Here is a 72,089-nt window from a genome sequence, read left to right as displayed (position 1 = left end):
GAGTCTGGCTGTCTAGCTATGTTGCGGCGTTTAGCCAGTCGTTCGGCGCACTGTTTGTCTGTTTCCTGGGCGCTTCGTTTTCTCTTCAACCCACTCCGATGTCGATTCTAGGCCTCCTACTGCTTATCAGACTTGTCGCCGTCCATACTGCCGCCTCAACTGAGGTTGCGGCGCACGCGAGCTCTCCTTTTCAATCCTCCTACATGTTATCAGGCATGCGACGCAGCTGGCTAAGCGAGTAGAGGTGAGCGCAATGACGAGGAACATTGTGTGACGTCATACCTAATGGCGGCGGCGGAAAGGGGTGGCGCTGCGCAGCGGCGGAACACCCGTGGCTCGGTGCTACTAGCGGCGCATGCGCAGTAGTGATTAGGGAGCGAGATAGTGAGAGAAATATCTGCGGCGAGGCTCGCGTTGTGACGTCATGTTATTCCTCGTAGCACCGCCACGGCGAAATCGCAAGTTCGCGGCCACTAAAGCGTTCGCTTTAAAAAACCGACACGAAAATTAATCTTCCGCAGCTTCCATATTTGCAACAAAAAGAAGTGCAATAGCGGCATAAGCACTCTACTGGACGAATCACTCGCTGCTAGCACTACCGCTGCCTATTCTGTTTTGCTTCTTCTATTAAAGTCACGTTCGTCAGAAGCCCAAAACATACACCGCCATTCTCCAGAATAGAGCAGCGGACATATTCCGAGAACTCATTAAATGTGAAGTTCAACGTAGGGTTTCCATGATATGTCAGAAGTGGCCTCCAGGAAGCAGATTTCGTTAACAGCAAGCATGAGACTCTCGTTATAGAGCCTGCCGCCAATTTGTTCTCTGCACTTATACCTTGTGCCTCAATACATGTTCATGCTAAACTGCAGGGAGTACGAGGATCTGTGAAGGATTCCTATAGGTCCTACAGTCCACACTATAGGCACTGGACGCGGTATACGTGGTTGCGCACATTTCAAAAAAAAAAATATGCATATTGTTCGTAACGTCAAAATTTTCTTCTTCATCCACGCCTAACATGAATAGTCGCTTTACGTAATTTCAATCTTCCGCAAACTAACAGTGTTTATGAAGAACGACTGCTGCAATTTATTGGAGGGAAAGTCTGGAACAGATACCCCGCCATGTTAAAGAAAGTAAAGGTTCCTCAGTACAATTTTAAAAAAAATATTAGAACTGCGCCAGAAAAACGGCTAAACCAAAAAGACTTGCATATGGTGTTTTTCCTAGGTAACCTTTGTTTTTGCATATAATAAACTATTTTCTTCTCCATTGGTAGTGTCACTGGTACGCATAACTTATTTTTATTATGATGTATTGCATCTTATTATATTATAATTGAAGTGTATGCAGCATCATGTTAATTGTATTTCAATCGTATTGGTTATGTAAATTGCATTATCGTGCGTTTTTTCGGTCATGTAGTACTTTATGATGATTCGCAGTTCATGCTTTGATTTTCGGCTTTATTTACATTCTCACCAAAAATAGATTTATTATTTATTGTTTGCTACATAACGTTTATTGATTGTACTTACGTACTTTAGTTTACAACCCCTACTAGCCTTCGGCTATGGGTCTAAACGGTTTCGCCTATTTTTATGTATTGTAATCATCAATGTGTTGTAAAAAAACAAGAAGGCAAGCGTTTCAGAGGCAACCTTGAATAAAATAATAGGTCCACCTATCAATATCTGCCGGCCTCTCCGGGACAGTTTACAATATTTGTGTAAATATTGTACAACATTGTGTTATTATCTTAGTCCCTCTCTATTCAAACAAAAGCTTCAAACAAATTCAAACAAAGCTTCACAAATATTCAAACAAATATTCAAACAAAAGCTTCATTCGTTGAAGAGAACCAGAAGATACCATGTTTTTACTCCGCACACCGTCTGTTTCTTTCCATGCTTCCCACATGTTTTACGTATATGGTATTATACGGACATGTTGCGTAAGCGCACGTTTATTTCTGTCCACGCTTAAACAAGCCACAATAAAAAAAAATATCAGCATTCACCAGTGATTACTTTATGGCCGATTCAACGACGCGGCAGTGAATATGCTTGCCTACTATGGGCGTTTATTTCACACCAAGGTCTGTCAAATGAGGTGCTAATTGCAAACAGATATCTCCGAAGTGATAAGTGTTATGAATGTTATAAAATATGGTAAGTGTTGTGACTGTTGTAGCTTCCTTTTGCCTAATTTTCTCATTTTTGAGTGCAACAACCTGTTCGTACCGCCTTCCCACGGGTTTATAGTGGCGATGCTGTATAGTTTGTAACCATGCATCCTCTGGACTCTTTTCGTTAAGCTGAACGAGCAAATATACCAACAAACACAGTATTCAACTATGATTACCTTGTCGATTGCTTTCGCGACACTGCCTCAAAAGATACGACGCATCTCTTATGCCGCCTTCACTGAATGGGTGCATTTTTGCTTCGCGCACGGCTGCACGTATAAATAACGGTGGAGGGGAAGCAGAACTACACAACGCTCCAAAAAATACACACTCTCCTTTTGCATGAAAAAGTAACAAAGGGAAATTGGACTGAAAAGACAGTATGGTGCTCGGCTCCTTAACGAGGCCACTTTTACATAATCAGATGGAGGCATGCTACAGACTGTGCTTTCTCACTCGTTTTTTTATATTTTTGTTTTTGCGTTTCTGAGAAGCGATGCAGATTTCTCGTTGCACATTTTGTAGCCTACATCGGCCATTGTAACCATTCATTTATGTTTTTAACGGCAAGACAAAAATTACGTTCCACCCAACATACCTCTCTTGTCAGGCTGAATGCTAGTTTTTAAAGCGAAGCTTTCTTTGCCTCTTCCTTCGACATTCCCAGGGCTGCTGCTGCTCCTGTCTGGCACACCGCGTCGTGGGGTGGTTCAGAGCGTGTGTATACACGGAAGGAGCCCGGAAGGGATTAAAGGTCATGGGAGAAACTAGCTTGGAACTTTCCGTGACAATGACTTCTGCAGCTCCCTAGGCGTGATCATATTAGTGTCTTGACAGCTGCAATGATTCGTGACTTTCCATAAAAGCATTGCAGAAACTTCGGCGCTTACCCTTCTACTAAAGTGCCAATCTTTAGCAGAACTAGAAGAAAGGAAACCGAGGGGCCGGTTTTTATTGAATTAGTATGTACACGTAATTTCCCCTATGCGGTCCTTGATGTTTTGTTGGTTGGTTTCTTGTGATAACCCTTAGTAGAGGTAGATATAATGGTAGACAGGGGGCAGGGAGAAGGGAAAGACAATGGGTAGGGCTAGCACAGCCGCGAAACGAGATAATAACAGTCGTGCCACTCTTCGTCCCTAGTTGCCATGCAGAGGGAAGGCCAGGATAGGGAAAATGCGACGTGGCAAGGCAAAGAAATGCTACTACTAGAGACACGACAACGGTTGCGGGAAATCTGAAGGTACGGCACTGTGCGTTTATGCTATTTCAGAAAAATAAACAACATGCATATTTGTCAAGTGGACAACTGATGCAGGGCATGCCGAGGCAGAGCGCTATGAAATCACCGTAGTCTAGGCGACACTGCGGAAGCGGTCTCACGTCAAATCGACATTTATTTGCTGGCCACGGTAGCTATGTGACTGCAGCATTGCTCGACGTCACGGGTTCAATCCCGACCAGGGCAGCCGCCTTTACATGGAAGCGAAATGCGAAAACGCCCGTACAATTACATTTAGGTGCTCATTAAAAAAACATCAGCGCGTCAAAGCTAATTCGCATTCCACCCCTACGGCGTGCTTCACAATCCGATTGTGGCTTTAGCACGTGCAGCTCAATAATTCTACAGATGCGATGCGCCATGTGAGGCCGATGGCAATCGGCAACCCGCTCACGGGTTATGAGAAATGGCGCGCAACAACGCCTTAAGCAAGGACGCCTCCCTGTGTGTCTTGTGGAATGGGCACACAAAGAGAAATGTCACGTGGAAGGCAACGTTTGACATCAACTCACCACTCTCATATTGGACTAAATGTTGATGAAACGAAACTTTCGCCATCAACACCACCGCTAATTATTGCCGATCAAAGCAAACAGCAAAGAAAGCTTCGCTTACATCGATTCCCACAGTTCGTGGGATACACATTGCTTTCTTTTCAAGAATTTCTCCATAAGACTAAATGAGGGCACAACACGTGTTCTAATTGTGCCGCTACAGGCTAGACTTCACGCGTCCTAATTGACGCACACGATGCTGGATGATACGAAAAAGGAGCCTCTGTTTAAAGTTCTCACTTTCTCCGACTGAAATAAAGTCTAATAGCACTGGGATGGTGCTTTTCTCAACGACAACAAATATTTATTTCTGGTCGAGTACCGCAGTGCGTGCATAATAAGGCGATCGAACAAACATTCCCTGTGCAAGGTTGTTCGTGCGTCTACCAAAGCACATAACTCCAAGACAAACACACACAATAAAACTCCTCGAAATGATACTTGGAATGGCAGTGAGGAAAGGGGGGATCACTTAGAAACTCCCGAGACGCGCGTTAAGCAAGGTTGCGGCTCTAAAGGTGTAAGAGACTCTTGCGATTTGGCTATATTTTTCTAAGGTTCTGAGATGCCATAAGTCAGGAGAGCTCCAAGTTTTCAGAACGTTTGCGAACAACTGCAATCTCGAGAGCCATTTTCCGTAACTTCCTGACGTTCGCCATGCACTTTACGTCTACTTCTAAAATGCATCTGAAATATCCGAGCTTATAGCGGAAGATAAAAGTGAGACAAGCAGATGCAAGTACGCTGAACTATGGTGTCGTGCATGTGCCAGCGCTGTCTCTGAGGTGCCGTCTAGCCCTCCGAATGAGTGACCGCAATATTGCTTCTACATAGAGCGAGTCTTGGCTCAGAACAACAGTAAAACAAAGAGTTTGTGAAATTCGAGGCTCTTACTGTTGAAAGCTGCAAGCGTTGGCCATGAATCATACTAACAAACATTAAAGGATGCGACACAAAATACAAGCATGCAGGAAAGACCTTGGATACAAAGTGATATTGTTCACTTAGGCGAATCGCTATCCAGCACTTTCGCCGCCTGCTACTTAGTTAAGGCTCTACGCAAATTCTGGCATTCTAAGTTGCCGCGAAAGTTGGCTACCTGAGCACACGAGCAAAGCCTGTAGCATATAATTATGAACTTGCTCTGCTATTATACCGATCTATTCTGTTTGCATTGTGCACGCATTTTTAGTCGTTGTACATCCAGCTTTATGTTTACATAGTATACTTGTTCGCGAGGCGTCCAACATGGCACAGAACGGTAGCACAAACATGATTTTCCTTATTTTGCTGTCTGCCTTTTAAAACATTTTCATGTATTGAGACGCATACTTAATCTTTTATCTTTATGCGGTGACCGCATTTCACTGGCTAACAAATGGTAACCGTTACCGCTCAGCGTAAGACGCCGTTTTATAACTGAAGTGTCTCGAATGTTCTCGATGAATCTTCCTGTTGTTAATGTTATCGCGGAGCCTGTTTGTGTGCGCGACGGGAACGTTCCATTACATTCCAGAACTCACGCAAGCACCAACGATTACGCTAGATTATTCACTGAGCAATGTATAAATAGTCGACGCGCTTCAGCCGCAGATCAGATTTAGACGATCAGGGGCCCGCCGCTAACGTTGTGCTTCGAGTGTCGCTTGCTATTGTTGGCATACGTTCGTTCAATAAAAACTTTCTTCGTGATTGACAGTTTCAGTGTATTAATTTCTTCACCATCAGTACAACGTGACAGTATGCAACTCAGCTTGATATTTCCGTATGAGGTATTTTTGCGCACGAATTGTGTGAATTAGCCCATAAAATATTTTTTTTAAAGTTGAGATATTTCCTCTTGTGAGCGTCGTTGACCAGTGAAGCTACGATGGCGGTTGAAATTATGTTGGCATAGAATTTTTTGTTGGAGCACCACATATAATTATGTATACGTCAGTTATCCGAAATATTAAGAAATATTTGGCGCGCACTTCGTGTCGCACTACGTCATACATATACAAAGCTACCGCCGTAGGGGTTTTACGACGCCGCTTTAATGACACAGATGTCCACGCAGCTGTGACGGAGCGCTGTTGAGACGCAGTTGTCCGTTAAACGGGGCATTGAAGCGAGCGATGAAATGCGTGGACCGAAGCGCAGTCCAAAGGAGTGCACAAAACAAAACGCGTTTGTTTGTAATTCGCAATTGCGCATACTTTCTAGTTAATTAGCTTAATGAAAATTGGAAGGACAAGACTTTTATGCTAGCTTACAAAAATGGGGCTGTCCGTTTGCCTCCCGTAGAAGCCCCTGTATTGGAAGCAAACGGGAATTCTCCAATATTTACAACTTCACTATGAACTACGTTAAAATGAAAAATGAAACTCAGGCTAGTGTTAGGGATTTCTTAGCAGCTAATTGTCATATTATGTGTTTGAGGATATTGTCCCCAGAACAAGAGTTACAGCCGTTTTTTGTAACCATACTCCCCCCATAGAAGCACATGTATTGTCACCGGACGGGAATACTGTCGCGTTTGCAACTTCACTGTGAACTAATTATGGCAAGTAAGTGAAACTCCGAGTAATAATATAGTCATCTTAGCGGCCGGTTTCAGTATTTTTTTTCAATATACCTACATTAGGTGGAGGGCTACAGAGCAGTCGCGATCTATATTGTATAATTGAGAGTTCGTCCAATTATTTATAAACCAACTTTTCTTGGACGATCTACCACATAGTTTGTTCAATAGACATCTCACAGCACTCCCCGCTAGAGAAAGTAGTGATAATTTATTCTCTTGATTTGCTGAACGTGCCACGTGATCAGCTGTTACATTTCCTGTGATTTCACAGTGGCTTGGGATCCACTGGAAAATTATATTGCGTTGTAGATCTTTCGCTATGGCGTATGTCTTCTGTATTTTGTTTGCCAGTGTTCTGTTTGCTGTTCTTAAACTGAATTCATTTAAGTGCAGCAATGAGGCTTGTATGTCGCTCAGAATCACCCAGCGAAGTGGTTCTTACTGCTGACATCTGTAAGGTAAAACATAAAGTATTGCATGAAATTCTGCCGTTGTGGACGTTGTATACTGGTAAAGCTTATAAGCTCTTTTCTCTTGGTATTCAGGAACATAAAACAAAAATGTAGAGCTTTGTTTAGAGCATGATCCATCGGTATAAACGTGGATGCGATCTACGTACTTATTGTGAAGATGGAAAAAAGTTATTTGCTTTATCGAAACTATGGACATATCACATTTCCGACCCCCTACAGAAATGGAAGTGACTATTTGATGGAATTGCTAGTCGCTATGAGGGATGACTTGCAGAAGTAGGCCAGTATTCGTAAGCAGGCAGTAAGTTTTTGCACCGCCGCATTTCTTCATGTATGCGTGCAGCTGTTTTATCCTGAACATCTTGGCATAGTGTATGATTAGCCTATTGTGTAGCCAAACAAAAAAAGCGGCGACAAGTTTCTGTAAACATTAGTGCGTGAAAAGTTAGTTGGCGAGACTGAGCAAGCACCAAAGCACTGGAAGATGCAAGAAGAACACCAAGACATATGCGAAGGCTTCTGGCCAGCGATCTTTGAATTGTTTCCCCTAGACTACAGGATATTCCATGTAACACAAGAGCAGAGTGTGCTACTGTTTGTCTAATGATTGCCGAGTGAATGCGTAATAAGGAAGAGGTTTAACTGCCCCATCGCCCTCCAGCATATAACAAAGAATGTTGATTAGGGAGTTAACAATAATGCGTTTATTTGGGGAGCACGTGATAGCCGTCTGTCTATGATAATACCCACAAACTTGTGTTGTCACACAAGCTGTAGACGCTGAGAGTTTCGCATGAGCTGACTCTCTCTAGGCATTTGCTTGTAAAAGGAAGTACAGCAGCTCCCTCATGTGATATAATCATACCTCTGGTTTTCAAAAGAATCAATAATTAGTGTCATGCCAGCTTGTAGCTTTTGCTGAACGGCTCGAGTTTGGTTTCTTGGTTGAAAATATTGGAAGGCTGCAGCGCGGGAACCGACGGAGACAAAGGAGGCACACAAAGTACACAGACACGGCACTGTGTCTGTGTAGTTTGTGCGCCTCGTTTTGTCTCTGTCAGTTCTCGCGCTGCAGTCTTCCACAATAGTAAAATTGCTCCTCAAGCTCTGAAATAATTTTAAATAAGCAAATAATTATGTGGATACTACATACTTTAAGAATCGATATAAGCGAAACTTTCTGCCCTAATCGTGTTCATTGACGATATTTGGCGCTGATTTTTAAGACATATTACAGCCGGGATGCGGTTTTAAATGATACCTTGCGAGCGCCACTTGTTCTTGTCTACGTTGCAGACAGCGCGCAGAGCCAGACTTTTTTGCTCGAAGCGTTGCTGTGCGTCATTGTTCGAAATCTGCGAGCAGATTAGCAATCTCATTCCCTCCCTGCAGGGCGCAACATATCGCGTCTAAGAGGCAGAGCAAAGTATTTTTATTGCAGCCATAAGACCAATACATGCCGCCTCCCGTTCAACACGAGCCATCGGCCGGTGGTGTTGTGCCATTACCACAAGCCCGGATTCCGAATCTGCAAGATGCAGAATTTATCCTGCGAGCGCTCTAATTCTCCCTTGACACGTCATGATGTTGAGCCGTCAGGCAGCGGTGTCCTGCGGAGAAGCATCAGCGGGCAACATGTCCGAACGTGCAACCGAGTGCCAGACAGCCCGGCGCCGCACCTCCTTTTGCCTGGAGGTCACCGCGCGCGCGAACTTTTAACCGGGTGGCCAGCGCGGTCGCTGGTTGGACCTCTCGGACGACCGTCGAGTGCTGGCTTTGTATTGGGACGTTTGAGTGACAATGGTTCCTCGGGGATTATAAGGCCGGACGCGGCCACCTCAAAAACCGGATCCGCCGACCCGCCGGGGACAGTGCCGCTCTCAACTGGGGTGAGATGTGTCACGCGTTGCAATCTCGCCGGACGTTGCCGTGCGGGAACAGCCGCGTTTGCTGTGAGCTGTCGGCCCCAGTGCCGATCCGATCCTGTCCTGTATAATGACCTGTATATAGTGTATAAAATCCCTTTGGTTATTCTCACCGACGCCTGACTCGGAGTCTTCGCTACCAACGCTCTGTCACGAAACGGGTGACGAGCGCTACGGGACCACCACAAAGTCGTAATAGTGGTGCAGCGGTGTAAAGTCGCAACAGTGGTCGCCCGATTTTCCGTCACGGATGCGCGAGATCGCATTTTTGCAGCATCCACACATCGTGATTAAGTGGGAATTTGCTGGACCGCCACTTAAGTATTGTCTTCTTCAGGTTGCGGTGCTTTAATACAGATGTGCGTCTGCACGCCCTGTGTCAGATGTCAGCTTGGACAAACTTGCGCGGTGTTTACTTTCCGAAATTGCAGTAACATGGCGTCAAATATGTTGCAATATTATTGTTCTGAATTATTAGGGGAAAATGATATTATATTATTATTATTATTATTATTATTATTATTATTATTATTATTATTATTATTATTATTATTATTATTATTATTATTATTATTATTATTATTATTATTATTATAACAACATCCTACAGGTTTGCCCGCGTCTGCAACCATGTCAAGAAGTAGCTTTTTCACTTAGTCAAAACACCCGAAACGAAGCACGGTTTGACAGAGCCTTTCTCTTCTCCCGCGATCCTTCCATGTATGCAAGCTCCCACGAACAAAGAGTGGCAAGGCTCTCATTCATCCGTTTCATCTCGGCGTTGGCTTTACGCATTCTGTCGCCTCTTTCTACCATCCTATCTCCCCTTTTGGCTGTTGCGCGTAAGTACAAAGGTAAGAAAGGTAAGTGCTGCATCTTCTGAAATGCTTTTGGGCGGAGCTCACGTATAACTGAAACCTTCCGGAGGGTATTGTGTCGACGTATATGTAGCTCCACAGGGCAGTGTTGTCACACCCCCGGAGTTCTTGAGTAGGGTCTCATAAGCCGCGTTTACATGAATGCGACAGTGTCGCATCGCATCGCATTTCTAGCGCATCACATTCATGTAAACAGCAGTAATGCGCTAGGAAGGCGCATCGCATTAATGCGCCATGCGAGGGTAGATTTACGGGTGCGAGTCTACTCTCGCGGAGCATGTAAACGCAGGATCATCGCATTAGGAATGATGGGAAGGAATTAGCCATCAACATGGCGGCGGTCCCGGCTGCCCGCTTCGAATTGAATTTGGCGTTGCTTTTGTAAAATGCACTTCGTTTGCAGCAAATGATTGTGTAAACGGCTTTCGCTTAGTCTCAGGCCGCTTCGACGACAGAGTATTATGGATACCTTTGTGGTGTTTACGAGATCGTTTCTCGTTTCGAACGAGTCGAAGCCTAACGAAAGAAACATTCGAGATGTCAGCGCTACCTATCGCTAGAGTCGGAAAATAGCCGCAACGGCGGTATATGGCCTCTGAGATCCGAAGATCTCGCTGGCCAACTAAAGCTGCAAAACACGTGCGCGGCTTTGCGTCCGCTACACTATAGCGCACGCTATAAGTTGCGTAAGGTAAACTACAACTCTCTATTTCTCGGCACTCAACCACCAACGCGCACTCGGCCTACTACCGGAAACCAATTACTCCGGAAGTCGGTTGCACTTCTCTTATACGACACCATGTGGCGCTACGTTCTCGCGAGAGTTAAGGCGCTACATGTAAACGGCGTCGCATCGCCTTTCCCAAATGCGCTTGGAAATGCGATGCGCCACTGTCGCATTCATGTAAACGGGGCTATAGACACCGTGCCGCCCCTGCCATGTGCGGTCGGCGTCACCCTTGTGTAGAGCACGCGGTCGGCGGCAGCCGGAGTGTTCTGGAGCAAGCCAGTGTACGTCAAACGGTAGTGGCTGTGCCCGAGATTAGATGAGCGGGCCGCACGTGCCCAAACACTTATCTCAAGCTCAGCAGCTATCTTTAGACGTCGGCGGCTGTCGCCAGAGAACACTGGCGGCCGCCGTTATCGCGCTCTACACAAGAGTGACGCCGACTGTTCATCATACGCGTTCTCAACCACCCCCCGAGGCGTTATGCAATACAGCAGCACCAGCAGCAGCAGCAGCAGTGTAAATACAAAAGCAGAGGCGCAAGGAAACCTTCGCTTTAAAAGCGCCATATCTAAATCTAAACCTGACCGAACAGCTAAGTGAACTTCTTCGACTTATGTCACGAGCGGCACATCAATGACGAAGGCATGCAAGGCGTGAAGGCGTCGCCCTCGAGGAGAGCGAAAGCGACGAACAGCTGACGCTCAGCAGATTCGCGACCGCGCCGTACCTTCGGGGGACGGTGTGAGCAGCACCAGTTCATGGGGTGTGTCAAACAGTGGCTGTTACGATTCCGATGACTTCAAGAGGCTGCAATCGCCATTCGCATTTGCCCCGCCGCCGGGAGTACGAGCGCCCACGCGCAACATGTCGGTATGCAACAGAAATAGCAATGGTAGACCTAACCGCTAATTTTATGCGGGCCGCTTGCTACTTTAAGTATTTTACCCTTTCTCACAGAAGCGTTTCACATACTCACTATAAGGTGTTGTGGGGCAATACTTCTTGCATTTTTATCCCGGAGGAACGCACTGACAGTCCAAAAACTTCTTCTTTTAAAATATTATGCTAGGCGCGCATCACTGACGACAAGCAGTGGCGTTAGATACAAAACACACTGATTTTGTGCATGCAAGTACTACCGCATCACTCTGAGGCGCGTTGATATGAGTGACCACACTCCTTTCAAAACAACAAGCAGGGCACAGTTGTACGGGAGCGTTGTTACGCTGCCTGTACTTACGATTCTTCGTACTCTTCCTTCTTTTTTATGTGCCTTCACCCTTTCCCCAGCGTAGGGTAGGCAACAAGACCATTTATTGTTTAAAACCTCTGCCTATATTTTATCTGCCTCTCCTCATGCATTCAATATAATGTGCTTTGTAAAGAAGACCGAGATTAGGGCTTTGCGCGCACGATCATGCATTTACAGAACACTTCGTGTTCCCGCGGAAGCACCAATACAAGTATTGACAACATTGACAGCTGACCAAGATGGTTGTTTAGGCTGCTGTGTGGAAGGGCATACGCTTGTTGACTATTTACAGTACGAGGCAAACAGTGGATCTCGGAAGCTAAACAATGAGTTCGCACAATGATAACTAAACGTATACGATGTACGGATCATATTTAGGGAAGTGCCGGTGAGTGCGACTGGCGGCCTTCGACAACAGCAACGTACCGGTATTGATAGCGCGCCGTGTGGTCCTTCGTGTGTTTTGTTATACTAATGGCTGAATTACCTTCGGGTCTGGCGCTGAGGTCTATCGGAAGTACAGACACACAACCTCGGCAACAATGATAGGCCTAACCTCAGCTTAGCGCGATCGAAATCAGCTCAAACTGCATGTGCGGCTGGCAAAGGCTGAAATTAGCGCTGCCAACAACGCAACACCGCTTGCCTTTCATCTCTTGCCCGTCTACGCACACCGTAACTCTTCGCGACAGCAACTTAGCACGCCAAACACTAGCTCACTATCAGCCACTAGCTCCTGCACCATGTTATCTACAATTCATTCCCAGCATGCACTGAGTATGCTGCGTTTTGCACCACGGCACGAGGTGTCCAGGAGCTGAAGAGTACGTAAGGTAGATGGTTCGACGGCATTACCGCAATTATTTTGTAAGAACTCTGCGCAACTCTCCAGTCTGATGTTCTCAAGAAATGATGAAATTGTACAGAATGCACTCACCAAATTTCCTTGGAATGTGTAGAACTGAAAAACTCACTGCAATAGGCCTTTAAAGCAAGATGATGTCACCATTCGTGTTTCAAACATTGCCTCTTCATGCCTACTTTTGTCCTATTTCTTGGTCTGAAGGATGAAATATTTCGCACGAAGATGACTTCAACACAACGGTTGCCCCATTTTGCACGACCTTGGTATCATTCACGCTTATGGAAAAGGAAACTACGGGACGCTGAATCAATGACAGGCTAAGACAACATTCAAACAATATCAAGAAAAGCGTGAGCGATGGTTGGCTTGCATGCACCTGAGTTCGCGTGGTTGTGAACCATTGTAAGCTGAACGTATTGGCGTCAGCAGAAGCGGGGATCAACGAACACTTGAAATAAATTAGGCGTAAATGATTTCGCGATTCGCTCTGGGTGTGTCAGCACGATGCATTTGGAATTGTAAAATTAGAAGTTGACCTTCCTAAAGGTGTGAATTGCGAGCGTGCAATGTTATGTGCGACGGGTATAAAGATGGATTGCCAAAAATAAAGCTTTTTGTTGGAAATTAGCTCTTTTCTGTCCTCTCGCTTCTTGTGGCCTTTTGAATATCTACACTACAAGTGTGTTGTACCAATAAGTCCATACAACCACATTACTGCCGAGACCTAGTATTTTTCGCTGGATTTGTAGCCCCTCCTGGCTTCGTCACGCAGGTTTCTCCATCACTGTTTGATGCCTACATTTCCCCTTTCTCTCTTTATTTCGGCAGTACCAGTATACTCAAATAAAAACGTCGCTGTGCGCTTGCTCTTATCGGCTATAGTTATACCGGTCGATGATAACAGAGCAATGATTGACGCATAGCTTACACGAAAGGTAGCCATCATCTGCGGTTATCGGTTTCGTGAGACGAAGCTTTTTCGCAGTGAACTGGGGGAGATGGCGAAAGCATGCATGAAGGGACGAAGTTCGAAACAAGAACGGCGGATTCCTCACCGTTTAAAGTCAGGAACACGGCCCCAATTAGCGCCTTGTTCAACCTGGCAGAGCGATTTTCCATGCGCTCGAACGCGATGAAGAGCGCCGTAGCGCTCCCCTCGCGTACAAGGACGTGGGGTGGGCGATGGCCCCTTAGCGCCTGTGGCGTCCCTCGTCGCTTAAGGCGGATCCACACGACGGATCAAATTGCTCTTTTGGACCGCGGTCCGCTCATCACATGATAGGACGTCACCAGTTCGTACGTACCACCGTTGGCCCACGCAAGACCACGGCCCTCGCGGTCCAACAAATCGCCGAGGATTTTCCCGCTTCCGTTTTGTCGGTGGACCGCAAGCAAACCGCAGCGATTTGGCTTAGCCAACTAATGTTGTCCGGAAACAGAGTATCTTCAGCCAAATCCAATCTAGTTTTCGGCTCAGCAAAAGCCAGACAAGCCAGTCGTTTCATTTTGGCCGTTCCGTCTACACGTGCGTGCAGCAGATATATTTTTTAAACACCATGTCCTCTTGGAGTGACGAGGAGGTTTTTTTCATTTTGAATACCTCGTTGAGCAGTTCCTGGCTTTGTGGGACTCGAGCCGGAGTGATAACAATGATAACACTCTGGTCGAGAGTGTAGCTGGTTGGTCTGCTCTGCCGTCTGCTATGACGGTCCGCCGTGTGGATGTGCTCTGTGCCGGACCGGACCACGGCGGGCCGTGAAGTCGCATCACGTGACCGAGCGGCCCGTGGACTTGGTCCGTCATGTGGATTGGCCTTTAACGACACTGTTCAAGGAATCCAAGCGACGCTGTCCGCAACCGCCTAAGGCTACCTCGCTGATGGCGCGTTTTCCTCAACACTCGCTTTCGACAACGACTCGTAATAACTCGGGGCCATGGCGTCCTCGAGCATCCCCTCTACTGGCTCTTCGCAAGCTACGGTCCCCAGGAACATTGCGGCAAAACACTTAAGCCGCGCATTCAAGTTTCCGTTGCGGCCTTCAATGTAGAAGCGCGCCAGAAACAGCGCGGTGGGCGGGCCGCCCTTTCCTTCAACTAGCATGGAGAGTCAGTCGAGTTACTGCCGCAAAGCCACCATGCTGCTACGACGAAAGGTGACGCAAACTTGAAGACCACCTTGACGAAGACGGTTCCGCTCCCGAAACTCTGGCAAAAATAAATTTGAATTTTTTCCTTTACAACAACGTGTTCATTGTTCCATCATCTCTCGAATACCAACTGACCCATTCACCTTCTATACACAGCGCCACTGGCCTTTCTATTACGTACATTCGGCTGCTTCACATACAAATATAGTGTAGGGCGAGGGCTGCTAACTACAGGCGGAGCTATCTTTGAAAATGCTGTAGGCAGTTGTTTAGCGTGACTGCGACTTATCAAGCGCAGTAAAGTCTAAAGATCCGTCACAACGATTCAAACAAATAATAACAGCGAGGGTGGATTTGAACTGGTGGCGAGCCATCAACTGCACGCCATTCATATCACCTCGCTCTGCTATGTGGCCTACATGGCTCACTATTGAAACTAAATATATTATGTATCGAGGAGGATCTCTAGGAGTTGCCGGAACAACTTCCGAATTATTATTCAGCATCTTCGTTGGTGCAACAAAAGTTCCCAACCTACTCCTTTTTGCGCACTTCTGCAAACCTTCTGCTTCATTTTTTTCCTGGAAAATTGTCCTACAAGATGAAACTAATTAATAATACACGTTTTACTGTTTGACGCAATTCTAATTAAACACACGGGTTTCGAAAAATGACCTAATTTGGGGCTTCTAATGGTTCTAAACATCCTGCTCTCTTTTTGTGGTCTCACAAAACAGGGTGCCAACTGGCAATAGGGCAATTCCAGAATGGGGGAGGGGCTGGATAAGGGGTTGTATTCTAAATGTCTACATAGTGGACACTTAAATTTCAGCTTGTGTTGAGACGCTGATGGTCAGGGTTTGGGTACCAGTGAAGACGAGGCAGGCGCCTTCAAGCTACCTCCTCTTTGCACTTAAAGCTGCAGACAGTCAGGGGTGTCCGAAGAAATTTCCATCCTCCCACCCCTCTATTCTGAGGACACTGCGCGTAATCCGCAGTAACACTGTAATGTTATTTGCGCTTGCGTTATTAGAATTTTCTTACAAATGTGTCACCATGACGTGTCCGTCATCCAGATTCAAGAAATTCTACAAACATTGTAGAAGCACAAGAGTCATAAAACATGTTCTCGAACATTGTAAGGAAGGGCCGACATTCAAGTATTTCATGTGAGAACCCATCAAATTAATTTGCTACTGAGGTACACGGTGGTACATGCAGTGTTCCAGATTTGACGCAGATGATAAAAGATTGAGAAGTGGGGGCCCAGCAATGCGGTATAAACAAAATATATGTTATTAGGAACCACTCGAATCTGGAGTCCGAAACCGGAATCCAGAATCAGAAATCCACCGGTATATTTTCGTCGCGTACTGATTTGAGGCTTAATGATCAAGTTTAGCTCACATTCAGGTGTTCCGAAATTGAAAAATTAGACAACGTACTTTATCGGTCACCGTCAGAATCTCAATGTCCCTTCGAACAAATATACCAATATGGCCATGCAATCTTCCCTAAGCCCTGTAAGAACCTCACGAAGGCGGATGAGCGTTTACTCTTTCGCCTCTATACTAAAACACTGTTGTGCCCGGCAATCCAAAAACATTTCGACCCTGCGTGCACAGGGAAGTGCCCGCACTGTGGGGAAAAATCTTCGGACATTTTCCACATGGTGTGGGCATGCCAATCAACCCCTCAGCTTCCCCCTATACCCAACCCTACCCGGGAGGATTGGGAGGCGGCCCTGCTCGGCTGCTTCGACCTGGCGAGCCAGAAGGCCCTGGTCGGCCGTGCCCGAGCCGCGGCTACAGCCAATGGGTACCTGTAATGAGGTGCCCACCTAGTCTTTATAAGGAACGGCCCCTTAAGGACTGCTCCACACGCTCCCTGTAAATACTTCAAACAATAAAGTTTTTCAGTCAGTCAGTCAGTCGGACAAATAAGGTTGATAGATTCCTGACGTCCCTGGCTACATTACGGTGGCTCCATGCTGAGAATACAAAATAGGCACAGAGTGGTCTTTGTGGCCTATTTTGGGATATTCTGTATTTACGTACCGCAAAAATTTGAAGATGCGCACAAATAAACTTGGCACTGGCAATAAAAAAAATGACGACATCCGAAAGTGTTGCACAGCAAAAAGTAATTAAGCCCGTTATTGAACCATGATCGTCACAGCACTGCGAAGAAGGTTACGAGGTGGGAGACTGTTTCTTCCTAACGACACCATTTACCGCACCAAACAGACTCCCAAAAAGGCCATTACAAATGCTGCTTCAATTCGCCACTTTGTAGCCTCTATTGCCTGTTTACTACCTGAAGTAATGGTTAAAATAGAGACCCATGGCCTATAAGCATTTTGGAGAATTTTTTCAGTGTTTCGTGAGCAGGGGCGCTATAGGGTAAAACAATTCCAAACTATTCTATTACAACTCTGCTATCAGCCCTCCACGATTGGTCAAAAACATTTTTCGACCACCCTCACTTCACCTGTCTGTCAGGCGACGTCACGAAAACAGCGATACCTCTCTATCTGATGTGATGTGTACACACTGATTATGCATGATTTGAGAGAAAACAGAAAAACAGTTATTTCTGATTCGACCGCTTTTCGCCATTAGCCCTCGGCTATTGGTAAAAAGATTTCGGGCAGCACCCACTTCACCTGCCTATCACGCGACGTCACAAAACCGCATAAACTCACCGCGTCAAAGTGACGTGTATGCGATAAAGATGCATTAATATGCCGAACGAAACTGAGTTTTTTTCGGAATAGCCGCAGGCTGCCCCGTTCCGAAAGGAATAAGAGATGGCTGCCGCCCATCGCTCAGACGCTGGCTACTCGCACCTGCCGGAGAGCATGGGTGTATTTGCGTATAATAAAACTTCTTGCGTGGCCCTATTACATTTTCGAGCACATTCGGCACGTTTACCCCCTCATTCTGCCAACTATTTTTTTGCTGAGAGTCCGTTTTAGCGTCATTCTTGAGCTTCCGTTGCATGCCGCCGCGATTTTCGACCAGCCACCGCAAGCTAAGTAAGGGAAAGCCGACCAACCGTAGACGCCGGCACCACCTTCTTCATCCGGTTATCGACTTTCGGTGTAGTGGCTCGGCCCCATCGAATCCCTCTCCACTTGAGCGTTCTCCTCCCCTCTTGTCAGCCAATTAGATAGGACAAACCGCTCATTGTAGGCGATGTTATTCGTTTTTCAAGCAAACAAAAGTGACCTCTTATGAACGAGGAGAGCGTTTGATTGGTCTGTCTAGACAACCCTGTGGGTCACCGCCCGGTGCTTGCGTTGGTGGTTACGCAAATTTGACATCAGGAGATTGAAATACAAACATATTGGAATAGTTTTACGTTATAGGGCCCCAGGGTGCAGAACGGCTTACCATGCTCTGCGTGGAAGCAGCTTAGGCCTCAGCCAGAAGTAGTTGTTGAGCCATAGACTGGGCTCAGCAGAAAAATCAAACGACTTCGAGGTGTTGCTGTGGCACTTTTGAGTCTACCTGTTCTTCCTAACGCCGATGACTGAAATGTCTTCCCGTTTTATAAATAAAGAAAAAAATGTGATGCAACATGCGAAAACAGAAACATTACGGTTTTGCACAACCACGCATACACAACACACATGAAGGCATGGTTTGAATGTGTGTGTGTGCGCGCGTGTTTATGTCTATTACGTGACGTCTGTGTAAGTCAGGAAACCTGGTCCAACTACTTCGTCATAGCTTTCGGTGTCGTCTTCTCGCTGTTTCAGGGCTTAATTTAGTACATGTTCACAAATAAACAAGAAAAGGTGGCGGTCCCGACCATACCTCTATCAGTAGACCACCGTATGGGCCATTTGGGTGTTGTGGGTCTGACTCCCACGGGGCTCAGTTACGATTTCTTGCAGTTTATTTTCTGTCCTCATTTGGTATACAAAGCTTACAGAAAGCCATACACCGGTGACGCGCAATAATAGTCAAGTGCATGGCACTATACCAGTTTTCTCTATCCCGCGTTAGCAAGATGCCAAAGTGCTACACGAACAGTTCAACCTCTGATCAGTGTTCAAATGAGTAATTGGTAGTTTTTATTGCTTCTTAAAAGCTCAGATCCACTGAAAGTTTTCCACAAGCCGTTGTCGAACAGAACACTACGAACAGCGGACATTCTGCTTACAATTCAGAGAAATTGAGTTGTTGCTGAAGCTAATGACCGAGCTGTTGACAAGGGGAGTGACGGAAATTTTGAAGGGACGAAAGATGGTAATCATCTTCAGTAAAAGTGTTTCCTTGTTTCGGGATTTTTTGGCGTCATTGTAGAAGGTCAAACTTTGGGAGCCAACACACCGCCATTACATTATTTCCCGGGGACGGAAATTCTGAATCAGCGAACGAAATTGAAATGTTTAGAAAGGACTGGCAGTCAAAGCAGTGAAGCAAAATAATTACGGCAGCGCCGAGCTGTTCCCTGAGGCAGGCAGAAAGGCGAAAATAGCAGCGAGCATTAAATGTGCTGACAGCTGCGACCGCAGTCTTAAGAGAAACTTGCTGCGTTAAGGATATTTCCTTTTTCATATTTTCATTTTCTTTTTATCTCTATCAACTCGCAGCCTTTAGACCACGGAGGACACAAAGAGCACTCACTCTCCATCGGCACCGACGTGAGCACCCGAAATCGATTTTCAATTACAATTGTTTCTTTTTTCTCTGAACTACAAGAATACATTGAAGAAGCGTGGAATCGCACAAGAAGAATGGATCCGACTCATCGGTCCCCTTGCTCGCGGTGTTCTCCGCCGTTGTGTCACCGTGCCGCATGATTCAATTAGTGCTGCACGTTGCTTAAAAAAAAAGAACACTGTAATGCCTGTCATCGTATCAGTTAGAACAAAGTAAACGTTATGGCATAAAACAATTTTAATTACGCTTCTCCTCCTACAAGAAAACTTGGGACCGCAGTGTAGTGCATATTTTCGTTTTTATCAGTGATATTTTTTCTATTCTATTCTTTGACGCATCCAAAGCATGTGTTGGCTATGACTACGCACTATGAAAAGGTCTCGCTGCACTGTGAATTTATCGCTTAGGCGAAAGCAAACATCTCCTTCTCCAATCAACATTAGTTATGGGAATGCGCATCACTAAATTTATAGTCTCGTTGTAGCATACGACTCAGAATTCCATATGCAAGTTACAGTGTAATTTTAGTCATGGTTCGCGCTCTTACTGAGCATTTACAATTCCACAATGGCCATTGCCAGCCAGCGTAGGGTTAGGGTTAGGTTAGATATAGCAGACCAGCCGCAAACTGTCAGCGTAGTCATTGCTTGCACAGAGAAGGAAATAAACAACACGATGAATCGCGGTTTACTTCTGGTCACTTTCTGCGCCTTTCTCCAAAGGAAGAATGCTCCTCATTAAATGCTTTACGTCGGAGATCGAAAAATATATTTAAAATGGTAGACCGCAATTCCTGTAGACAAATGAGCATGCCACGAAAAAGCTTTAGCTGCTTCAATCAATACATTGTCTTGACTGCGCACTATGTTTTTTTCTAGCGTCTACATTACTACTGATTCGCACGCTGAGCAAGGTAGAAACAAAAAGAATTGGCGTATCCTCAAAACTACTGATGTTTCCAGCAACCAGAAAACATTTGGCACAGTAGGGCGATCCAAAAAATAATGCACAGCAAAACGTTTAATGAGCGGGAAAAATCAGCTGTGACCCCCCATATTAATTCGCCCCCTTATGCCTAGTTGCCTGATATAAGGAAGGTCATTGTGCGTGGTATGTTTAAATTCAACTGAATCAAATTACGATGCCTACCCTCTTGGACGCCAACATAGAATATTGCATTATACTAAGCGAACTTTTGTTACAGAAGACTTGCGTGTATTAGGCCGGATTCATAAATAGGAACAGGTCGCCCCCCATGTCATCAGTACGGGCGCATACTGCTACCTCCTTGCTTCACAGCAGGCAGGCATTCTCTCAGCTCATCAAGAGTACTAAGGGACCTGCACGAGCTGGTATGGTTTCACCGGAAAGCCTCATAGACATCATTCAATGCGTTGGTTGTTGGTTGAACAGCCGTACTGTATTCTCTCTACCTGCCCAAAGACAGTGGGACTTGATCATTTGAACCAAAAATATAAGGCGTCATGAACTCTAAAATATCGATGCGTTCTCACCCGTTTTGCAACGGTCTTAAGATAGCTTGAATTGGCTGCTGCTGAGAGAAGAGCACGTGAAGGTATTTGCACATTAAACATGCGCGCACCGGCGCACGAGAGCAAAATATTGTATCAGAACAGGAAATAAGAGATATAGAGGCCGTTGCGTATTGCATCTGCAGGAGAACAGAAAACTGCGAGTTAATTGCATGCATACCGCAAGCATGTGACGCAGTCAGGAACTTGAAATACCCGTCAATACGTTTTCAGAAAATTCTGCGAAAAGTAAAAGTAACACAACAAGAAAACATTGAAGCCTTTATTGAGCACGTTGCAAAACATACTGAAAAGTTTATAAAGCATTGGACTTAACAAAATAAATTATATCAACAAAGCCACATCAAAAAACCATACTACTGTTTACGAGAACAAAGGATACGAGCACCAAAAGTAAGAACTAATTATGGAAAACAAAGTGCTGCGTACCAGACACATCAAGTTTTGAATATCCTTACAGATAGATTGAACTTTATAACTAGTAGCGCTGCATTAAAAAACAAGTAAGGAACTTATTATTTACCACATGTATACAGTATCAGCATTACCTTCCGCATTTTCATGCCTCGACCAATGCTTAAAACATTCAAGAAATAATATTCCTAGTGTTTCCATGTATTATTTAATTTCATTGCGTCCTCATGCATTCTAATTTTCCAATTTTTGGGAATTTATTTTGTGTTGCTATATATTTTGGCGTGCGCGAACTCTTCTGTACGATTATTTAAAGATGATATGAAAATTTTTTTCTTGTTTATGTGATTGGCTATGCGTACTCTTGCAATTTGCTAGTTGTCCATTTTCCTGAAATTGATGTACTGGAATACTTTTTTTTTGCTCTTTTGAACTCGAAGCGTGTGAGCTGCCACAAACTGCGGAGGGACCAGGACCTTTATCAGGCTTGACTGCAGTTAGCCCTTACCCCTGCAGGGAGCTTTGTAAATTGCTTACTGCAAATAAAACACTTAATTACTTTCCGGAATTCAGAATGTATGGCCACATTTACACCAACTGAAACATTGAAGTTCCATGGAAACACAATATCCACAGCAATATTCAATTCAATTCAATTCTTTATTTGCAGCCATAGAACATACAGAAATACCAGAGCAGGTACTATTAATGTCATCTTAAGATAAAATACAAAAAAAACGTTGCAGCATCTGCAGAAAATCGTGCAGCTCATATGGGAATAATTGTTATATTCATTAAACAAGAGATATGCCACAATCGAAAAATGTAATACAATATGGAGGGACCTCCTAGAATGGTGTAGAAAGAAAGAAATGAACTTGGAATTATAGGTATTGGGGGATGACTAAACACTCAGCGCTGTAAGGCTTGCGTCTGATATAGTTGAATCCATCTAAGGGCGAAATTTGGCAAAAAATATTGTTTACCGAATCATGATGATGATGATGATGATGATGATGATGATGATCATCATAATCACCATGTTTTGTGTCCGCTGCAGGCGAAGGCCTCTCCCTGGGATCTCCCATTACCCCTGTCCTGCGCCAACCGATTCCAACCAGCGCCCGCGAATTTCCTAACTTGATCGCTCCACCTAGTCTTCTGTCATCCTCGATTGCCTTTCCCTTCTCTTGGTACCCATTATGTAACCACAATACTCTAACGATAATCTAACCGGCGCATTACATGACCTGCCCGCCTTGATTTCTTTTTCTTGATGTCAATTATAATGTCGTCTATACCCATTTTCTCTCTGATCCAAAGCGCTCTCTTTCTGTCTCTTAACGTTATGTCTAGCAATCTATAAAACATTAAACTTTTATTTCTACCAAAATAGCGTGTACCACCTTCAGCAAGTATACCAGACTAACCAGAGCTTTCTAAACGGCAATTAATGCAGTTGCGGACATAGTGACGTGTCTATTGAACCTTCTCAACTATTAACGTTAACGTCTTTGCCATCTCATTCAAAAGTAAAGGTTATAGTAAGAAGGAATAAGGGTGTGATTACTTCTGCACATGGGGGATCCCGGTAGTGATTGCCGCTGTTGAGCTGTCATCGCCCGATTGCCGCATTTCATCAACGGGGACACAGTGTTCTGCGTGGTATGCTCCTCTTTCGCAGATGAATGTGACAGCTTCGGGTATCTTTGATCTGTGATTGTGCAAACTTGGGTAGGTCTGTTGGTTGTTTAGTTTTATTTTTAAGGCGATGGGTCAAGCAGGGATGACCTCAAGTCGATACAACCATGTGGATCGGCGTCCTCCATGTATGCCTAGTGAAAGAGAATCTTTCTGGGAGTAATAACAGAAGATGAGCATAGATACACAAATTTAAAATGAAATAGACTAGAAATGAGTATTGATTGATGAATATTTCAGAGAAACTTTGAGGTAATCTGCGACTGCCAAGGACATGAGAAGTCAACGGAATGTGTTCGTAGCGGTAAGGTATGCAGCCGAACGCCTTTAGAACGAAGTGTTTGGAGCTTCTGAAATCGTTCGTTATACAGGTCATTTCCCTGTAGTTGTCGCGCACCGCGCAGGTCGCAACAGAACCAGGAAATAATTATTATTTCGTTATGCAGGCGATTTCGTTGTAGAGGCATTTGCTGCAGAGGCGCTCGACTGTGCACAATTCCTTGAAATGAAGGCTCGTGAGAATCGTTTGACGCAATGCGAAGGTTTTCCTAAAGGTAAGACAGGACAGGACAGATCCGAGACAGGACGTTTGGTGAAATAATATGACATATGATACTCTCTGATACTGATACTCTCTCTCAAATAATATGACATATGACACTTGAACAAAGCAGAACAGGAAGAAAAATTTGCTTCTATTCCTTGTACTGTGTAAAATGTATCCGGTGTGGAAGAATAATGTGAAAATCGTTTGTTAACTCTTAATGTACATGGAAGAGTATGAACCTTAAAAACAACGAAATATGCCTACCCACCGACTTATACCTACTTATTCCAATAATATGGAGTCAACTAAATCAGCAGTTCACTTTCATACTTCACAAATTTATTTGGACCTGACGTCTACCCGCTATCACGCACAATCACGCTGCAGAAAATAACTGGTAGTTACAGAGTAGAAATAAAATGCTCGAAGCTTATCCTTGCATTTGCATTCATCTCACACAGGCAAGCGTTCACAAGGGCCACGTAAATTAGGCTAGAGCATCTGGTGCTACACTAGTGAATGTGCCCCAGCGTTTTAGTTATATGACATCTGTAGTATGCACGGGGCAAGATATGGCATTTCAAGTCTGACGTTAAGTAAAATCCTACATGCTTTAAAGATAAGTCGACGAGAACGCTACAAGAGATAAGGTAATAACATTTCACGTATAAAAAATACAGGTGGTTTTTCATGGAATGTTTGCGACCATTTGGATCATGGCACCATAAGTACGATTCTTACATGGTTATGGCTAGCATAAGTTAGATGAGCGTACAAGAATTCTAAATTTAGAAATGTGACACTTTCGTTCACGCAGCTTATCATTAACTTTCCATAGTTCAACTCGAATAACAGGACGCACTAATATTAAAATGCTGTGCACCTTTGATCGAATTAGGTGTTTAGATGCATCATCCCTTAAGACAAAACAATTTCAAATGGAAAATACCTGAATGCATCGAGTACGAGCCAATCTGCCGGAAATAGAAAAAAATAATTTGCCTCTCCACTCAAAAAAAATATTTTCCACGTCATTTATATTCTGATGGCTCTCGGGTGTAGTGCGGTTTGCGTGACGCTCAGCTAACTATGCACTTTAACTTGTTCTTTTGCTTTCTTCTATAGTTGTCATAGCAAATATCGAGCTTCGTTGTTACGGCTTCTGCCCGTAGAACTTGCTGAACCGACTAGCTCTTTCCCAAATCGCTCGGGAGTTCTTATGCCGTGTATACTTTCCCCTAGGGAGCCTTAAGCCCTGAATGTCTTTCTGGGCGCAGATAAACCTATGTGCTTTGAAAATTCTTGCCGGCACTCGGCATCTTGCCGCGTTAAATTGACACGTGACTTGTTTATCTCTTTCGGCTGAGCGTTTCTTTGCCGTCTAACAAATGTTATCACCCAGTGCAGGACGCGCCTGCATGCATCGGAAGTTTCTGGAATGTTATCGATGGTTCTATGCGCTGTCTGTTGCCACCGAAACTTGTGTAACCTGATTGTATGTATGCGCGACGCGAATGGTGTAGAATTTTCAGGAAGACACGCGGGCACCAGCGATTACTCTGGAACGTTCGATGAATCGTGTATAAAAGCTGACGTGCTTGACCGCCAGATCTGGCTTCGACAATCACCGATTGTGTTCGCCGCTATTGCTGTGCTTAAAGTGTAGCCTGTTTATGTGGGCACAGGTGCGCCCAATAAAAAGTTAGTTTCATCTGTCACAGTTGTGTTAGTCACCATCACTACTTTGTGACAATATGTAGACATGCCACAACGAGCATTACGGCCTTCGCAGTTAACGAACGCACATTGTCCCCGCTCTTTCGCTATAATCTTGCGCACCGTTACTGCTGAAACACTTGCCAACCAACACTTGCTGTAAGCACTGTCGTGAATGTGAAGATTACGTTACCTACATACAATGTGTCATATATTTGTATTATATGTGCATGTCATACGCGCAGACCACAATTTCGCTATTATGCTGTATGTAAGAAAATAATAAACCGTAAATCAGCGTAGGTATAAAACAATATCTCTTTTGTGTCATGTCACAGCAAGTAAACCTTCACCGAGTATTAACTCTACGAAGTGTAAAACCTTTTATAGAAAAATCGCTGATCAAGACCTAAGGTTGACTGTGCGTTGCTTCTGGGGGACCCATATAAGAAAAATATTGTTACCGTTCTTGTGTTATTTCAAAATCGCGCTACGACATCCATTTATCCTACTCATATAAAGTACGGTTTGCAGGGACAACATGGCCACAATTACTACATGACCGGGGTAGTTGGAGAAGTATGGGAGAGGCGTTTGCCCTGCAGTGGGCGTAACCAGGCTGCTGCTGCTGCTGCTGCTGCTGCTGCTGCTGCTGATGATGATGATATGAAGTACGTGTATCATGCCTTAAAGCAACATCTCGTTTGCAGTCTCCGTGGCACCACCGTACTGCAGCCAAGATTGGTCTTTTTTTTTGGATTGGAACTATATGGACGCTTCAGGGGCATTTTCGCCGTCACCGTCCTCTGATATTATAAAGTCTAAGCGCGATAATGCCATCGCCGCGCTTCATATGCTGTATGTTCCAGTGTAAGCACGCGAAGGAAGCCAATGAACGCATCTCAATCTGGTGCGCCAAAAGGAAGAATGCGGATGGCTAACTTGCCGTCTTGCGTCACGCGAAAGCCCTTGGGGGGACGGGAGGGATGGAAGTGGAGGGGGGGTAGCGTTATGCTCCGGCAGCAACGACGCATTTGGCTATCGGGTGCAAATGGAACTGCCGATCGCCGCTCAATAGGCTCAATCTTGCGCGCCATATATGGAGGAAAGCGGGCAGGCAGCGCGGGAGGCAGAAGGGGCCGATTTGACTCCCGCAACAAGTGCGTACTTTGCACGGCCGCGTGCGGTCACGCACGCGGTACCTTCAAAGGGACCTGCAGACGGCTCATACCTTTGTGCGTGCTGTGTTCTCGCGGCTCTTGCGTTGAAGTGGTACACCGCAGGAAGGTCAGTGCACTCGCGGCTGCTGCCGCGTTTACTCGCACGACCGTTTGGTAGCGAGCGCCCGCGCTCATCGAGTGTGATATGTTTATGATTCATTGTATGCACTCACGCGGCGCATGTTAATTCACTTAGTAAGCGAAAGTTTTCAAGTATATACGTCCGATAAAACTACTATCCTTAATTTGTACAGCTGTCTACCAATTTCGATGCTTCGGCTTTCGGCCAAAACGGCGACTTCTTTTACAAGGCACACTACAGTTTCCTGAACAGAGTGCCATCCATCAACCCGCCCTCCAGAACATTGCAACGTACTGGTCTTCGACATTGAATCTTAAAAAAGAGGGTCACACGCACCTGCTTTCACACGTGACTGCGGAATGAACGGTGAAAGACCATTCATTCACGGTCTTTCTCTCCAGGCTGCTGCTGTCAATAGTAACCCTACATTCATTACTAACGTTTCTTCAGTATTGCCACACAGTTTCTAATGCTCTGTATGACACGTGCATTTGCATTCTTAATCGCTGCTTTTTATTCTAGAAGGTCTACCTACTTTTAGTCTCATATATCAATCAAAATACAGTAAAGAGTTCACTACGTGTACTGAAGCTTTATGTAACAGCCCTGATCAAAATGTTTCTAAAAAAGTGTACGAACCTGGCCTGATGACAAGAAGAAATCAAATCTGTGCTAAGTTTTCACATCTAGGAACAAAAAGGCATTGATAACATTGACATTAGGGCTTGTGGCATTATTTTCTGGGATGCTTGCATACAAATGCGAGGCGCATTACTAGAATGTAATTTTGGATATGTCGTCAGCCGACCGGTCCGGTATGGTTGGAGTGCAAGACTGCCGCTATGGTTCAATTTATAAATTTCAAATTTATCTGTTTCTTTATTGATGTAAAGACAACTTCTCACCTATAATCACCAACCTAATGCTGCATTGCTCACCATTATTTTGACTTTACCAGAGCATTTGTTTTCTGTGAGGTCTCCAGTATACTATCGTACCTATACCAGGGCCGGCACACGGTTGACGCTAGAAAGGATAAACGCAAGATAACGTACTTAAAATGCACCATCCAAGTCAAAAAACGAATGACTAGTTGAAATGTTTCTTTCAGTACTGCTTTGGCCACCACAACCTACAAAACGTTTGAATCGGGAAATATACTAGCAACCACGTGTAAACACTTCAGCATCCTGCACTGCGTTGGGTTCGACAGGAAGTATGAAATCAATTTCATTTCTTGCTTGAGCATTAGGGTGTTTCGAGGTCCGCTTTTTGTTCCAACGCTTCCTGAAGAAGGTGTTCATTACTCGCAGCTTATTGATTTCCGTCAAATATACCAACATCTATCTTCAAGTGTTCCAAGAATTCACGCCATAGTGGCCAATTGCTTGTTTACCAGCCTACTTTTTCCCCACTTTCAAGTTGAAGTTGCCAATGACTACCGCATACTAAGTTTGCATTTTTCGCATCACTCATTCAACATCTTCATAAAACTCTTCCATTTCTTCATCGTTGTGAGTGGGGGTTGGAGCGTAGGTTTGTACCAACATTAATCTATTCGTCTTATTAAGTTTGATTACGACTACTGCTATCCTCTCACTAATGTTGAAGAAATCGTTAATGTTGCCGCTATGTCCTTATGGATAAGGAATCCCACTCCCAACTGCTTCTTATGTGGTAGTCCTCTATAACATAGGACATGGTCGTTTGTCAGCGCTGAATAAGCCTCACCAGTTCTAACCTCACTAAGGTCAATATTATCCTGAAAAATGCCTCATAGTTCCTCAAAGAGTCCTGCTAGACTAGCTTCACTCGAGAGAGTTCAGGTGTTAAACGTTGCAAGGGTCAGTTTCCATTGGCGGCCTCTCCAGGTCCGTAGGTTCTTAGCACCCCCTGCTGCGTCACAGGTCTAACCTTGGTCAGGTGCTCCGCAGCTGCTGGGGGTCGAGGTCTATTGGGTAATTGAGTGAGCGATGTGCGAGGAGGTCGTCGAATACTGCACCAGGGAGGCGAATTCCTGTTCTGGTGAGGGAGTTTCTTGTTGAGGCTTAGTTGGCGTTCCTAATTTGTTTGTACCTGGATTAGCATTGCTCCCTCACTCCCGGCATCTTTTGCCGGTGACAGGCGTCACTCCAAGCCTGCAGATGTTATGCAGTGGAGGAGGTGAATTTCAAGCCCACCATCATAGAAAAAAAAACTATTATAGCGGGATTCAAACTTCCAACTGTGGCAACCGAGCATCCAAGCTCGCTCGGTCAGGTAACCCTGCTGGCTCTCAGGTCACCTTATGTCCGAGAATTCCAGCCGAGGGTCCTACATTCCTGAAAATATGCTTGGTTATTCGCAATATACGGAAGCACGCTCCGGAAGTTGCTGCGGATAAATTGTCGTGCCTCTATCATGTTACAGTTTGAACAGTCCTGACATGTATTCATGCATTAGGTTCGCTGAATGCGTTTAAGAGATAGGTATGAGCGAACTCGTTGTATATAGGTTTACGAAGAAGAAATCTTTTGAAAGAGCAACGCCACTTCGGCCTGTATATCTCGTGAACGAATACTAATAATTTGGGCATTTTATTTCTTTTCTTTCATGGGGGAGGGGGGGGGGGTTCTCAGTATAAAATCAGCCCAAGGTATGTCCGTAGTGTCAGTCTAAGCCCATTTCGTATGTCTCGAACGCCTGAAAACATCCTTGTATTATCTGCGGTATAAAGGTTTTGCTGATCGCGACATGTGGCACAACATAGTATTTCTCAGTGGGTCTAAGATCGCGGCTTCCGAATCTCCCTAGCGCGTGCGGTCATGGAGGTGGCTAGGTACACGATATATTTTTGTCGAATTTGAGCAGCCCTTGAAACGAGTATAGGAAAAAAAAGAAAAATGGTGAAAAAAGCTTTCAGCGCTTAGCGTGAAATCACGAGTCTCGTATGCACGGAGGTACGCTCATCAGCTCACGTGCGGTCGCGTCTGCCTGCCTTTGCCATCGGAGAAGTCCGTTAGCACTAATCTGCAATTCAGATGCCTTAGAAACGCTAAAATATGGAGACTGCGGGCTGTAGAACAAGCGACCGAGCGTAAATTGATGGGCGTAGAGCTAATAGATAAAAAGACGGAAGTATAGATTAGAGAACAATTGCGGGTACATCATATTCTACTTATCGAAGGGGTCAAGAAGGCACGCAGTGTAAGTCGTGCGCGCCGGGTGGAGAGGCATCTGTGAGTTAGACAAGGAGAATGGGCAGCCTATGTGAGAAAAGGAGCAGTAGAGGACAGCAGTGCTTCAAGTCCATTTTCCAAGCTGCGATTGTAGCGAAAAAGATTGGTGCAGTCGTGCGTGTCGCAATACGATTTTCAGAGGGCTCATGTTGCAGGATTATGATTTCAACCATGTGGGTGGCGCAACGCCGAGGGTAACTAGCTGTGGGCTTTTGCGCCCAAGCCACATAATGTTTGAAATGCAAAGAAAAAAAAAACCTGCGCGTGATGATATCGATTACCTGTCTCTAATAGGAGCAAATATTCCGCGTGTTTTGTTTTTTAAAGACACTATGGAGTTCAAACTTGTTTTGGAGTGTGCAGCAGTAGTTCCCGCAGCTCAGTAAGAGGAAACATGGTGGACATTCACAGCCGCTCCCAGCTGGTCGTTCGGCGCTGTGTGTTGTGTCCTGTGCCTTCTATGTGCGTGTGGTTCTGTCTGCGCTATAGTAATTGGCAAGATTTCTTATCAACAAGCTCATGTAGGTACCCTCAACTCATCTGCAGTATTCAGAATTCGACTGCAGCTATGTCATCGTGTCAGCGTAGTGAGACCCTCACCATACCCCTGCTTACCGTCAGCTTCTATATAAATGATGCGTGCAATTGCACATAAGCAGTGCCTGCTCCTAGCCATGTTCCTTCACCGAACGCTGCAGCGAGTACCAACCCTAAAACTCGCGTTTGCCATTGGAGGAAGCCGCAACTGACCTGTGCGTGACTACTGTACGTAGTATGGAACTCGTGTTGGGAACTTCAAACTTAGTGGTAGCCTGGTTCGTCCACCGCAACGAGTGCGCTGTAGTTATGCATAAAAACCCTTTGTGAATAATTTAAAAGGCCTAAAGGCAACATCACAATTCCTTTAGAAGCTGCATTCACTTGTGTACCTAGTGTCATAACATTTTATCAGATATGGGCGTCATCTACACTCTCGTCATGTGTCTCGCGTTGTTGTTATATTGTAAATCTGTACCCAGAAGCTTAAATCACTATGCTGCAGTAGGTAGTGCAGCGGCTTAGCCTCACGGCAAACATTAGATGAGTGGTTAGGTGTAAATTTATTTGCTTAATAACAAAATATGGCGCTAGCATTTTGTATTCGCAGTAGCAAATGCAAAGTAGGAAAGTATTGAAACTATCGGCCGACCTCTGCTGCATGTGCTTTGACGTTCTTCAGTCCATTATCGTAAAGTGACGCTAAAAAGCCCAGACTAGCTAAAACCTGTGCAACTGCAGCAGATATTTTGGTTGCGACACTGAAAATAAAAGCAAGCATCCTATCTGCTAATCTAGTGATGCACTTAGGCTGAATTAGATCAATTTTAGAACGTACTAGTAGAAGTCATTTGAAACTGGACTAATCGACCAAAATAGGAAAGTACATCGAAGGCCTCAAGGTACAATCTAATGCTGTATTCTCCAAGGCACTGTTAAGTAAAATTTAAGGCCTGCTTGGATTACCTGCATTTGCCTAATGTTCAAAACTGGCGCGAGTTATTCCTTTTTCTTTCTCGTGAAAAGTCGCTTGAATGTCAATAGTACACTAAATATATTTCTCAGGGAGCATTAAGCATTAGCAATATCTTTAAGCTTTTATGTGAGATTTCTTCATGAACAACAATGAAATAAAGCTTTTTACCTTTGCACATTTCAGAGTTCCAACATTGTCAAAATTTCTACACCACAATTATACTTCCTGATTTGGCGAATAAAAGTTTGCCTAAATGTTAGTACAAACTGAACAAAATTGTCTAAAGTGGTAGAGCGGACGGTTGCGGTCTGCGCCAGCGTTCGCTGCTGCTACCTCGCGGTAACCGCTAGATTCCACGTGCGTGTCCCCATAACCTATGGGCCCGGCAAACGCATGACATTGCGTGGTCTCATTGCAGGACCACTTCTACCCTTTGTTTTCTTTTTTTTGCGATATACAGTGGCCAACTGCACCGAAGTACGATTCCATCTTTACATGTATTTAGCATTGGGGTGCAACTTTTATGCACATGTGCGTCTATCAAGTTCAGATTGTTTACTTGCAGTAATCTAAGAGTTTTTTTTTTAATATATTGTGCCACAATCATTTATTCAACTATGTTGAAACATGGAAATTGTGACCACCTAGTGATCGTCAACATAGCCAGCTGCTTCAGCAAAAATTATGATGCAGATCCGATGCACTCGTTGTAATTGGCACGAGGTGATGCTCTCATGCAAGGGTAATTAACTTCTATAAAACTGAGTGCAAGCGTCCAGCTGGCCTAATTTTCATTCGCTGCAACACAGACCTCAAAGCAATGTTTGCTTATGACCCGTACAAGCCACAGCTTTAATGTCATGTCGTATTACATACCCCATTCAACTCACTCGATTTTCACTCAGACGTGGATCAACCCGTGAGTCTGAATTCATGGGAGCCTGGCTAAGTAGAACTTCGGTGAATATGAGTAGCAACAAGCTCGACTGCATAGAATTTTGGCTGTGCCTGAACCTGGGGGAGCTAGGTTGAATGAAATTTCGGGGAGGCTGCATGGACGTGCCATTAACTAATATCATACAATAAATCAGTAAGCAGCCGTTTCTGAGCGTCTTACATAAGGGTTCATATTCCGAATGTCGCGCTTCCTTTTTATACCTTGCAAGTTGTGTGATACTTAGATATAAATGCACTAACGGCATGATGTGGCTATGCCTCGTGATAAGTCTGCACACTTGATTACCTGTGCCCGTGCAAGAACCGTCTACACTTGAAACGATGCTATTGTGCAGAGTAAGGCATGCAAACGGTTGACTTTAGTGCCCGATTTTGATTTGCTTTTACCTAATGTATTATCGGCTGTTTATAAGATCAAACCATATCAAGAAGGCGAGCATGAAAATTAGGAAGTGACCTGGCCATGACCGCACATAAACGTTGGTGATGACGACGTAAAAAAATGTACGGTACGACAGCATATTCAATTTGGAGTGCGGTACTGATGCCGAAGACAAAAGAAAAAAAACACTGAAGAATGGAGGTGAACGGCTCTAGCCAATTTCACTCAAATGCTAAAAAAGGGAACGTTTACTGCCCTATGCACTGTCACAATATGAACTTTCAACTCACGCTATGATTGCTTTCTGCGAGGCTCTAGTAGAAAAGTTATTCTTGATAGCGCGTTCGAACGTAGTGCGAAATTTACTGGTGAATCTGAAACAGGTATTGGCAGTGTGTATCACGTACTTAAATTATTTCATATTCGAGGACGAGTTATTAACATTCATTGAAGATAGCAAGGGCGTAACACTGACCCTTTGGCCAGGAAGGTTTCAAGAATACAACAAAATATACGCCATTCAGCTTAATAGATAACTGAAAAAGAAATGGTTATCTTAGTGTTATAGCTTCTATCAAAATTATGTAATGAATATGCCTCAACGCCTATCAGAGCGCAGCTATAAGGCGCGCGTTGATGCGGCAAGCGGTGGCGTCAGCGTAACCGAGCGAGAAAGTGAAAGGGCATCACAGCGACCATTGAAAGACGCGATGACGAAAGAGGAGGAGGAGGGTGCTGCGGATTTATGAGGTGGAAAGTGGAAGAGGATGATATGGAGAAAGAGAGAGAAGAAAATCGTAGTGCAGTGACGATGACTACGAGATGGCGCCAGAGTAGCGCGCATCATGTGGGACGTTTGTCTGCGGTGGCTGCTGTAAATCGCGGCCATGCGTCACCCACGCACTGCCTCTCGTGATCTACAGTTTAGCGAGGCAGTCGCGCCGCACTTCCCTCTGTTTGCAAAGTGCTGCACGAGACAGAGTATCAGCGCCAGCCCAATATATAGCGAAATGAAAACGTATAAAACTGCGCTTCAATTTTGCACTAGGAAGTATCTTAATTGTCGATGATTTTTTTACGATACAACCTGTCTACAGCTGCAATTTTCATCGCATTTTATGTTGTGCGTTTTTAAAAATTTATAGTATCGCTGGTGTGCAGCTGGTAACATCGTCAAAAAGTCACAATTTCTTTCAAAGTGTTGGTAATGGCGAGCGACGTGAGAGGATGTTATGTCTGCGGTGGTCATTATTACATGCATTGATTTTGCTTTGCGAGAACATCGGAAACTAATATGAATGCATAAGCTAGCCCGAGGCATGTGCTTATTACGTTTGGAAACGAAACTTATTCCGATAACTTATTACAGAAGGCATTATAGCACCGAGCCTCCCCAGCACGATCTCTTTAGGGAACATCACCTATTTAATGCGCATCTTGCGAAGACGTTCGAGTAATAGGATGCCAAGCAGATTATTCTCCCCCAGAGGGGACAGACAGCCGAATGACATATTGCTTCCTAATTATATGTAGATGGAAAATCTGTTATAGAGAAGAACAAACTTTATATTTAATGATTTAGCATTCTTAGGTTACTTCAAACACTTTCCGGGGGCTATGTATCTATGTAAGTTTCTATCTATGCATGTTTGTAGCTATGGGTTTTGTCTGCTGCCTATGTCACTGGATACACAGTAGTCGAATTGGGAGCGCATAGAGTTGCTGTGCTTAGGTAACACGTTTAGTAGCCAATCATCTGACTAACTTGAGTTCACTGAGCATGTGGTATTGTGTACATATCTACCGCTCCGTTACGAGCCTGTTTCAAGCCGATATGAGTCGCTCAATATGCAGGACTCGGTAGGTACCGCTGTTCAAAGGATATCACGGCCGCCGACTTGGAACACTGGGTAAGTGCCACTGGGTCTGTGCTGGCCGCCAATGAATCTCTTTCATTCCAACTTTTGCTCACGGGGTGTGTGCTAGTAGTAGGCATGTCCCGCTCTTCAATGAATGCCTTGGATGCTAACTTGCATACCTAGGTACGTGCAACTAGGAATGTGCCGCTATATGTTGACGAAAAAGATCCCTTATATTTCTCCCATTTTGAACAGAATCGAACGAACATCCTAAGGTCTCTTCAAGGACACCAACCCGGCGCATTAGCAGGTTGCGCCACAAATGCACTCGCTATGTGCCGCTTTTCAATGAACGTCTTTGACGCTAACGCTTTAGCGAGTTGTGCCATGAATGCGCTGTGTATTTTCCGCTCTTCGATGGCCCTCTCGCCAACTTGAGTCATTGAGTATGTAAAATTGTATGCGGAGCGATCCGAAGGAAAGATTCTCAAAGTTTGTATGCACCAGCAAGCCACGGCTATCGTCTTAATGTCCACGCGTGGACTTCCCGCCGGTGTCCCTAGATTGCGCGTTGAGTCCAAATAAAAGCGCTAAAGAGTATCCCGGGTGCCGCATGACTCGTTTCTCGGTGTTCGCGGGCAACGCTGCGCCATGCGTTTCCCAGGCCACGCGCAAGCTTCACGGCGGCGGCACTAGATGTCTCGGAGTGTAGTTCTGGAAGCGTGAAGGATGAATCCCGCTACAGTACACGCCTCATTTGTCAGGCCTTTTGACGGTGGAAATATGCTGTGTCACTAAGTTGATTCAATTCTAAGGGCCATATGCCATCGACACTTTATCTTGAGATGGGTTCTTCCACAATTTTTACTGACGCCGAATTTTCCTTGTTCGACTTGTACAGTATACAGGGTTGTTTTCTTTTCTCTAGCCTTCTAGTATGAACTTCAAGCCATCTATATAGCCTTGATTGTAAGTCATTCAGCAAACAATAGTGGATTAAGCTGGTGCCAGCCAGGCATCGCGAAAGCTGCCTAATGGGGCAAGTCTTGTAGCTTCAATAGCATGACATTATTTATCGCTTAAAGCAGCTGCACAAGCGTTCTGTGTATGACAAGGTGATAATTCATATTTGTTCTTGCCTGCATACCATTGTGTTGTGCATGGGTCGTTTCTGTGAGAAATGAACGTGGTGGGTGGTGTGGTGGCCGCTCGTGCACTGATACTCGTGCACTCGCTGCCTGCAGGTCGCATTAAATTGTCCAGTGCCCACAGTGGTGATAATGCACTGCATTTCAACTTGCCGGTCGCTCCCCTTACATATGACATGAAATGAAACTCGAAAAGCTGGTAGTGCCGCTAGATATATAATGACATTCTAAACGAACGTCTAACCGAGCCGAACGTCTTGCATTCCGCTGGGAGCATAGGTCGGATGACTCGCTCCTCAATCGATTCAGACAAACCAATGAGTCTGAGTCTGAGCCCAGCTAAGTAGACATTTGACACATCTGAGTCCGAGTGAGCCTGGCCTGGCAAAATTTTGGTGAGCTTGAGTGTCGGTGAGCCCCGTTTAGTAACATATCCATTAATGTGAGTCCCAGTGAGCCCGGATGAGTAGAACTTTGGTGATTTTTGAGTCCGAATGCGCTCCCCTGAGTAAAAATTCGGTGAGGTTTGAATCTGAGTAAGCTCGGCTGAATAGTGTCTGAGTCCCAATGAACCCTGAACGAAGAATGTACATCGCTGGTGAGTCGCAGTGAGTTCTGCTTATTTTAAGGACTTGAAAATTAAAATATCAATAAAGTCATGCGGACGGCGCCCATGCGATGTGGTACGCAGCGTAAATCCCACTGCTGCATAAAAATGGGGTCGCACCTGCAGCGCCTTCCCCACACCTGTCCCTTCGCCGCCATAGGGAAAAACGGGCGCTCAGTAGTTTTAAGAGCTCCCTTATGGGCGACGCTCAAGTTTACGTCCATACATAAAAGCTTCAATCACAGTGTCTGACAGTGTCATTAGTTGTGTTGTCATGACAGCGTCCATCAGACACAAGTTCGCGCCTCTGAGTCTAGACAGTAGAATATATCGCCACATTCCACCACGAACCCCCTTCGCAGTACGTTCTCTACTTCTCTCCTTCCTACTATTTGTGCTTCTGCGGAAGGCTTGATGGTGCTTTGCATAGGAAAGAGGGGAAAGCATCCTTGCGAAATGTGCAACATCGGCGCACATGCACTTGGTGCGTGTTGTGTAATATTTACGTTTCACGCTGGCTACCAATGTCACACAAAGCTAGCGCTACAGAGAAACCTAGAGAGAAATACAGCATCGTGAGCTATGGTCTTAGGAGAAGCCGGCAGTGATCACAAGAGTGTTGCCTGCTTCGTTTCACGAGTTCGGTAGGTTTCGTTGGCTCGGTGACCGTTCCCGCTCAGCGATCGTTCGATGACTCCCATTTTGCCTGAACTCAGTTTCAGCGCTGTTCCTTTCGTGCGGAAGGCCCTCTGGCAGGCGTTAAGCACGACTGATGAAATTATGGCACTGGTTGTATGGTAGTCGTGCTTAGAAACCGCGCTTGTGGGAATTACTGTTGTGAGTGATACTCTTGTTGCTTATGCCGAGCGACCAGTCTTTCCAAATGCTCATTGTCTAGTGCAAGCTTCGATAACAACGAGGTGTGATGGACTTTCAGGAATGCTCTCGTAAATCGTAGTTCTATTGAACGTCGGCGATGTAGCTTTCGCGAATGCGGATTTGTGCCTGGAAGGAATGAAACAAAGTCACAGTTTCGTCCGAAAGGAGCAGCAAGGAGTGCGATAGCAAAGTTTTGGAACATTTATACGAAGAAAGGATAGTAGTTTCATCGGCCGCATACATTTGGAAACATTCGTTCACTAATTAAATTAACAAGTATGGGGTCACGTACGCACATACAAATAAATGCACCTCACTCGATGACCGCGGACACTCGCTGTAGAAACGCTAGCATTAGCAAGCGCGGCTGAAGCAGCGATCAATTTCATCTTCGTGCTGTCTCTCGGTTCGACAAGAACTCAGAACCATGAACCTAGATTTTTTCCAACGACTTTCAAGATAGGGTCCACGAGGCCGCACTCAGCCGTGGTATACGCAGCCGCCGCCGAAATGGGAGACACGCACCCCTCACCCCCGGTGCCTTGCGCGTGATGGCAGGTGGCGTGCTCCCTCCCTAACGTCCTACCTTTCGCGTGCGAGATATAGCCACTATCCTTGGCTTACCGTGACAAGCCTTCACTTGCATGCATAGCATGCGGTGCGTGGCTACGGTTTTTATCGCACCTAGACTTTATACGGAAAATCGCGATGATGCCCGACGGCAGAAGTGCACCTTGAGTGTCCTTATAATTGCTATCGAAATAAAAATATTCATGCAGGAACTCCTCTGGCGGTTCTCTAAGCATGCATAAGAATTGTGCCACTTGCTCATCTCCACGCAGCCTCGTATCGGTATCGATGCTATGAAACTTGATCCGAGCAGTATGGGCTGCAGCGCTGCGGCGACAAAAACTGCTACGGACATCGGCTCAAGAAAAATGGATGACACAAGCAAACTTCTGCTGGCAACGGTGCCAGGTGCGTCGAGGACGTTCCAAGCATTAAAACCCGTTATCGCTCTTTAGCGCCTTACCCATCCGTGTTGGATCATTGTCAACCAAAATGAGTCATACTCGGCTGCGTATGGCGCGGTAGAACAAGGGAGGAATTTGAGGAGGTATCACGTTATCTTCTGTCAACGTGTGCAAGGAAGTGGGCGGCCTACTATGGAAGTGATTGCTCATGGCGCGGCAGTGCGGGTCCTGGGCGCTAACATGAAGAAATTGCGAACGTTTCTATTTCAATCTGCAATGAGCCCTCAACGATTCGTTAAACAATTTTCGGCCCACCCACACTTCGCCCTTCGGTCATGCGATGTGAAAAAAGACGCCAAAATTCCGTATCTGATATAATGTGTGCACACTGATTATGTATGATTAGACCGACCAAAACGAAAATAATTACTTCTGATTTGACGCCTATTTCGTCATTGGCATTTGCTATTAGTCAAACGTTTTCAGGCTGCGGCCCCATCGCGTCTCTGTCACGTGGCGTGGCAACACCCCGATAGCTCACCGCGTCGAACCGACGTGAACGCGTTAAAACGCATTAGTACGCAGAACAAAATTTTGCTTTTTTTTTATTAACAGCCGGAGACTGCCCCGTTCCGAAAGAAATAGAAGATGGGTGACCGCCGATAGCTGTGCCACTGGCTACTCAGAGCTGCCGGAAAAATGAATTTGTTTGTGTATAATAAAAAAACTTCCTTGCAGTATAACGTTATCGAGCCCTTTCGGCACGTATACGGCATTGCTCTGCCAACTCGTCTTTCCTGAAGATCCGTTCTGACGGCAGGTTGAATCTTCCGTTGCACGCTTCCACGATTTTGAACCAGCCACCGCAAGCTAAGTAAAAGGAAGCCGACCAATCACAGAGGCCGGCATGCCTCTCTTCATCCGGTTATGTTCTTTCGCTTTGCAGGCTCGTTCCCATCGAAACGCTCTCCACTGAGCATGCTCCTCGACTCTTGTCAGGTAATTCGATGAGAAAAGCAGCTCAATGTGGGCAATGCTATTCGTTTTGAAAACAAAAAATGTGACTTACTATAAACGAGGAGCGCGTTTTATAGTGCTTTTCAAGCAACACTGCGGGTTACCGCCCGATGCTTGCGTCGGCGTTTACGCAAATTTTATGTCAGGAGATTGGAAGAAAAAGAGATTGGAATAGTTTTATGCTCTAGGGCCTCTATGTTGAAAGCGGTCTGTGATGAGAGCAGAGTGCGGCGAGGGGTGATAGCTTCGTGAGCGCTGTGTTCTCGTCGCTTAGTTCGCGTTGAAAAGAGAGGCAGCCCGAAAGTGAATTCACTCGCTGCTGCAGACCCTACTTTGAAATCGATCGCGTTACTTGACAGGCGCACGGAGGGATGGACGGACGGACGATTTTCCTCGTTGGGCAACCATAGAAATTTTCGGGAAGCCGGCATCTTCTAACGTCACCCTATTAGTGTGGGGGCTGTCTGCGCGTTGACGATTGAAGAGTAGGCGCTGTAGGCAATCCACGTTTGCCTTACCGCGGATAATTGACCGGTTGTTTGCGCGGTAACTGCTAGCGGTGCCCTCTCCGCAATCGATCCTCGTCGCACGCTTTCTGGTCTTCTCGCTCCGGATCACCCCGCGGCTAGAAATTGGCAGTTGCGCATCACGTGACAATGGGATATTCCTCATGAGCTGTCCCTTTATATTTTTTTGTTAAGCTTCAATATTGGTGCGCGAAGCAACATTTCAGTTTTTTTCTTCTTCCTTGTTTGGTCGTCACTTTCAATGAGATTGACAGAAAATATATATGCCAGCAGCGTCACTGCTGGAACTGCAAATCGGGAAATGTGGCACGTATATGGCGTCAATATATGGAAGTACTTTTGGTTTTGTGGACCGACGAGAAATTACGAAATTCTCAATGCCTAGTACGAAGAACAAAAACTCAGAAAGCGAGACAGTGAGCCCCACCATCAGAAGTGATATCGTGAGTTGTAGTTAAAAGGGTAAATACATAAATTGAAAAAAAAAGAGGTGAAGTGTGCAGAGAGGACAGACGAGTAGAGAAGTGGAAAACACGAACGCCGTACTCTTGTGTCCTGTTTGTACGGTCACCTCTTTTTTGCTTAATGAATCCTTACCAACTAGCTCAGCTTTCTGTCGTTCGAAGCATAAAGTGAAGTTTTCTCTATGCAAATTGCATGCTGCGCCCACTTTTGTTTACAAATTAAGCTGTGAGCCCAGGTTAGTTGGTAATCTATTATGTTATGCACAGCGACGAAAAGCTTCATACAGCACAGTGCCAGAAAGAGCCGAGCTCTGGCCGCACGTGCCAGAAGTGCACGCGCGCGCCACTGAAGCAATAGCACCGGCATGCCGCGCGTGCTTTAGCAGAAACATGCAAATGAGAATTCGGAAAAAAAAATATCCGTCTTGCACATTTTATTCTCAAACTAATTACTTCTAACATTGCCAAGATCGCGTGTCATACTTGCTTTTTTTCAAAGAGAGCATTGTGATGCACAGGAAATAAGGACCTTTCTTTTATTTCTAAGCATTTTTATAAATATTTTTGTGTTTATGATGCCTCTGCATGTGCTATATTTAGCATCGTACGAAGGTCTTTTATTTTCTGATGCATTCAATTTACGGGGAAGGTGGACCGAGTGAAGGACTGTTCAAGCGGACAAGCCTCACTCAGATTGTAATGACGAAGTGCGAAAGTGCCCGGAATAGGGGAATTCTCGGTTATCCTCAGTCTGTAGTGAGCCCGGCTGAGTAAAATTTTCGGGAGTATGTGTCCTAGTGAGCCCGGTTAAAAAGAATTTCGATACATTTGTGCCCGCGTGAGCACCGCTAAGTAGAATTCTTGTGAGTCTTAGAGTCCGTGCGGCTGATTAAAGGTTTGGTGACTCTGAGTCCGAGTGAGCCATAAGCAAAAGTTATAATTTATTAGTCAGTATGAGACAGTTCCATTCATTTTGCCGAGCTGGGCCAGTGGTAGGCACATAACGTAAAATTCACATTCGCTAAAAATAAGAAATGTAACTCGCGTGCATAGCGCTAAAAAAAAAACATTATTTAGATGATTAAATGCCCGAAACTTCAGTTCTCATTACCGGTGGGTGCTACTGAGTGGAGAATTGCACTGAAACTCTTCATGAAAGGCGTCTTTCAACAGTCGACAGCGATAACACTAGCGGAGGGACACTCAAAGCTGAGTCACGTACAGCGCAGGTCCAATGTGCACGTGACTCAATAAAGCCAAGCGAGTAGTGATGGTGGCACAGAGAAAACTGAGCCACGCAGCAAAGTCGCACATTATCGGCCGTTCTTCCGCGTGTGAACATGCCCGAAGAGTGTTGGAGTGTTCTTTCTTTTTTTTTCAGTTGGAGGAGGAGAGGAAAAAAGACGCGGGCAGAAGGGAAGGGCGATAAACGCGAAACAAGCTGCTTCCCTGGGGACTTGTGTCCAACATCCACTGGGGCTTTCATAATTGACAACCTGCTGTCACGTCGTGTGTATGCAGCTCTGATGTGCCTCTCGGGTCCATCACAACTAGGCGCTCGCTGCGTCAACAAGCTTTCGGCAGGCCTAAAAAGAAACCATCTTGGCTCGAAATTACAGTTGTAGGCCTACAGCAGTTCTTGGCACCTCTTTCTGCATTTCCGAGTGCAGCTCGTTGTTTGAAACTGCATGTATGCTGAAACAGAAAAATTAAGAATCAGGGATGACTATTTTTTGGGGAGTTTACTCTGTGAAAGCGAACAATAGGCACAGGAAAAGACCTGCGACCTTTCTCTGTTATCAACGCACGTAGAAAAAAAAAGAAAGAAATAGCAATCCGCCCCCTTCTTCAACCTGCTGACCTAAATCTTGTTATCCGGCAATTTTCGCACAACGTTTTAGTTTTGTCGTATATCACATGATACGCGTATTTTCAGTGGTAAACTATAGGATACGGTTGCGCATGAAATAGCTCTTATATAAAGTGGGGTTTCTTTTTACAACATACAGATTATTTATTCAAAAGGTTATGAGGACAGCGAACACAGCGTTCTTAGAGACGAGTTTCTAGGCGACGAGCACATGATGTGCTACTGATAACGACAGCTTCAGAAAGCAAAATAATAAAAATACAGAAATGAACTATTATATAAGCCTTGGCGACAGTTCTCTAAATGGCAAATCTGGAAGCAGTCGGATTTTGATGCACAGTCATATTTGTTTATCTTTATAATCGCACCTAATTCTCACCGACACTAATCGTTTATTTCCAAGGTACAGTCAAGGGAATATCGAGACCAAGTGCGTCCAGCTGCGCGTCAAAGGGCGAGGCCACGTTATGAAGTGCGAGGGAAAGTTTCAATGATGGCATCGCCCTGCAATTTCTGACTAAGCACACAGCCGCACCTGCTTCCTAGGCGGAGCGCGCCATATCATTAGCTGCCGCAATGCCTGGGACGTTCAATTTGAAACTACCTCCAGTTTCTCGTAACGGGGTGTTTTGGTCTGATGCGATAGCGGGTCTGTCTTTTGCTGTCACGCCGCACTCGGTTTCGATATTGCCTGGATTTGCCATGGAATTTCGTTATTTCGACTTAGGTGCGACATTTATAATTAAAGAAATGAAGGCGCACTAAAACGTGACTTTCTCGGAATTCGCCATTTATTCAGCTGTCCCCAAGCCAATAGTAAAGATGTTGATTAGCGAGTTTTTTTTATTTAATCTTCTTAAGCTATCGTTATTACCGCTGAGCAATGTTTTCCTCAACTATAAATTCGCCTGACGTAATAGTTCTGCGAAAACCCGCAAGGTGGAGAGAAGTAATTAGTAAAGGGAAAATCAGACATCCACCCTTTCGTAGCAAAAGCTACAAAGGAAACCCATAAGGGTTCCTCGAAAAAAAAAACATTGCAGTTAGCTGCGTCCGGGATTCGAACCCGGGACCACCGTCTTTCAGGGACAGCCGCTCTACCATCTGAGCTAACCAGGCGGCTCGCAGGTGGCAGGGCGAAGTCGAATTTGTCAACAAATCGAACTAAAGGCAACAGTTTGACGTAATAGTTCTGCGGAAACCCTCAAGGTAGAGAGAAGTAATAGGTCATGCCATAAGAATAGGTCATGCCATAAATGGCAGGCCATGCGTGTTGTGTAGGTGATATTACAGCCACCTACGTCTTGGTATGTACCAAAATTGGCATAGTATGACGAGAGTGTATGACAAACATAAATCATAGGTCCTGACAAACGTGTCATGTAGGTCGTAAAGCAGCCGCCTACGTCTTGTTGCTCTCATGGTCGTTTCGTTAACCTGATAGGCTCCCCGCAAACTGCTAGGCATAACATCGCTTCCTACAGGGCGTGGGATCTACCGGCTTTTCCTTTACACACCACTGTTCAAATTATGCACTGTTTTTACCATTCTTATAAGCAAGCGTAGTTAAGGTGATGTTATATTGCTAGTATAAAATTAATTTTACTGCAACTTTAGCCCACTTTCTCCTACGCTTTCTGCAGCTTGATTACGCCGACGTTGAGCACATGCTCTGCAGTCGTTTATACGAAAGCGCTAATGGCGTCATGGGCTCGTTCATCAATCCCTCCGAATCCGAGCAGCGAAATCAGAACGCACATTAGGTCATAGCCAAAGGGAGAACGCTTTAGCTGTATGTTTATCAGCACTTCAATACTCTCAGTATATCGGAAAATGACGCTGGTGGATATCTTCCCTAAGGGTTGGGCCACAACGCTGCCATGTAACTTTGCCTTTAATGACCTCAGTTGGCAAAATTGCGTGCGCAAAACCTATCCATGCCTTCTATTCAGCTTTGTCTCTTTCGTTCCACAAAAGCTGACTTTGAAAGAAGCGCGGGTACGTTTCCACACCAACCTGTTCTCTCAAACATCCGGAGGAGAAAGCTGAATTAGCTAGAAGAACACGGCAGGAGAGCCATCTAATCAACATTTCAAGCTAAGCCCTATCCGCTGCTCAATAGTCTATCACGTCACGCGAAAATCCTCATTAATAAGGCAAGAGTTGATGCTGCCCTAACAGAAGACGCACTCACTGAGGTAGCGAAAACACGACGTTTTTCGCAACAAGCTTCAGGCACTGTTAGCACGTCATGTAGGACGTGCAACAATGACGCCTGTCTTAAATAAAAATCTCGTATTTTAGTTATTCGGCCTGAAGGCTACTCGAGTGCTGTATAACGTGTCATGTGTCATCGTATGGGAAACAGGTCATCGTATGAAAATACTCGTCGTGTCATGCCAGCACTTAGAGATCTCGTCATTGAATAAAGAATCATCGAAAGGATATACCTTTACGCCTTCATCCCATTCTTTCCCCTAACATAGGCCAGAGTGCCTTTAACCTACTTAGTTACGTCTTTCCATTTAATTCCAAAAGCGAATGATATTTCATCCCTTTCTTCTTTTTTTCATTTTTTTTTTGCATGTGCACTTCTCCAATGCTTGCTTCTGCGTGAAACGCTATCCTTAAGTATTGCTTGTTCTGAAAAGAGGGCCAAGATCAGGGCATTTGGAATGTTTTAGTATTAGCCGGCATGATGAAACGCAAACGCGAAGGCGAATCATTCAAATCGCCCGTGTCGAATGAAGACCGTGTGTTTGCATTACCAGAATGGGAAAAGGCTCATTGAACCATACAGAAAACGAAATTAGTTGAGCGTGATTGATCATACATTGTTACTTATTCACCCCTTAGGAGCGAACAGCTAACTGCTTAGTGTTGGCTCCGCTAACTGGATTTCCATGAAACTTCGTTACCACCAATGCGCAAGTATGAGCAACATGGGAAAAGAACTTTATGTTCACAGTTCGTGATGTGCATTGAGGTGGAATTTATGCACTAGAGAACGCGCAACGCTTTTCGCCTGAAAAGCAACTAAGTGATAACTTTGCACAATGCACGAGCCTACCAGTCCAGAAATTGCAGTCTTTTAGCTAGTCCATCTAAACGTTAGCACCTGCATCTTCACTTGCAAAATACTCATGTGAAGTGAAGGCTTCTCCCATGCCGTGAGGGCTGGCCAAATAGACGCTGAGGTCAGCTGCTTAAGTTAATTATCATTGTATGGCATTGTATCAGATTGTTATATTCTAGGGTATTTAGTTCTGTACTTTTATATAAATGTTTGCCAATACTAAAAAGACTTAAGTCTAGATTACCACTTGCCATGCTGTTTAAATATCTTGTACTCGTCCAGTTAGCTTAATGTAGAAAATAAAGGTGTTTTGTTTCTAATATTTAACTGACTAGTCCAAATTTATGCTAATTAGTGCTGGTACAATAAATGTTATCTTATAATAAGTGTTGTTGCACCATGACCACGTATGTTGAATAAAGCGTAAATAGGTTCACTAGTCCAATCTTATACACAGTAATGTTAAATCCAAGTAATAATATATTATTATTTTTCTGTCAACGTTACTGCCGAAAATTTCAACTATATTTATGCAACTGAGCTCCTGGCTCTGGCTATGATTTTTTTTTTCGGCATGCCAATAAGCGGAAACATTTTTACTGAATAGAAATGCCCAAAGACATCGTAGACTTTCTGCTGTTCTTTATTAGTAAATGTCTCTTTCTGGGCGTTTCTCTTTTATCCTCATAAACTGCAATGAATACAGGACAGCTTCGAGAAGACGTCATGTTTCTTGCAAAAGCAGGATAATTATTTTTTAAGCACTGACACACCTGCATTCTGGAGGTCAAGCTAAGGACAGGCTTCAAGGCGACGAGAAGAAAAGAATAAACTGTGTTGGCAGAAGGCTTTCGCAGGCATGGTTCCCCCTTAATATATGGTGTAGTCATGTTGCATTGGTTGTTCAAGAATGCCGGATAGTGCTTGAACTTTCCGTATGGCCTCGCTGGAGGGGTAAAGTGTTCTGGAGCGTTTCTGAGATGAACACCATCAATTGTAGAGAAATATATACAAAGAAGTTAGGAACTCATTTTAGCCGTGATTAAGAACTAGTCGCCGGTGCCATTGACATTGACGAGAAGGAAAGGAGCCGAACATTCTTTTTCTATAGTACTTCAAACAGTCTATAAAGTGTTCGAAAAGAAAGCCGGAGTTCTTTTTTTTTTTGCGGTAGTGATATTGACCTTACAGTAAATGTCGAACTTATTGCAGGCTTTTTCTTAAGATTTGGCTTGGACAAAAGTGCAGTATTAAAGCTGTGTTGAATAGGTCTTATTAAAAATATATGTATTTAATATTTATCTCTTCTCTGCCACAAAATTGACCGTGATAACACAGAAAGAAATTTGCATCTTGTGCAATAATGCGGTCATTATGTCAGAGAACTGGAAGCACACCGTTATCATATTTTCGTATCGACAAGAGGCATGCGCTCTCTCTGTTTTCTTTCATAAAATTTGTTCGTGGGCTGCCATTCTCGAAAATTCGGACGAATATTATTACCATGGTTGTAAGCCCTTCTATGAGGAACTTTAGTGATCGAATGGTGTGGAATATTACATGCATATACCGCATATCATATGTGCTGGTATGGCATATAGCACACATATGTGTAAAGGTATAAGGAACCTGATGGCGACGTCGATGCGTGAAGTGTCCATCTAATTGAAATCGCAATAACATAATTACTTTGTGCTCTTGGGTAAGCCTCCGTTGTCAGTACGTGTTATCGTATGGAAAAATTTACACAGAAACACCAGTGCAGTTGTCTCAGTACGCGTAAGGTTTCTGCCACTTGCTCATTACCGCACTGCATGGCGTCATTATCAATCTTACCAAACTTGATCCAATCAGTAGATACGCTTAGCAAACCTCCAAACTCTACCATGCGGGCGCGGCCATAGGCAGTGCAGACCTCTCAGCGTTATCAATGTGTACGGCACTCCATGGTTGCTGCTAATGTTTAGAAATTTTACCCCATAAAGACCTACAGGAAAGCCCTTCATTGGCATTCACATAAGCACGCCCCAAAAATATACCCTCTCCTAGCCGCCTAAAAAAACTTGATAGTCATCAGTTTCTTGCTGATGAGAATGTAAGCCGCAACGTATAAACCTCGGTTCTTCTAAAAATGTTCTTACTGACAATGTATTCGTATGCAGCTTAAAAGAAAGACATTTTGCACCTGGGCTAATTTGCATTCTGCTCACTAGATTTAACACATGTATGCCCCAGCCTGCACTGCCAATGAGCCCATGCTCAGGCAGAGGCAGCACTTGATCCCATACGTCCCGATGGAGCTTTTTAGTAGCAACATAGAAATATTCATTCGAAAACTTTGCAGCCAAAAAACAATACGCTTGTCATCACATCTTTTAATTATTCACCTATCAGACCACAAGTGACATCGGTGCGCGCTACACACTTGGGTTGTGCACATTTTAGCCCCACCTGAATCACAGTTTGCAGGAAAGAGTCATTTACACTTCGAAAAGAAAAATATTTTGCCTCCTGTCCCAAAAACACCTGTGTGAAGCCCACACCCCCTTTATTCACTCTACAAAATAAATTCCTGCAGCTAAATTGCTCCCTGGTAGAAACCCAAACAAACGTGGCGAAGCCGCGATGCATCTTCCGCACGTTAACTGGAGAGCAGTGCAACACTCGCATTGTGTAAAATCGTTTCGGTACAAAGAACAGCTTACATATAGTGACGCTTTTTGTAGAACTTCAGACGGCAAAAGTGTTCCCGAGTGGCTATCGAGGGTGGAGCCTTGGGCAGTGCTAAGGCAATATTAAGCGACAATGTCAGTCCAGCGGGACTGGACGTTCAAGATGCAAAATGATTTATTATCGCTTAACGTACAATTTTCGGTTTCTCTTTCTTCTTTAAGTGTGTTCCATAGTAAGCGGCAATAAAAAAAAAGGTAAGACACTCGGATTCTCAGCGTGGGGCCGTAGATTCAAAATTCACCGCCGCCAATGCTTTTTTTTTTCGAACGACAGAAAGCTGAGCTAGTTGGTAAGGATTCATTATGCAAACTAGAAGTGAGGCGTGCAGACAGGACACAAGAGTAGAGAAGTGGCTTCACTAATTTTTTCAGATCCCTTTTGCCTACGTAATTCTCAGGCGCTAGTTCACTATTTAAGAGAGGAGAATCCGGGTGATTGTACAGCTTTTAGTATGGATATCGAAGACCTGTATTATTCCTTGCCGCATGACGGGTTGCTAAATTCCGTAAATGAGTGCATTAAAGAACAAGTGCAAGAGTCGGCTTTTATTGACAGATGCGGTGTTTCCACGGGAGCTTTTCTAGAAATTCTTTCAATGTACTTGAAGTCGACGCTGATTGGGTGGAGAGATGGCGTTTTTCTGCAGAAATCAGGCATTTGCATTGGCTCAAAGGTTGCCCCTATTCTTAGCAACGTTTACCTGAGTAAGGTTGACAACTGCTTAGAGAAAGCCTTAGGTGATAGCGTTATCAATATATTTCGTTACGTTGATGATTACCTGATTTTCTGCAATAGGGAAGAATTAGACTCGGCTGCTACCTCAGTAAGTGAGCAATTTAAACTTTATGGGGGAGGATTAAAGTTTACCAAGGAATTACCTCAGCGACGCGTAATTCAGTTTCTTGACATTTCCTTGATCTTCGAACAAAATCATGTTTGTTGGCAGTACTCCCTAAGATCTTCGAAGCCGTTGCTAAACTTTCAATCCAAGCATTCTAAATTAGTAAAAAACGGAATCGCCATGTCGTGCCTTAAGTCTTCCCTCACAAGATCCTGCATGCACAAAATGAACGCCAGTTTTAATGCGCAGGTCCGGCGCCTATTAGAAGCAGGTTATCCTAATGTAGCGGTGGCCACTGTAGCTGAGCGCCTAAAAAAGTCGGTTTCGAGGGGGACGGACGTAATTACAGAAAGCAGTAATCGCAGAAAAAGAGTAGTGGCTATTCCGTATATTCATTCAGTGTCGCACAGGCTTAAAAAAGTTGCTAGTAGATATGATGTTAATGTTGCTTTCACTGCTCCCAATAAGCTAGGTAAGATATGCGCTGCCGTACAGAATAAAAACGAGCGGGTTAAAGGCAAAAAACGAACAGATATTTGTCCAGTGAAGCACAATAAGAACAACAGTTTTACAGAATGTCGTATGGGTGTGGTATATCAAATCCCCCTTAGCTGTGGCCAGTTCTACGTAGGGCAAACGGGACGGTGTATCAATCAGAGGCTAATGGAGCATAAAAGGTCGTTAACCGGTGGATCGCCTTCTAATCTTTCGCTACATTGCCGAGATTGTAACTGCAAGCCAAAATGAGATGAATGCGCGATACTGTACAGGCATATGAATGAAGATACGCGTCTTATGGTAGAGGCATGGCATATCTATAATGGTGGAAGTGCGTGCGTGAGTCAGCCTTCGATTACTTTACATAAGGAAGAGATTAAGTGCCTTAACAGCTATCTCTCACGTAGACCAGCACGTGTACCCGATTGGCACGCGGTGTTACCATTCCTGAGCATGCGCAGATGAGTTTTGTGTCTTCTTTCATTTTTCGCCTCAGTGCTCCCTTTAGTTGATACGGCGTTCGTGTTGTCCACTTCTCTACTCTTGTGTCCTGTCTGCACGCCTCACTTCTAGTTTTTTTTTTTCCTTCCGAATTTTCTTCATATTATACAATAGTTTCTCAGAGCGATCCGTCTTACATGACAGATGGGCGGACGGGTTTCCTCATTGGGAATGCATAGAAATGCTGACGAATTTCATCGTAGTTATCGCAATCAACATGCGGCAATCATTTCAAGGTGCGAGTTCGTGCGAAGTATCTATTGCGAGCTCTCGACTAAGCCCTTATTACTGGTGTGTGCAATAGTATGTAAATAATTATCGTGAGCAACGCATGGCGATCATCTGAAGTATCTAGTTGGTGTTGGCACGAAATAAGTATGCTTACAAGCGTTGCGTACAAAGCATACTCTTCCATCATAACAAAAATGTACTGCTCGTTGTCCTCTCATTTGTTATGTTTATATGGTGATTATGTTTTAAGACGAACGCCTTAGATTGCTCATGGGTCGTAAACTTGACTGTTCGGAAAATTCGATGGCACCAAAATTTATTTATATAGAAATTGGAGGTCGAACCATTGACCTTCGATGGGAGTCATATCTACGACTTTTGGTGTTATTTACGCCAAATTAAGACGCACATTATTAAGATATAGGCATTTAAGGCGCTCGGACCCACGACCTTTAGTGTTACTTAAAGGGCAACTTCCGCGATTTTTCGATGTTAGCGAATGTCACTGAAATTTGCTGGGTGCGTTCCTCTGCACGCTACCGTCATGTTATCAAAACAGGAGGTTGGAGAGTTGCACAGATGTTTTCCAAATGAATTTATTTAATTGCCTCAAACACCCTTAGGGACTTAACCTCCTCCTCATTTAAAGACCACATTGAGTATATGCCGTGTGGAGTGTTACACGTAGAGCATGCCAGAATCACACCGACGACAGCGACGAGAGCGTGGATGAGTCGACGATCGTGAGCTAGTGTTTGGCGTAAGAAGTTGCGGTCGCGCGATGTGGCGTTCCCTGTGGAAGGGCAAGAGACGGGAGGCAAGTGGTGTTGCGTCGTTGGCTGCCCGAACTTCAGCCCTTGTCATCGGCACACACAGTTTGAGCCAATGCCAACCGCGTTAGTCGAGTTTAATCGTAGCACAATCACCGAGTTTGTTTGTCTACTGCTGGTGATTCTGAACGACTTACCTGACGCTAATTAAGCCATTAGGTTGACGAAAACTGCATTTGTAGTTCACTCCTGACCATGTGGATTCGAAATAAACCATCCCTCATTTCGTACAGTGCGCATGCAAGAAGATTAAAGCGACGACACGATGCCTTATCAACATCCGTACGTTACCGTCCTTGAAGGTGGCCAGTCGCACTCGCCAGCGCTTCGCTAAACTAATTGTGAATACGTTCATGGAGTATTTATAGCTATTGTTATGCTGACTCATTTTTTCGTCTTCCGATGTCCACTGCTTGCCTCGTATCCCAAATTGGCAGCACATGGAGGGCCCTTCCATAGCAGCGTAAACAACCGCCTCGTTCAGCTGCCAATGGTGTCAATATTGGCATAGGCGTTTCCGCGAAAGAACTACGCGTTCTCTAAATGATGATCATACGCGCAAAGTCCTCAGCTGGGAAAGAAGATTATGACGAAGGCGCGAATAGTGGCACGAACGTGAGGGGCTGTATGGGCATGATGCCATGATGAGTGATACCGGAGCCAGCTTTGGAAGAAGACGACGACGACCAACGCGCCAGCATTGGCACGAGCCATTGCTGATGATGATCGTTTTTGCTCGCACACATAAGGAGTATTTTAATTACTGGAAAATGCAGCGAGGTCGGCCGGATAATGAAGCATCTGGCCTGCTACTCTACATAAGAGAAGGGGAAGAGGGAAAGAAAAAGGGTCACAATGGGGGACGATAATGGGATTAACGAGGTGAAGGACACATTACAAAACTGGAATCACAGGCGTGAGTCACCTAGGAAACGTGAAAGAGCACGCATTGTCTCTGTCGTCTGCCAACGCTGTGGCCATGCGCCTAGCAAGAGGTCCTCCGACGTAACCCTAGCCATAAACAGGTTCGCTTTAAAACGCGCCCACACTGCGGTCTCCCGCTCCCTGTTTTTAAAGGTGTGTGGTCGTTCAAACAAGTGCGAATCGAATTGACGCAACGGTGCTCACATGCACAACATATGTGTGTCTTGATCTGTTCTGGCATTACTTGATTTCGCCGATGAGGGGCTAGCATTGGATCTGAAGCGTACGAGGAGCGGTCGCTGTACCTTCCCGTCTAAAGATACACCAGTCGGCGCTTTAAACTGTAAGCTGCGTTCTTGCGGGATAGAAACGCGGAAAGTTGTGCTTTACATCTTATAGGGACTAGGTGGAGCGCTTCCCTGAGAAGGGGTAAAGCACCTAAAATAACAAGCAGAACATATAAAATCCCTGGTTGAGGGTTCCCATGGTCTTCATATTGTAGCGCGATAGGGTGTACACGGGCGCCGATTCTCGTGGTTGCTGGTCCAATGGGAACGGCGATTCATGGCTGTTGAATTTATAATAATCATAACTTTCACAATTTGAAAGATTTTAATACCGGGTGCCGCTGACATTGTCATTCGAAGGTCCGGTGTGGTCACAAATAAGCTGAGCGTCTGCTATTCAAAGGTTTCGTTCGCCAAAGGGGAGAGACTGGCATGAATTGTTCACCGTCCTTGCTTGGAGAACCCTCGTGACCTCACAGGAAGAGCCTCGATCAGCTGCTTCGCCAGTCTTCGGTTTCGTTTTTACGCTTTTTTTTGCTTATTTAAAATTATTTCTGAATTTGCGGAACAATTATACTATCAGACGCGTGACAGGGGGTCTCGGAAACCTAAATATTTCATTACCTTGACATGGCCAAAAAATTGGTAGAGTTATCCTTTAAGGCCAAGTTAATTAAAGTGCCACTATGCCTGACAGTGCCACTGTGGTGCTGCCAACAAAGGTCGTGGTTCCAAGTGCGTAATTAACTCGACCTTAATTAAGATAAAATTTATAAAAACTCGAAGCAACGACCTTCGCTTTTACTTAGGGCGAAGCAGTTAAGGAGCAGTTAATTTATATATAGCTATGAAGGTGCTCGAGCCCACGATCTTTGCGGATAATCAAACCCACGACTTCAGGTATTAATTACGGCCAAGTTAAGTAAGACAGAGGCAATTCAGGCACTCAAACCAACTACTTTTGGTTGTAGTCGTAACCACGACCTTTGCTGTTAATCAGGACAAAGTTAAGAAACATTTATTTAATATGGAGTTTAAAAGGGCACTGAAATCACTACATTTGGTGGAAGGCGAACCCTGGATCTTTGGTGGTAAGTAAAATGTAATTAAGAAAGTTGATTATGGTTAAATTATATAGGGCACTTGAATGCACAGTATTTGGTGGGAGAAAACAAGTAATAGGAAATAACAACCCATTCAAACAAGAATTTCTAGTTATTTAGTGGATGTCTCGTGAGAGCGCACGCTTGCAGCTTCATCTTCTTCAGCCCATGATAATGTGACTGAATTATTGTAAATATTTAAGGCAGACTCACCATTTAGGTGATCTTAAAAATTGCATTTAAAAAGGTTAAGAATGTTTAAAGGATGTTGAAGCAATGATAAAGCTTCTTATCAAAGCCGTAATGAAAGCTCAATAATATTGCTTACTTCAGCAGATAAACAAAGAAACAGTGCAAGAACGCAACACAATACCAATAAAGTCTGCGCAAGCGGCTTCCTCGAATGGTAAGAATGCCGAGCGCCCTGTCTACGTTCATATATCTTGCCTAAGAACCCAAGGGCTCGGGAGAACATAGAATTTGGAAGGTAAAGACAAGGAACTAGAGCGCGTGACTTTACTAAATCTGGGTAAAGGAGCTTGGTTACTGTAGAAAGAGTACCTGGAAACACATTAAGCTGGAACACGCTATTGAGGCTTAGAAAACTAAGTTGAGAACTCTATCTGCAAGTGTCACGTAATACTTCCACGACGGTCTGGCCGTATTATGGTAACTCTCCTACTTATCCCACACGAGAATTGTACGCGCTGTGCATCCGACTGCAAGGGCCTGATAAGTGGGTTTGCAGACATCGCTTGTAAGCCCGTAATTTATTTCTCTGGCACATTTTTACTGCGGATTGGCCGGGGGGTTACATTGTAAGAAGCTTATTTCGCGATCCTCTCCGATTTAGAAAAATGGGAAATGTGCCTCAACCAAAAATTTGAATGGCCTTAAAAAGCGAGTTGCAAGCAATATGCTAGAAACAAGTCGCATAATACATTATACTTCAACCACGTGCGCCAACATTAGCACGCAAAGAACAAAAATGAACTTGGCTGCGTCAAAGAAACAAGGAGAAACAAGTGGTAGAATGTTGTTCCAAGGACTTCCTAAGATACACAGAACACTCTGCAAATCCAAATGTTTTAAAGCTACAGCGTTTCTCGTGGCTGCTGCTTCATTTTCCAACCAGCTAGTTCTGTGTTCAGAAAAAAAAAAAATTTCTGTCTGTCTAAAAAAAAGTTCTGTCTCCTCTAAAAGCTCTGCTCCAGCTGAACCTTTAGAGGAGAGAGAACCGACCGTGTAAATGTGGATGCGTTCACTGTGCTTATAATGTAGGAATGAAAGCGCGGTTTGTTTGAAGGCGAAATGTGACCTCTCCGTTTTATATTTGATGCCAGAAATAACAAGAATAGCCTGGAGTGGATGAAGGCACCACAGTGGTGCAGCTGCATGCGTGAAGTTCGACGGTAAAGTTCCATGGTTGGCGGAAATTATCCTGCTAAACGCTGAACGCGGTCGAGCGGCAGGAAGGAAGGCGAAATGATGCGATGGAAGTCGGGCGAAGTGCCTGATATGCATCCTTCAAGCGTCGACTTAAATTTACCTATTGATGGGGTGGTCATGCGCGATGGCTGTTGTTGCTGCAGTGGATGCACATCTGGGAATACCAAGGCAAGTTCACAGAGCTTGAGCTTGCACAGACTGGAGGGCACGGAGGTTTGTTTTACCAGTCCCATCCAGTACATGTAAGCTACATCGCAGGAGACCCAGGAATAGTGCGTTATAGAGTTGGAGTATCGAATTCACAGACCCAACACATGCCTTTGCCGCAAGAAATCGGAGCACGTGGGTTATCATGACTAGTTCCCTTTTTAGGTAGGAGATATGAGGACTCCAGGAGAGGTCTCGTTCTAATACCACTCCTAAATAGCGTTGCGTCTTCTCGTAGGCAATATGGTATCCATTAATTCTGACAACGTAAGGTTTCATTGCTTTGCGCGTGAAAGCGACTATGGAGCATTTCTCGAAAGACAACTCCAGGCCTCATGTTTGAAATTAACCTGATGTTAGTGTGGCCGCTTTTTGAAGTCTGGCGCGGACCTGGGGACGCGTCGCCGCTGATAAAATGCATATATAGAACGATACATGGACAGATTGCGGAGGGGGATCAACCAGGTCGATGAGCACGAGGTTAGAGTAGGGCTCAAGGCTTCACCTTGTGGTACGCCACGGTAGGTGTTGTGTTGTGATGACGCACCATCCTATTTTTGCACAAAGAATGACTTGTCATTCAAGAAGCTGAATATCCATAGAAAAACAAGACCACCTAGGCCGACATCGCCCAAGGCTTCGAGGATGGCTCAATGTGTTTGGTTGTCATAAGCGCCTCTAACGTCCAGGAACATCGCCGCTGACACTCTGCTTAGGTTTTCTCGTGCTGAACAGACGAGACAAAATCTACAACGTTGTCTACAGAAGAGCGTCCGGGTCGGAAGCCTCTCATAGCGCCATGGTATAACATGTAGTGTTCTAGATACCACTCTGGGCGCGTTAGTACCATCATCTCCATCACCTTTCCTTGACAACTGGACAGCGCAATCGGACAATAAGACGCCACGTCTCGGGGTGATTTACCCGGTTTGCGCAGAGGCACAAGGCGGCTGGACTTCCATGCAGCAGGAACCACTCATTCACGCCATGAAGCTCTGACTATGCCGCCGAATAATTTAGTCCCAATGTCACCTAGCGTGCTTTCCACGGCGCGTGTGCTCGCCTGCAGTCTGGTCTCCTGGCCTGCGTTACCGTTGGTGCTCTATATGGTTATGTCATCAGCGTATATTGCAAAGTGTATACCTTCTATACCCTCCAGTTTTCTCGCGACTCTGGTCATTGCTAGATTAAATAACATGGGCGAAAGTATGGCCCCTTGCGGGGTGCCCCTGTTGCCCAGATTCATCACCTATGATTTTAGTTCTCCTAGCGTGAGGATCGCTTGCCTACCGCCCAGAAACGCCTTGACTGCGCTAAATAGCCTTTCGCCCAACCCCAGCTCGGACAGGACATCGAGGATGGCCTTGTGCTCTGTGCGATCAAAGGCTTTTTCGGCGTCTAGTCCCAGAATCGCTCTCGCGTGCACCGGGCTTACGTGTATGAGCTGGTGTTTGATCAGGAGCATGGCGTCCTGAGTCGATAGTCCGGGGCGGAAACCGATCGCGTTATACGGGAGTATGTCATTTTGCTCGACGTATTTAGTCAGTCTGTTGAAAATAACGTGTTCCATAGCTTTACCTATGCACGATGTAATTGAGATTGGACGTAGGTTATCCAGATGGAGCACTTTACCCAGTTTCGGTATGAGGATGGTGTTGGCCATCTTCCATTCCTCTGGATAGTCTCCCTTTCTTCACAACTCGGTGAAATGATCCGTCAAGAAAGTGATCGACTCATCGTCTAGATTCATTAGGAGTTTATTGGTAATACCGTTGGGTCCGGCTGCCGATCTACTAGAGAGACCGTGGAGGGCCACCCGTACCTCACCCTCGGTGAAATTACGCTCCATTTCCTCGCACGGTTCTCCCATGTATTCCACGCGTTCGTCGCTATCGCCCGGTTGTTTGAGCGGGAAATATTTGTCCGCGAGCTGTCTCATGACTACCTCCTGAGTCGTGTGCTGCCTGACTTGATGTACTAGTTATGTAATTGCTGTTCTCTTGTTTGACTTTGTGTCACCCTCTTTCAATAGATGTTTGAGGATGTTCCAACTGCCTCCATGTTTGATTCTGCCGTCTGCCAAGTTGCAAACTTCGTCCCACCGCTGTTTAACAAGCGCTCTCGCATGCTCCTCGATCTGTCCGTTTAGCAACGCTATCTTTTTCCAGAGTTCTCGGTGCAGTCTTTGCGTTTTCCATCTTTGCAGGATGGATTGTTTGGCCTCGATCAGATGCGCGAGCCTACTGTCTATGCTCTCTATGTTTTCTTCGGTCTTATTTCTTTAGTGGCCTTCCTGAGGTCCTCTTCGAGCTGGTTGATCCAGGTCTGGAAGGACTGTCTGCCCGCTTCTATCGGCTCCGATTCAAGTCTCTTCGCTCTAACTTTGCCTAAAAGGTCCCAGTCTGTGCACCGAAAGAATCTAGTCTCTTGTTTCGGCATACATATGCCTATGTGTATGATATAGTGGTCGCTGCCTAGATCGGTGCCTGAGTTTTCCCAACTAGCTCGTTTCCAGTTGTTGACAAAAATTAAGTCGGGTGTAGAGTCCCTGCATGTGGACGTGCCACAGTGGGTGGGGAAAGCCGGACCAGTGATCAGGCACAGTCCCAGGTTCGTGGCAAAGTCCCGTAACCTCTCACGTTTCTTTGTATTCCACGCGTATCCCCATGCTTGGTAGGGGGTAATAAAGTATCCCCATGCTTGGGGGGGGGGGGGTATTAAAGTATCCCCATGCTTGGTAGGGGGTATTAAAGTTCCCTCCGATGATGAGCGGGGCGCTCTTTGCGACAGCGAGTGCCTTGTTGAAAAGTGCCCTAAAGCTTTGTTTCTTGTCGGTGGGATTGCTATAAATAGCACTCTGCACCCTGCCCTTGTGCCTTTTGAGTGCCATTGTGCCCTTGTGACTTCTACTAGGATATACTCGATTTTACTCAATCAGAGATTGATATCGCGTTCGGTAAAGGGTAGCTTTTTGTCAACGGAGGTGGCCAATCCCCTCCTGCAATCTTTTTCTCTACATACCGATTTGTACCCGGCTAGCTTTACTTCGTTCGCTAAAGCTTCGTGCAACATAATTACTTTTGGTTTGACCCCCATCGATCTAATTAATTGGCGCAGCAATGCCTTTTTGTTGAAGAATCTGCGACAATTCCACTGCCACACACTAAAACTGTGGGCGCTATCCATGATTACTGGATGGGTTAATTTTGCTGTTACCCGCGATCCATCTCTTTGGTGCGTCCCCTGACGTTCTGGAGAGCGCTTTTACGCTTTGTGATTCTGACGGCAAGAATTCGTCGTCGTCGCATGTTGTTTCGAGTTTCTTGAATCAGTGTTCCAACGTTAACCTCCATTTCCATAGTTTATCCACTTTAAAGTTAGTGATTTCCGTCATCTGGGGTCTAATTTCTTTGATTACCTCTTTAAGCTCGCTGAGGACTGCGAAAACCGAGTCACTTTCGGGGCTTACTGCTCTTTTTTTCCGGGCGGGGGAGTTATCCCCCTCGCTTGGTTCGTTGCTTTGACCTACCGGACTGGCTACTGCTACGCTGGCAGGGCTCGGCTCTGCCTTCTTTTTCAGTTCTACGACTTGTTTGTTCAGCTCTTCGTTATCTTTACGCAAAGCTTCCTTAGTTATACGCTTGTTACATTGCGTTCCGAGTTGTGAGCACAAGTTTTCGCTGCGCCACTGCCATTTGGGACCGAAAGACTTCAACTTGCAATATGAGTCAGCGACAGCGTATCCACAAAAGAAAATCTCGCAAGCAACAAAAGAAGTAAGATTTTCTACTGCTGATAAACTCTGAGGTTTCCACAACCAAGACATCGAAGTATAGGTTATGGTTACGGGTAACGTGTATCAAGAACCCACACGAGCAACAGTTCAAGTTAAACCTGAACAACGTTAAACATTGCACGCAAGGACGCTTCTTTCTGTGCAAAATTTAAGTGCTTAATTCAGTTGGGTGGCCGGCTAGGAGTAAGCAAATATAAGTATTTTTTTGACAGGCACACAACCAACCAATACTGCGTATTAGTGGCGAGAGGTTTCTGAAACCATGAAGAGGGCTGTCAATCACTATTGCTTTTGCTTTCGATGGCATCAGATGCCGTCGACGTTGGACATTGGTGGCAAACATGTTAGTGCCACAGCTTTAGTGTCCACATATTAATCGCATCTGATGCAAAACAGCTTGCAGCACTGCTTCAGCGCAGAACCTTGTTCAGCACCAGTTGCTCGTGAATGAGGCAGAATGCTTTGTTCCTTTTATTCACAGTTCTACGCAGGGGAACGTAACCAAGTACGCCTATACACAGATGCTATATTGCAAAAGTCATTTTTTTTATACCAACTGTTTCATTTCTGCCGAAATTTACCATCCATTGGGCCCCAACAGTACCACACATGTGCAGGTCATAAATACCAGGTTCTCTAACCGAGTGCCATCCACGCGGTATAACCGAGCTCAGATTGGTCCACCTTGACTGATCAAATAAGGCACCACTGTAGGTTAAATAAGGCGTACAACTCCTGCGGGACCCGCCATGGTTGCTCAGTGGTTATGGTGTTAGACTGCTGAGCACGAGGTCGCGGGAACGGATCCCGGCCACGGCGGCCGCATTTCGATGGGGGCGAAATGCAAAACACCCATATACTAAGAATTAGGTGCACGTTAAAGAACCCCAGGGGGTCGAATTTCCGGAGTCCTCCACTACGGCGTGATTCATAATCAGAAAGTGGTTTTGTCACGTAAAACCCCATAATTTAATTTTTAATTTAACTCCTGCGGGGACGGTAGAGTATCCGTCTCCCGTGCAAGAGGACCGTGATTGAAATCCCGGTGCCGCGCGATTCTCCACCGGAAAATACAAAAAAAACCGTGTGTTGAGAAAATTTGCACAAACAGGCCTGGAGTGCGGCCTGATCCCGGTGACCAGAACCTGTAACGCACTCTCTCACCAGAGCAGGATTGGCCACCCTGGTGCAGTACTTGGCCACAACCTCCCATATGAATACAACAATCAAACCCCGGCCCTCAGTCCCCAGCAGCCGCGAAGCAAATGACCATGGCGGCGGTCAGATCTGTGACGCTCCAGAGGGTGCTAAGAATACCTGACTCCGGACAGGCCGCCATTGGAATCTGAACCTGGCAACGTATAACGTTAGAACGTTATCTAGTGAGGCGAGTCTAGCAGTGTTATTGGAGGAATTAGAGGGTAGTAAATGGGATATGATAGGGCTCAGTGAGTTTAGGAGGACAAAAGAAGCATATACAGTGCTAAAAAGCGGGCATGTACTGTGTTACCGGGGCTTAGCGGAGAGACGAGAACTAGGAGTCGGATTCTTTATTAATAAGGAAATAGATGGTAATATACAGGAATTCTATAGCATTACCGAGAGGGTGGCAGGTCTTATTGTGCAACTTAATAAGAGGTACAAATTGAAGGTGGTACAAGTCGATGCCCCAACATGCAGTAATGATGACCAGGAAGTCGAAAGCTTTTATGAAGACGTGAAATCGGCGATGGGAAAACCCAAAACAAAATACACTATACTGATGGGCGACTTCAATGCAAATTTAGGCAAGGAGCAGGCTGGAGACAAGTCAGTGGGGGAATATGGCATAGGCTCTAGGAATAGCAGAGGATAATTATTAGTAGAGTTTGCAGAAGAGAATAATATGCGGATAATGAATACCTTTTTCCGCAAGCGGGTTAGTCGAAAGTGGACGTGGAGGAGCCCGAATGGTGAGACTAGACATGAAATCGACTTCATACTCTGCGCGAACCCTGGCATCTACAAGTTGTAAACGTGCTCGGCAAGGTACGCTGCAGTGACCATAGGATAGTAAGAACTCGAATTAGCCTAGGCTTGAGGAGGGAACGGAAGAAACTGGTACACAAGAAGCCAATCAATGAGTTAGCGGTAAGAGGGAAACTAGAGGGATTCCGGATCAAGCTACAGAACAGGCATTCGGCTTTAACTCAGGAAGAGGACCTTAGTGTTGAAGCAATGAACGACAATCTCATGGGCATCATTAAGGAGTGCGCAATAGAAGTCGGTGGTAACGCCGTTAGACAGGAAACCAGTAAGCTATCGCAGGAGACGAAAGATCTGATCAAGAAACGCCAATGTATGAAAGCCTCTAACCCTATAGCTAGAATAGAACTGGCAGGACTTTCTAAGTTAATCAACAAGCGTAAGACAGCGGACGTCAGGAACTATAGTATGGATAGAATTGAACAGGCTCTCAGGAACGGAGGAAGCCTAAAAACAGTGATGAAGATACTAGGAATAGGCAAGAATCAGATGTGTGTGTTAAGAGACAAAGCCGGCAATATCGTTACTAATATGGATGAGATAGTTCAAGTGGCTGAGGAGTTCTATAGAGATTTATACAGTACCAGTGGCACCCACGACGATAGTGGAAGCGAGAATAGCCTAAAGGAATTCGAAATCCCACAGGCAACGCCAGAAGAAGTAAAGAAATGCTTAGGGGCTATGCAAAGGGAGAAGGCAGCTGGGGAGGATCAGGTAACAGCAGATTTGTTGAAGGATGGTGGTCAGATTGTTCTAGAGAAACTGGCCACCCTGTATACGCAATGCCTCATAACCTCGAGCGTACCGGAATCTTGGAATAACGCTAACATAATCCTAATCCATAAGAAAGGGGACGCCAAAGCCTTGAAAAATTATAGACCGATCAGCTTACTGTCCGTTGCCTACAAAGTATTTACTAAGGTAATCGCAAATAGAATCAGGAACACCTTAGACTTCTGTCAACCAAAGGACCAGGCAGGATTCCGTAAAGGCTACTCAACAATAGACCATATTCACACTATCAATCAAGTGATAGGGAAATGTGCATAATATAACCAACCCTTATATATAGCTTTCATTGATTATGAGAAAGCATTTGATTCAGTCGAAACCTCAGCAGTCATGGAGGCATTACGGAATCATGGTGTAGATGAGCCATATGTAAAAATACTGGAAGATATCTATAGCGGCTCCACAGCCACCGTAGTCCTCCACAAAGAAAGCAACAAAATCCCTATAAAGAAAGTCGTGAGACAGGGAGATACGATCTCTCCGATGCTATTCACAGCATGTTTACAGGAGGTATTCAGAGGCCTGTAGTGGGAAGAATTGGGGATAAAAGTTGATGGAGAAGACCTTAGCAACTTGCGATTCGCTGATGATATTGCCTTGCTTAGTAACTCAGGAGACCAATTGCAATGCATGCTCACTGACCTGGATAGGCAAAGCAGAAGGGTGGGTCTGAAAATTAATCTGCAGAAAACTAAAGTATTGTTTAACAGTCTCGGAAGAGAACAGCAGTTTACGATAGGTAGCGAAGCACTTGAAGTGGTGAGGGATTACATCTACTTAGGGCAGGTAGTGACCACGGATCCGGATCATGAGACTGAAATAACCAGAAGAATAAGAATGGGCTGGGGTGCGTTTGGCAGGCATTCTGAAATCATGAACAGCAGGTGTCCACTATCCCTCAAAAGAAGGTGTATAGCAGCTGTGTGTTACCAGTACTCACATATGGGGCAGAAACCTGGAGGCTTACGAAAAGGATTCTGCTGAAATTGAGGATGACGCAACGAGCTATGGAAAGAGGAGTGATGGGTGTAACGTTAAGGGATAAGAAAAGAGCAGATTGGGTGAGGCAACAAACGCGGGTAAACGACATCTTAGATGAAATCAAGAAAAAGAAATGGGCATGGGCCGGACATGTAATGAGGAGAGAAGATAACCGATGGTCACTAAGGGTTACGGACGGGATTCCAAGGGAAGGGAAGCGTAGCAGGGGGCGGCAGAAAGCTAGTTGGGGGGATGACATTAAGACGTTTGCAGGGACAACATGGGCAGAATTAGTTCACGACTGGGGTAGTTGGAGAAGTATGGGAGAGGCCTTTGCCCTGCAGTGGGCGTAACTAGGCTGATGATGACGATGATGATGGGCCCCACAACCGACTTACTGGCGGTTCCTAAGCGCTAACAAGCCTAAAGCCTTTTTGATGGTAAAATAAGGCGTCGTTTTCTGACTCTGCTGTAGCAAGCCCCTATGTTAATTGTGGAGGCTGAGAAAGCAGCTTATAAAAACACATAGCCAGCCACATCATTTCCAGTGCAAAGGCTCTGACTCAAGAAAAGGTGAACTTATGAAGATAGAGGAAACAGAAGTTATGAAAGAAGGGATGTTAAATACAATGCTTAGAATGGTCTGGTTGACACAGTATGTAAATAATAAAGCATTTGCGCTGAATTATGGGAACATTCATGATGACAGAATGCAGATATGTGAGATATGTATTCAGTACACCATATTCTGGTTTGTCCTCCGCGATATCTCGGATTAGGCGGTTGCAGAACTAGCAAAGCGCTCCGTTTTGGCACGTTGAACAATTTGGTGGTCAGCTCTCTCTTATTATTTTCTTAATATATCTATCCACCAGTTTCAACTTGCGCCTTGCGCCATTTTTAGTTCCCAGTGAGAGAAGGTTACAGACTACTTGTGAACAGTAAAAACGTTTATGTCTACTAAGAGAGTGAATACTCACGCGCTAGTTTGTTTGTTAGTAGATTCCATTAATTATAATCACCGAAACAAATGCAGTACTTTTCAAGCGCATCATCCAAAATCCATTAGCTCTTGACACAAAAAACGCAGACGTTAGGACACACACCGATAAAAGGACTACAAGGTCTAAGGGTGAAGGCTGCAGGGGTTGGTCGGGGAGCATCAGCCAGGCCTGCTGTTTTTCCCATTGTATGGAGATAGTGTTTAATGAGTACCAGAGGTGATCGGCACTCCTTGCATGCTGCCTACGTTCCATGCGAACCACTTTGGAGGCTCGAAAATGTAAGCAATTTGTGGGTACTGAAGGACCGCCTCTTCACGTGACCCCACCAGGTAACGACAACATTCTGCTGAAAGGGATGCGTTGAACCCGTGACCTTTCTGTTTGCAAAATATAATGTTTCCGCAGTGCACAAAGCATATTAGGCTGCTAGGCTTAGTGACCAGTGAGCTGTTTGCTCAGCACCACACCTTCGTCTATGCATGCCTCAGCTTCACTTTACTTCACTCAGCTTCACTTCACTTCACTTACCATCACTTATCACGAGTCCCCTGTGGCATGCTTAGTAGCTATGGTGTTGGGCTGCTAAGCGCGAGGTGGCGGGATCGAATCTCAGCCATGGCGGCCACACTTCGATCGGGGCGAAATGCGGAAACAGCCGTGTACTTCGGTTTAGGTGCACGTTAAAAAGCCCCAGGGGGTCATAATTTCCGGAGTCACCTACTACGGCGTGCCTGATAACGAGAAAGTGGTTTTTGCAAGTAAAACGCCATAATTTAATTTAATCCCCTGTGTCATCTATTGGTCAAAGAGGCTATGGATTACCTTTGCCTACAATAGCGATTGCACCCCATTTATGGCTTCTAAGCCGTAAATGAGGTGCACCTATAGGTGAAAAAGCCGGAGTAGTAAGAAAAATAACCTGGAACTAACTGGGTTTAGTATGCCATCAGAAAGTATTGCGAACATCCTAAATTATGGACAGCATAGGGAATATTGAAGTCAGTCTATTTATTTTGCCGCAGCGTTTCCCGCCACATAGCAAAAAAAGACACTTTTCTCCACATCTGCAATGGGCTTCAAATGAGATGACCGTCTAAAAATGTCCGAGCTCTAGCTCTTTTCTTTTTTTGCACAGTTGATTCGAGAGCTCACATTTGAAACAGTGCGTCCACGGAGATTTACACGGCAGGAAGTAACGAGGAGAAAGAGCGCGAATGACAACTGGCATTCATATTAGGAAAATTGCGGCTAAGCACGATTGAGTGAACATGTGCACGAATACGCAAATTCGGCAGTCAATTTATTAGTCGAACAAGAAAATAAATGGCAGTCACGAACAAGAAACAAATGGCACATACGAGTTTTAAAGAATTTTTTTCTGGTTTGAAATATTTTCGCGGCTTCGCATGTCGAAAGAACCACAGGAATTACAATCGACAGGCACTTGCGACAAGGGTGCACCTCTAAATCTATCACAACTGTCGCCACTCGGGGGCGCGAAGGCATTTCACGCCGTTTTGGTGAATCTTCTCGCCTTTGAACATGTGTATGGCCGTCGCAGGTGGGGGAGCTATAATTATGCAGTTAAGCTACATACGCAATCAACGTCACTGTGAATATACATCTAGCACTCAGCATCCTGAAGGGTGATGTTTACGTTGCGCAGCAGCATGGGCCTCGTGTGCTTGCTATCCCTGTCAATTCTGTGTCATTCTAGCGAAACTGTAAATAATAAATGATGGCGCCCAAATGAAGACGTCATGAGTTTTAAAATAGTAATACATTCTTCAATATCTGCAGGCGGATGTTGGTGATTTTAGGGTTTTGAATTAAAGCGTCCGCACCTAATAGCATTTCCAATGCAATTTATTGAGATTAGTATTAATGACAGCTATCGTTTGGGGCACAGCTTTAAAATACATAATAAAAGGTGCTGAAATCATCGCAGGCTTAAAAAAAAAAATAAGCGTAAACCTAGGGCTCTCGCCTTTAATTCTCACTTTGTAAATGTCCCAATAAATCATGTAACAAAATAACCGTACCTACCGTTTATCTTCATGTCTCTCTCGAAAGCCGCGGGCGATAAATTACGCTGAGCCTCTGTTAGCGGAGTAATTAGCAAATTGGGTTAGCGGTATTAGCTTGAGCCCATGCACCGTCTTACCCGTCACACTCTGCGCGATCTGGGAGCGGGAAGACTAATGACCGCTGTTCTACACCCGCTTGTCGCTGCATTTGTCACTCGCACCACATCGTTTCTGCCATCTCAGCCGAACACAGAAGCTTGAAAGTGCTGGCTGCCCCACAGCTTACTCAAAGAAACGCTTAGTTTTCACTGCTGTGCCTAATCTTCCGCATGTGTTTGTAGATGTCACTCTGGCTTACTGTACCGATGAAATACATACATACATACATACATACATACATACATACATACATACATACATACATACAAACAGACACACACACACACACACACACACACACACACACATATATATATATATATATATATATATATATATATGAGTACACAATCCTAAGGTGCAAGGCGGTAACGTAAAGTTCTTTCAAACTAGAGCGAGGCGTAACTTCCGCTCGAGTCAAGTACCGCGTTCATGTCAAAAATGCCCCACTGAATATGTGAATATGTAGCATTTGCACTCATGTTTTCTTATTTATTTATATCTTTGCACACTATGTAAGAGGAGGTTGCATGAGAAGACGGGAATGCTTGTCGGGATCTTGGTCCACTTTATATAAATGCACAACAATTTGATTATGCATACTTGCAAATCAAAATGCAAGTGCATTACGTCAAAAGGTTAACAGTTCCAAACAATAAGCAACAAAAGACTCGGAGAGAAAGTTCAAAAACATTCAGATCACACTTGAGAAATACAGCATGTTTCAGTGAACAGTTTCAAAATTTTTTTAAACGTTGCGTGTAGCAGATAGCACAATTGCAGTTCACGAGCTGCTTTACTCGAAGAGGCGGACATTAGTTGCACAAAAGTTCAACGGCATAATCGACTAATTAACAAAAAGACCACTAGCAAAGTTTTTAACGAGTTACCTTATTACTCGTATTGCAATTTACAAAGAATAGGATAGCCTTCATTCTGAACATCTTACAAATTGAAACAGGCAGGCACGAGGTACAAGGAAGAGCTTCTTTTTCAGAGAAAGAACTCATCAGCCCTTCTGCTAAGTGAAGAAGGACGAGCAGCGACGCTGTGGTGTGTTTTACGTCAATCGACGCTTCTTTATTTATATCGCTGTATATTATTATTATTATTATTATTATTATTATTATTATTATTATTATTATTATTATTATTATTATTATTATTATTATTATTATTATTATTATTATTATTATTATTAACGGCAAATCCATTACATTCGAGTTATGTTATGTATTTGTATGTGTTTATTAGAAGTAAATTGGTTGTCTCACCTTATATCTATATGAGCTTACAAAAATTTTCACTACGCTGCCATTACTCGTTTTTAATTTTTGTTTTTGTTCTGTATAAGCATCAAGAAATTTTGCAATACGTTGGAATAACATGTATTTATTTTCATTTTTTTATCTATATAAGCGTGAACTACATTTATCTATATATCTATATAAGCGTTCATGCAACATTTTAATAGCATGTATTTAATTTTACTTTTGTTTGCACAATGTTTTGTTGGCACTGAGATAGCGCCTGTATGTACATACACTGAACTCATCGTTGTTGCCGGCGCTGCCGGGCCTAGTCACACAAGCCATTTAGGCCTCGATAGGACCGCTTACAATGTATTTGTTCTTCTGGTGCATAAATAATAATAATAATAATAATAATAATTATTATTATTATTATTATTGTTATACCATCACGACGACTTCTCGGCTGGCTACTTACGTTTCCACAAGACCTACAGCCACACAAAGATCCGTTGCTTCTGCGCTGGCCTATCCACAACGGTGACCGAGTACGTTTCCTTTTTTCCGTCATGTCAGCACCACAAATGCTCGACGTCCCCACCTGAAGGTTGACTACAACCCCTTTCTCGCCTAGAGGCAAAAACTGAAAGCGTTTCGTTTTGAGCGAGTTGGTTGTACATGGTTATTATTAGACTTTGGTTGAGGTTGAGAGGTTGAGAGCAGGAGCGCACCATGTCGGCGATAACTTTCGCCAAGAAGTTATGACAACGGTCAATAAAGAGCAGTCTTGGGAGCCGTGAAGTAATCTAATGTCATGGAAGAGAAAGTCAGTGGCACAACTGGTCAGGAGAATCCGCGTGCTGGCGTATCGGGTGGCGTCGTCAGTTGCAACGGCTACCCATTTTTTCCCAGAGGATAACCTGGGAAAAAGGGCTGAGGAGGTCTAATCCAACAGGAAAGAACGGTCCCACCGGGACAGTCACCGACTGGAGATGACCGGCTAGTAGCACCTGAGGCGCTTTCCAACACTGGCTGGAATCACAGGCAGGAACATAGCGTAGGACGGAGCGAGCGAGATCGGGCCAACTGAAGCGGGGCCAGAATCGTACATCCGAGTTACCTAACTGCAGTGGGTGTATCATGGTGCTAAAAGAGTACAGTTCATCGTAGATGTGTGGGCACGACAAGAAGAAGTGCAGATCCGCCAGGCAGGAAGTTCCTTCTGTAAAGAAGGACACCCTGGAGGAGATATCGACTAACGGAGGCGTCGCTAGGTGTAGAGCGCAGACGCTCAATGAGTGCTCGTAGCGATAGGTCCAGGCATTGCTCATCGGCGATGTTAGCGAAGGCAGCCAAAGATAAAATGCCATGAGCGGTCCTACTGCCGGCGCCTTAAGGTTCGTCGACCGGGTAGCGAGACAGGTAATCGGCATCCTTGTGGGGACGGCCAGATTTGTAGATGACATAATACGAATATTCTTGGAGGCTTAAAGCCCAGCAACCAAGTCTTCCTGCACAATCTTTCACTGAGCACAAGCATCAAAGTGCGTGCTGGTCTGTGACGACTGAAAAGGGTTGGCCATGTAAGTATCGGCGTAATTTATTACCTGGCCAAGCTAGGGCCAGAAAATCTCGTTCATTGATCACATAGTTATGCTTGGAGGATGACAAGAGCCTGTTGGCGTAGGCGATAACACGGTCATTGCCACACTGGCATTCTGTTTGTACGGCACCGTTTCCGTAGCCGCTAGCATAAATACGGACTTCGATAGGCGAAGAAAGGTCGAAATTGTCGACGTTGTGAGAAGGTCGACGTTGTGAGAAGCTCAATTACATGCGAGAACGCTGAGGCCTCGCTATCGCCCCTCTTAAAAGGGGTGCCTTTCTTCAAATGCTCGTTTAGTGGTCCTGCTATTTTGCCTGGATGTGACTGCACTCCGTTCGCATCAAGGAGATGTTCAAGGACGGTAATCTAGGGACGTCCATATTGACACCTTGATGCGTTGAGTTGCAGACCAGCCTTACAAAAAACATCTAGGGCCGTTGAGAGGCGCTCGCGGTGCGTAGCAAGTGTTGAGAAGAATGTCATTACGTCGCCCAAGTAGCATTAGCACGTGGACCATTTAAAACCATGAAGAATGAATTCAATCATCAGTTAAAGTGTGACAGGGGCGTTGAATAGACATAATGACAGCATTTTGTAGCGTTAAATAACGTCGAGTATTACAAAGGCACCCTTCTCGCGGTCTAGATCATCCACGGCAATCTGCTAGTAACCGGAGCGAAGGTTAATAAATGAGAAATAATGCGCAGCATAGAGGCAGTCAAGAGTGTCCTGAATGCAAGGTAGCTGATACACGTACTTTTTCGTAACCTTGTTGAGGTGCCAATAATCCACGCAAGATCGTCTTGAACCATGCTTTTCCACAAGTCCAGCAAGTGACGCCCATGGACTACACGGCGGCTGAATATTGTTCTTGGCAGGTATTTTGTGAACATCCGCATGAATAACTTGAGGCTAAGCCAGCGAGACTCGATACGGGTGGCGATGAACAGGAGGGGCATCAGCAGTATATATGCGATGTTTAAGAGCTGTAGTTCGGGCCAAAGGACCACCGTTGAAGTAAAAAAAAAATATCGTGGTACGAAAACAGAACGCGGTACAGCTCATGAGCGTGCACCAACGACATGTCGGGCGCAATCATTTTCTGTAAGTCGGCGATGTTACAAGCAGCCGACTGCGATGGTAGAGGAGGGTCGGTTGAACTTTGGTCTACTGCAATAGCGACTACTGAGTAACCCACGAATGGTTACTCAGTAGTAATGGCCACCGTAGTAATGCCCAGGAACATGCCACGTGACAGCACTTGTGTTATCAAGCCAAGATAGACCACTAGCAGGGAGATGCCATTCGCCGTAATAGATAAAGCAGCGTGACGCACTATGATACCGTGTGTAAGAAGGACGTCTTTCATGGTAGCCGCAATGTAGTGACCATCGAGCACTGGTGTAGGTGACACATGTACAACGTAAGTCAGTGCCGAAGGTGGCAAGTGAACGAAGTCTATGGAACTCAGGCGACTGGGTTCAGCGAAATCCGGAAAAGGCAGGTCTAGGTGCAGAGTACTGGCTGAACAATTTATGAGGGCAGAATGCGTGGAGGGGAAACCACGCCGACGATGATGTCGTGGGGACAGTGGGCGATGACTTTGAAGAGAACGATAGTGGAGCGATTGCCGAAGAAGACACGCGTCATACATACCGTACCAACATACCATACATTCGCATATCAACAACGGGGGCAGTTCTGCCGTCGGTGACACGAACAGGCGTATAAAGGGTGGTATTTTCTGCCTCCGGTTACAAAGGTCGGCGCTCATGAGAGATTGATGCGCCTCAATGAATATAAGGGCAGACACAGGAACGCCGTCGACTTGCACGTCAAGAAGGTTAATATGAGCGGACAGCGTCAATAGAGGATTTGGCGGCGTAGGGAGCAATACACTGAAACCTCGAGGTGCTGCATCGTCTAGTTCTTCGTCTAGGAGCGTTCGTAGGAAGCCGGTGAATATGAGCGATGGGGCTTGGGTGGTCGAGATTGTCGGCGTTGGGGCGAAGGCGACCGTAAATAAGGGAGATTCGGGGCAGGAGATCCAGCGGCGGCATTATCCGACCGTGCGGTATATCGGCGAGAAGGGCCGCTTGGGTGAGAGTAGCCAGTATAAGTGATTCAGGTCGGGGAACTCGAAAGACTGCTACAGTGGCGAGAAATATGCCCGATTCGAGGGAAGTGAAAACAAATGGGCTTGTGGTCAACAGTGCATCACTCAGGCGAGTTGCGGAAACGTGGTGCTTAATGAGATGTGGGACAGCACGAAATAAAAGAGGCCGTGCGGGCATGAGGGCCACGGTTGAGCAGATGGTGTGGAGACCCATATTGGCCAACTCTTGGGGACCAACTGCCTGGATCAAGGAAACCGTGACTGTAGGTGAGTTGGAAGAGCTGGAGTAGAAGACAGCCGGATAGGCTGCCTCAATCTTTCCCCGGAAGATCATGGTAACATCGCCAGTGTTGTTGGGACGAGGAATGTCGGTACAGGAAGATGTCGCCGGGGGTTTCGTAAATGGTTGAACTGTTGGTCGACTGGTCGGCTTTCTGCGAGTTGCAGGTGGTGGCACTTGTTTATAACTGCGTACACCGTCTCCATTTTGTGGAAGGCAAGCAAGTTGAAGGTGTCGTGGGCCATGCGGAAAACCTTGTCTGGCTCAGACAGGTGCGCGTCAACTTTCCTGCATAGAGCCAAGGCATCTTGACTGCATGTCACCTAGGGCTCTGTTGAAATCTGCACGCGGCTGGATAAAGCCTTCTCCGCGACACGTTGGTGACCGTAAGTATTACCGGGCAAGGTTAGGGGCTTTTGCTTAATTGTATCCCGACTGATGAGCTCATCTTCATGCGTCCGAAACCGAATTGGAGGTGTGCCACCGAGGTAAACGACTACGTTCACGAGCATGACAGTAGGATCCCATCGTTTATTGGTGATGACGCGTTCCTACAGGTTGATCCAGTCCTAGACGTCTTCCCCATCCTTACTCGCGAATACGCGATGATCATGGGGAGCAGAGAGTGCGATGTAAGTCGTCGAAGTGGCAGGAGGTGTCGGAACTGGTTGAGCTGAGCGGTAGGCGCCGAGAGCCATGACAGATGGCTCGACGTAGCATCCACTGCGAAGGTCCGTGATGAAGTACAGGGAACGTCCACCTCTACCAAATATATTATGCAGGGTGACGCAGGCGAGAAGCTATATACACATATATTTACAAACAAATACGCGGCACTTGGCCATGAGGTAAAAGCCCGCGCTAGCCTCTAAAAATCGTCGCAGTCTTCACACTACTGGCGTCTTCGTCATCGTAAATCGTCATCCGTACTCACATGTTTGTTATTTTCCTTACAATTATTGCACCTATGTCATATATATATGCGCTCCGAGAACCACAAAATATTATGGGATTATCTAAAGGCAGATCTCACGGTGAACTACAGTTCCAGATGATACCACGACCCAGTATATATTGCTCTAATCACTGCACGCCAGTCGAAACTGCGCAGAAATCCCTACTATACCCTAGTATCCTGGCAGGAAGTTCACCCCATGGGCCCTCCAGCAAATGGTCACGCTTGACGAGG

This window comes from Dermacentor albipictus, chromosome 3 (genome assembly GCF_038994185.2).
Source record: "Dermacentor albipictus isolate Rhodes 1998 colony chromosome 3, USDA_Dalb.pri_finalv2, whole genome shotgun sequence".
Classification (NCBI taxonomy): Eukaryota; Metazoa; Arthropoda; class Arachnida; order Ixodida; family Ixodidae; genus Dermacentor; species Dermacentor albipictus.
The sequence above is the reverse complement of the archived record's forward strand: the minus strand, read 5'-3'. Positions refer to the sequence as shown.